This window comes from Taudactylus pleione, unplaced genomic scaffold (genome assembly GCF_031769625.1).
Source record: "Taudactylus pleione unplaced genomic scaffold, aTauple2 ptg000016l, whole genome shotgun sequence".
Classification (NCBI taxonomy): Eukaryota; Metazoa; Chordata; class Amphibia; order Anura; family Myobatrachidae; genus Taudactylus; species Taudactylus pleione.
In genome coordinates this window covers 36,334,930-36,407,018 of record NW_028284418.1, presented here as the reverse complement: position 1 = coordinate 36,407,018, position 72,089 = coordinate 36,334,930, and the positions used below count along the sequence as shown (strand labels likewise).

The 72,089-nt window shown below is 45.4% G+C and overlaps 1 long non-coding RNA gene across 3 annotated transcripts; it reads right to left on the bottom strand.

The window, feature by feature from the left end:
• Window positions 1-39,840: 39,840 nt before the first annotated feature.
• On the bottom strand, window positions 39,841-63,752 carry LOC148541939 (uncharacterized). 3 transcript variants are annotated; one of them, XR_015878487.1, is made up of 4 exons: window positions 63,671-63,752; window positions 63,445-63,571; window positions 41,087-41,208; window positions 39,841-40,988 (listed from the first exon to the last, which is right to left on the bottom strand). It is a non-coding gene; the product is annotated as an uncharacterized LOC148541939 (long non-coding RNA). The 3 variants fall into 3 exon arrangements; XR_015878490.1 differs by lacking the exon at window positions 63,445-63,571 and having other exon boundaries at window positions 63,607-63,673; XR_015878489.1 differs by lacking the exons at window positions 63,445-63,571; window positions 63,671-63,752 and adding an exon at window positions 41,353-41,405.
• Between the last annotated feature and the right edge of the window lie 8,337 nt (window positions 63,753-72,089).

The following is a 72,089-nucleotide window of genomic DNA, read 5'->3' as shown; positions in this document are numbered from 1 at the left end:
AATGATTATTGGATTTGAAAGCAGACGGAGATTAGAAGAGGTCAGATGAACGATTAATAACTTATTGATAGCAGATTAAAAGAGTGATATCAAATCTTTATCCGAGTGAAGATGTAGTTTATCAATTTGTCACAAAAATGTAACGATTGGATGCAAAGAGCATCGGTGCTACTGTTGTAATTGATCCTCTGTTTGCCTACGTGCAGCTTATTGGAAAGGCTTCAGCGATATGAGAGTTACAAACTGCAGCAAAGTCAAAATGTAAGAAAGAGTTACACCACATGGTGCTTATATGAAGCCTTTTGATGTAGAAAGTACTATATTGGCTGACATAGGTCTTCTATATTTGGGAGACAGTGAGAGCACCAACCCCTGCTGGTAGCAATGATTATCTGCTACTGATTCGCTGACCCCTCGTGACCTGGCTACATATCAGCCCTGCTTATCACATCATTTTTTGGGGAACCTCATGTATGGAGTGTAATGTAAAAATAAATAAATATGGTAAGATAATTACTTTAATGATAAAAGAGGAATTGCACTTTAAAAATATGTCCAGTTGCCTGTCTATCTGAAATACAGTCCCTGAACTCTTCATCTTTCTCTAAAAAGTGGTCTGGAACCTTCTTGGCGGTCAGCTCTATTGGCCAGGTCACAGTGCAAATCCAACGATGGTTTCCACCAACTCACACGAAGGATCCTACTAATTCTTTCCTAAAAGTTCAGAAGAGGGGGCAAAAAGAGTAGAGAATAAAATAAATTAGAGCGCAGTGTACAATGCCTACATTTTGAGCCAGAAAATGTTGATACAATATATTATTTTGCCATTATTTATTAATAATTATTTATTATACTGTAGTTTTAGTACAAGTAGAATGCTTACATTATGGTTGAGTATATTTTATACAGTGTATTGGAAGTCAAGTGAGTGCATTTTTCCATGCAATTTGCTTATAGAATAACCTAGCTGTTGCCCTCAAATAGGATGCTTCTTTGTTTAGAAACACCTCCCCAACATGTATGACTACACTTACTGAGAAAAAGTTATTTCACAGCTATGTCTAGGTGTCAGTATTTCGACGCCTGTCTTAAGTCCCGTGTCTGGGTTTAGGCATCGGTATTTAGACCGACGGTATTCAGTCCACCTGTCTAATAGCTGCCTCTCGTCTATTAATTTTAGCGAATATTCTATGTAACCAACAAGTACTGCATAAGCTTACAAAGACACAAATTACTGCAAAATATTTGTTTGTCGAGTTTTATAATCTTTTCTATTGTAAATAGCAATGTACGCGAATATGCATAAGCTAAAAATGATGGATGCATGCACAGCGTGTAATGGTGAAAGTCTACACAGTCATATGTTCACATAACGTGGTTATTTTTCTAGCTCTTGTAACAGCAACCTCCACATATGTTCCTAAAGAGCAGAGAGGACACTTGGGTCAAATGAATTTTGAGAGAGCCTTTAATGTCATCTTGAGAAAGTTGCAATTTATTGGGTCTTTGCGTCTTTGGGAAGCCAAAGAGTATTTAAAAGCAAAAGCTGTTCAAAGTGATTAAGTGTTTGTCGGTTATTTACAGTACATGCAGATGCAATGTCCATTTCTTTTGGAAGACGCGTACACAGCCTGGAGAGCAGACAGCTGGACTGCGGCCTCATCACTGCGAAAGTAGCCCAGCCAATAGGTCTTTATTAATGTTGAGGACTAAATGAACTAAAAAAGATTTGCTGTGAGCATCTGCACGCTCTTCCCATGACTTGCATCCTTGCAGAGAACCCTGCCACCTGCCCATAATATCACTGATCTTTTATCTCTTCTCTTGCTTGCTCGCGCACTGCATGTTCACGCAACATGCTTCCTAGCAGGATGCCTTTCTCAGCCTCCCCAATACCTATGCATTTGTCTTCTGTTTATATTTCAGAATGTGGCAAGTGATCAGCTACAGCTGGTCCAAAAAGCAGATATTGCAGACTTCATCGGAGCCCCTGGCATCAGACAGCTGGAGCGTTCCCCAGCTAAACACAAATCACAAAGTCTTATGAGCCCTTATTTTTATTTCAATGTAGACTTCAATCAAGTTAACTTTGCATCGTCTTTTGTTCTATTGAGAAGATCAAAATTGTGGTGCAATTTGCAAACAACAAATGAAGTCTCTCTCTAAATCTCATGCAAAAAAATCTCAATGATATTCCTGATCACTTTGGACATTGTTATATTATCATTATTATCATTATTATTATTAGTAGTAGTAGTAGTAGTAGTAGTAGTAGTAGTAGTAGTAGTAGTAGTAGTAGTAGTATTATGTTTCAATCAGATAAAATAAAAGTATGGCAATCCCCAAACCTTACAAAATCTCTGCCTAGTTAGCCATAATATTTGTTCTAAGGAATAACATGGTAACCAATTACAAAATTCCTATGAGGAAATAAAAATATACCTCAATATTATACATGCAGTGGCAGAAACAGTCACTGTTGCAGAGGGTGAGGCGGCTATAGGGCCCCTGAATATCTTTGGGCCCTCAATGCAACAGTGGTAGTTCCGACAGCAGTCACTGTCATATCAGCACTAGCTCAGCAAAGCTGAAACATGGCGTTACTGCTCTTGTTCTCTGCATGTTCCGAGGCCAGAGCAGCAGGAGATACAAGCAGGCTCATAGAGAGCAGATACTAAAGGCCATGCTCTGATGGAGAATCTGCACCTAGCATAGGGCTGGTGCAAGTTTTTATGGTGCGACCGACGGGGGCGTCTAAAGATGCAGCAAGCTGTATTTCAGCGGGTTCACAGTAGAGATGAGCACTTATATTTTGCTGAAATCTGTACACACCCGAACTTTGGGTTACCAAGTCGTGCCAAGTCCCAACTCATAAAACTTTGTGGTTCTGAGTAGAACAGAGTCCAGACTCGTGTCTGCTGGCCAAGTTTGTAACTTTTATCTAAAAACGGTATCTCGCATGAATGTTATTGATGTAAAAAATAGTATTAGGACCAAAAACAGGTCCAAGTTACATGAATTTAGCTGTTTTTATAAATTTTTTAAGAAAAATTCCAAAACCAAAACAAGGTGATGATTTAAAACCAAAACCAAAATACGTTTGTAGCTGTATTTGCTTAAAGTCATGGAAGCAATACCAGTAAAACACGCGGACGCTGTATTGTCCGATTTGGAATGAGGCCCATCAGCTTTTCTCATCTTGGCATGGCTGCTCTTGTGCTATCAAATATTTGAATACCTGAGACCCCTACTCAATACTTCTTGGGGCCAAATTAATTCAACTTACAAGCCAGAATAAGGTGTGTGTGTGTGTGTGTCTGTGTGTGTTGGGGGGTGGGAGAGTAGAGAACAATGGGATACAAGACGCAGAAGAAATCACCCGCCTTGTTGCCCTTTAGTCAACCCTTGATCTTTACGCCCATGTCCAGCAGCACATGGCTCAGAGGCAATTTGTTAAAATATGTTTTATGTTTCCTTCCTTTATTTTTCAAAGGGAGAGCATGTGCCAAGCTGAGAGTGGGCATTGACTGGAGATGTGAAGGAAGAGGGCAGAGGTGTAGACTAAGCAGGTCCTATATAACTCGAGTTCTTTGCAAGATACAGTTTGCCAATGTGGGGGCTTAAAGCTTTTGCAACTCCCTCTATCCCTTTATTCTGCACGTCTGTCCGCTCTCATGGTTCTGCTTCACCGAGACTCCTATTGTGTTACACTGAATGGGAAGCTTTGCTGCTGTCTGTCCTTCTTTTAATTAAAGCTTCCGCTCCCCATAAGGCCATTATGTCACAAGTTTTCCTCCTTTCTTCCTCTCGGCACCACCATGCCTTTCCTCCCTTTCCTCCCCACTCTGTAAAGAAAAGAGTCAGAGTAAGAAGAAAGGAAAGCGATTGTAACAGACGCCCAACATCTCTGAACCGAAAAACTGTGAGCAGGAAAAGCTGGTAATGTCCGAGCGTGTGCGTATGAGCAGAATGAGTCCAGGAAAGAATATTGGAAATGTTCTTGCTATGCTAATACTTTGTAAACAGAACCTGGTGTATGTAGGGATCAATTCCAATTAGAAAATATACATAACTGTGTGAAGCTGTGCAATACTCTGTTACTAGTTTACAAAACTACTTGTAGACAACCCTTTCTTTTGTTGTTTCTCCATTCACTACATATTTCAATGAATGTAAATGCTTTGAATTGAGTACATTATGGAGTAGTCGCATTTGTTTGGACCCTAAGCCATTTATTTGGATGTCATTTAAGTCAATAACATAGTGGCAAGGCCCTAAGACACATTATGGCACTAAGCTTTTGGTGTTAGTGTTTGTATGGGGCACAGCTCAATCTGACACTAGAGAGCATTTTGTCTTTAGTATTTCAGACTTAATTTTGTCTATATAACAGAATATTCAATCTTTTCACTCATACCCCTTTCAGAAATACTGAGATTCCCGGGATTTTGGCCTGCCTCGGCCAAAATTCCCGGGTCTCATGTCTGTGTGAAAGGTACCTACCCGGGAACACGTTCCCGTGTAGCCGCCCCTGCAATCGACCAGGGTTTTTCCGGGGACTTAAGTCCCGGGAAATTACCCTGCTTCTGTCTGAATGGTTCTACCCAGGAATTTACTACTCCCGGGCAGCACCAAGCAGCTTTGACATGTAGCTGACAGCGCTACATGACGCTCAGCGCTGCTGCTTTGAAGTGACAGCGCAGAGCGTCCTGTAGGACGCTCAGCGCTGCTGCTTTGAGCTGACAGCGCAGAGCGTCCTGTAGGACGCTCAGCGCTGCTGCTTTGTTTGAGCTGACAGCGCAGAGCGTCCTATAGGACGCTCAGCGCTGCTGCTCACCACCCCCAGCACCGGCCGGCTGTGCCACAGCTTCTGTCTGAATGGTGCTACCCAGGAATTTACTACTCCCGGGCAGCACCAAGCAGCTTTGACATGTAGCTGACAGCGCAGAGCGTCCTATAGGACGCTCAGCGCTGCTGCTTTGAAGTGACAGCGCAGAGCGTCCTGTAGGACGCTCAGCGCTGCTGCTTTGAGCTGGCAGCGCAGAGCGTCCTGTAGGACGCTCAGCGCTGCTGCTTTGTTTGAGCTGACAGCGCAGAGCGTCCTATAGCGCTGCTGCTCACCACCCCCAGCACCGGCCGGCTGTGCCACAGCTTCTGTCTGAATGGTGCTACCCAGGAATTTACTACTCCCGGGCAGCACCAAGCAGCTTTGACATGTAGCTGACAGTGCAGAGCGTCCTATAGGACGCTCAGCGCTGCTGCTTTGAAGTGACAGCGCAGAGCGTCCTGTAGGACGCTCAGCGCTGCTGCTTTGAGCTGCTGCTCACCACCCCCAGCACCGGCCGGCTGTGCCACAGCGGGCCGCCCGCACTCCCGCTGGACCACCAGGGAATTAAAATAAATGTTAAAAAAAATTATAAAAAAAAAAAAAAAAACTGCATTACGATAGGCCGGCTTTTGGCTGGGAAGAGCAGACGGCAGAGAAGAGGCAGGTAAGCAGAAAAACCCTGCTCTTGTCTGAAAGGGGTCTACCTGGGAATTTCCCGGGTAGACACTGTAGTGTGAAAGGGGGGTCTCGACCAAATACCCGGGAATTTGCACAGGAGAAATTCCCGGGTCTGAGCAGGAAATTTCCCGTGTTGTATGTCTGAAAGGGGTATTAGTAGTTATCTATTAGGGCACTATTCTTGGTAACCAAAGTTAATATATATGAATTTATTTAAAAAAAATTATATTTGTGACATGGGCCCATATTCAATTTGAAGCGAAAAGTCCGAGGCTGATCTTTTCGCCGTCATCGGAGGTTTTGCCAGAAAAAAGTATTGCGCACGTCCCCGCGTATCCCCGTATTCAATTGCAAATGTGCGAAAACGGGACCCGGCGAAATCTAAATCAGCGAAAAGTTCTGTCAGTTTTAGGGAAATCAGCCTGACACCCCCCTAAAGATGCTCTGACTTGGGGGTTCACTATGGGTACCCCCGAATAGCCCTGCTAAAGGTATTTGGGGTTTTTAAATGGTCACAATAGGCGCTGTTTAGTGTCTATCAGCAAGTGGTGAAGATTAGCATTTTGCAACTTTTTTGGGGGAAAATAAGAATTCCCATCAAATTTGGGCTACATCAAAATGGGTGCAAGCATATTTAACAAGTTAAGCATTAAATAGCGCCAAAAAAGCACCTACAGCAAGCACCTGCAATCAAAAATACACCTCCCTCATACTTACAGACGCCCCCAAAGGCTATTTCGCTAATTTTTGATTTTGTACCCCCACTTTGATTTTTTCGCCAATTTTTTCAAAGTGCTCTTTTGGGGTGTCCTTTGGGTATTTTTTACATAATTTGCATCAAGGGGGGTGTACAAAGGGTACAGGGTGGTCTCCGCACCTCTGTATCCCAAAACCCCAGTTCTGCACTATTTCCCACCGGGTATTCATAGGCGAAAAAATTCGCCTATTACATTACATTGCATTGCATTGCATAGCGAAATTGAATACAGGGATAAATGAAATCGGCGAAAATGACATCATCGGTGAAAAAGTTTCACCGAAAACGGCTTTTCGCTCCAAATTGAATACGCCCCTTGGTTGATAAATTATAGGCAATGATTTCTTGTGGGGCAACAGCTAACAGAGGGGGTGATTCAGAGGTGGATGCAATTGCAGTAGCTTTTGGCAAAGCCGCTACGGCTTCTTTATGGCAATGTGGTGGCCGATGGGCATCCTATTAAGACACTTGCCGACTGCAGCACTATTCCGCCGATGTGCGTACAAAGTAGGGGTGTGCACCGGCCACTTTTCGTGTTTTGTGTTTTGGTTTTGGATCTGGATCTTTCTTCGTGTTTTGGATCTGGATTGGTTTTGCCAAAACCACCCTTGCGTGTTTTGGGTTCTGGGTTTTGTGTTTTGGATCTGTATTTTTTTGAAAAAAAGCATAAAAACAGCTAAAATCACAGAATTTGTAGGTTTTTCTGCTCCTATGCTATTATTAACCTCAATAACCTTAATTTCCACTCATTTCCAGTCTATTCTGAATACCTCACACCTCACAATAGTGTTTTTATGTCCAAAAGGTTGCACCGAGGTAGCTGGATGACTATGCTAAGCGACACAAGTGGGCGGCACAAACACGTGACCCATCTAGGCGTGAAACTGCAGTGGCAGACAGGATGGCATTGAAAAACTAGGCCCCAAACTGTACATAATGCAAAGAAAAAAAAGAGGTGCAAGATGGAATTGTCCTTGGGCCCTCCCACCCACCCTTATGTTGTATAAACAGGACATGCACACTTTAACAAACCAATCATTTCAGCGCCAGGGTCTGCCACACAACTGTGGCTGAAATGATTGGTTCGTTTGGGCCCCCACAAAACAAGCTGGCAATTTATCTGTCCCTGCACAAACTGGCTCTACGGAGGCAAGATGTCATCCTCATCCTCCTCATCCACCGATTCCTCACCCTCTTCAGTGTGTACATCCTCATCCTCACAGAGTATTAATTCGTCCCTGCTGGAACCACAGGTCCCTCTGTACGTTCTGGAGGCTGGTCTCCCTGGAAGAGTTGATAATTCATTTCTATGAACATCATCTTCTCCACATTTTGTGGAAGCAACCTCCTACGCCTTTCGCTGACAAGGTTCCCGGCTGCACTAAACACTCTTTCGGAGTACACACTGGAGGGGGGGCAACTCAGGTAAAATAGAGCCAGTTTGTACAGGGACCTCCAAATTGCTTCTTTTTCCTGCCAGTACAGGTACGGACTGTCTGACATGCCTACTTGGATGCTGTCACCGATGTAATCCTTTAACAGACAGACGCACGCTTGTCGCTGCTGCTTTGAGGATTCAAGTGCGGCTACAGCCCACACAATTCACAAAGACAGAAAAAAAAAGAATATTTTTATTGTTTGTGGAGCACACTTTGAGGGTTACACCACCCTTTAACAGACAGACGCACGCTTGTCGCTGCTGCTTTGAGGATGCAAGTGCGGCTACAGCCCACACAATTCACAAAGACAGAAAAAAGAAGAAGAATATTTTAATTGTTTGTGTAGAACACTTTGAGGTGTCACCACCCTTTAACAGACAGACGCACGCTTGTCGCTGCTGCTTTAAGGATGCAGGTGCGGCTACAGCCCACACATTTCACAAAGACCAAAAAAAAAAGAACAATATTTTAATTGTTTGTGTAGAACACTTTGAGGTGTCACCACCCTTTAACAGACAGACGCACGCTTGTCGCTGCTGCTTTAAGGATGCAGGTGCGGCTACAGCCCACACAATTCACATAGACAGAAAAAAAAGAACAATATTTTAATTGTTTGTGTAGCACACTTTGAGGGTGTCACCACCCTTTAACAGACAGACGCACGCTTGTCACTGCTGCTTTGAGGATGCAAGTGTGGCTACATCGCACACAAGTCACAAACACATTAAAAAAATAGTTTTTTATTTTTTGGAACACTTTGAGAGTTACACCACCCTTTAACAGACAGACGCACGCTTGTCGCTGCTGCTTTAAGGATGCAGGTGCGGCTACAGCCCACACATTTCACAAAGACCGAAAAAAAAAGAACAATATTTTAATTGTTTGTGTAGAACACTTTGAGGGTGTCACCACCCTTTAACAGACAGACGCACGCTTGTCGCTGCTGCTTTAAGGATGCAGGTGCGGCTACAGCCCACACAATTCACATAGACAGAAAAAAGAAGAATATTTTTATTGTTTGTGTAGCACACTTTGAGGGTGTCACCACCCTTTAACAGACAGACGCACGCTTGTCGCTGCTGCTTTAAGGATGCAGGTGCGGCTACATCGCACACAAGTCACAAACACATTAAAAAAATAGTTTTTTATTTTTTGGAGCACTTTGAGAGTTACACCACCCTTTAACAGACAGACGCACGCTTGTCGCTGCTGCTTTAAGGATGCAGGTGCGGCTACAGCCCACACATTTCACAAAGACCGAAAAAAAAAGAACAATATTTTAATTGTTTGTGTAGAACACTTTGAGGGTGTCAACACCCTTTAACAGACAGACGCACGCTTGTCGCTGCTGCTTTAAGGATGCAGGTGCGGCTACAGCCCACACATTTCACAAAGACCAAAAAAAAAAGAACTATATTTTAATTGTTTGTGTAGAACACTTTGAGGGTGTCACCACCCTTTAACAGACAGACGCACGCTTGTCGCTGCTGCTTTAAGGATGCAGGTGCGGCTACAGCCCACACATTTCACAAAGACCAAAAAAAAAAGAACAATATTTTAATTTTTTGTGTAGCACACTTTGAGGGTGTCACCACCCTTTAACAGACAGACGCACGCTTGTCGCTGCTGCTTTAAGGATGCAGGTGCGGCTACAGCCCACACAATTCACAAAGACCAAAAAAAAAAGAACAATATTTTAATTGTTTGTGTAGCACACTTTGAGGGTGTCACCACCCTTTAACAGACAGACGCACGCTTGTCGCTGCTGCTTTAAGGATGCAGGTGCGGCTACAGCCCACACAATTCACAAAGACAGAAAAAAAAAGAACAATATTTTAATTGTTTGTGTAGCACACTTTGAGGGTGTCACCACCCTTTAACAGACAGACGCACGCTTGTCGCTGCTGCTTTAAGGATGCAGGTGCGGCTACAGCCCACACATTTCACAAAGACCAAAAAAAAAAGAACAATATTTTAATTGTTTGTGTAGCACACTTTGAGGGTGTCACCACCCTTTAACAGACAGACGCACGCTTGTCGCTGCTGCTTTAAGGATGCAGGTGCGGCTACAGCCCACACAATTCACAAAGACAGAAAAAAAAAGAACAATATTTTAATTGTTTGTGTAGCACACTTTGAGGGTGTCACCACCCTTTAACAGACAGACGCACGCTTGTCGCTGCTGCTTTAAGGATGCAGGTGCGGCTACAGCCCACACAATTCACAAAGACAGAAAAAAAAAGAACAATATTTTAATTGTTTGTGTAGCACACTTTGAGGGTGTCACCACCCTTTAACAGACAGACGCACGCTTGTCGCTGCTGCTTTGAGGATGCAGATGGAATCTAGACGGGATTTGGAACCGAGGACACACTACCTCCATCAATTGTCTAAATCCCACTGCACTAATGTCGGATACCGGACGCACGTCTAACACCAACATAGCAGTCAAGGCCTCAGTTATACGTTTTGCTTCAGGATGACTGCTGTCGTACTTCATCCTCATCGCTAGGGACTGTTGGAGGGTCAATTGTTTAGTAAAAGTAGTGATGTTCCTACTTCCTCTCTGGGATGATGAACAACTCCCAGCAGCAGCAACAGCACTAGGAGGAAGTGGTTCTTGATCTTTCCCTATTTTATTTTTATCGGAGAAAGTTTGGTCCTCCATTTATGTTATATTGATATATATACGTGCGGCTAAAGCGCACACAAACACAGAAAATATTATTTTATTTTTGCTGGAGAGTAGTGCACTTTGTGGGTTACACCACCCTTTAAGAAATGAGCCAGCCGGCCCTTTACTTATGGGACACAGGCGCACGCTTGGCGCTGCTCCTTTGTTGATGCACGTGCAGCCACAGTGCACACAATTCACAAACACAGAAAATAATTTTTTTTTTGGTTTGGACTGGAGTGTACTTTCGGGGGTTACAGCACCCTTAACGGTCAAGCCAGCCGGCCCTTTACTTATGACACAGGCGCACGCTTGGCACTACTTTGTTGATGCACGTGCGGCTACTGCGCACACAGTTCACAAACACAGAAAATAATTTTTTTTTTGGTTTGGACTGGAGTGTACTTTCGGGGGTTACAGCACCCTTAACGGTCAAGCCAGCCGGCCCTTTACTTATGACACAGGCGCACGCTTGGCACTACTTTGTTGATGCACGTGCGGCTACTGCGCACACAATTCACAAACACAGAAAATAATTTTTTTTTTGGTTTGGACTGGAGTGTACTTTCGGGGGTTACAGCACCCTTAACGGTCAAGCCAGCCGGCCCTTTACTTATGACACAGGCGCACGCTTGGCACTACTTTGTTGATGCACGTGCGGCTACTGCGCACACAGTTCACAAACACAGAAAATAATTTTTTTTTTGGTTTGGACTGGAGTGTACTTTCGGGGGTTACAGCACCCTTAACGGTCAAGCCAGCCGGCCCTTTACTTATGACACAGGCGCACGCTTGGCACTACTTTGTTGATGCACGTGCGGCTACTGCGCACACAATTCACAAACACAGAAAATAATTTTTTTTTTGGTTTGGACTGGAGTGTACTTTCGGGGGTTACAGCACCCTTAACGGTCAAGCCAGCCGGCCCTTTACTTATGACACAGGCGCACGCTTGGCACTACTTTGTTGATGCACGTGCGGCTACTGCGCACACAATTCACAAACACAGAAAATAATTTTTTTTTTGGTTTGGACTGGAGTGTACTTTCGGGGGTTACAGCACCCTTAACGGTCAAGCCAGCCGGCCCTTTACTTATGACACAGGCGCACGCTTGGCACTACTTTGTTGATACACGTGCGGCTACTGCGCACACAATTCACAAACACAGAAAATAATTTTTTTTTTGGTTTGGACTGGAGTGTACTTTCAGGGGTTACAGCACCCTTAACGGTCAAGCCAGCCGGCCCTTTACTTATGACACAGGCGCACGCTTGGCACTACTTTGTTGATGCACGTGCGGCTACTGCGCACACAATTCACAAACACAGAAAATATATTATTTTTTTAGCACTTGGGGGGAGCACCCCTGATGGACAGAGCACCCCCTGGACAACACTGCAGCACTCCTTTAGGACTGGGACACTGCACAGGACTTTGGAGTGGACACAGCCCCTATGGAGAACTGACTGCACAACACAGTCCAGCCAGCCCCTATGGACTTTGAAGTAGTGGACACAGCCCCTATTAACAACAGCAGCACAGCACAACACAGCCAGCCCCTATGGACTTTGAAGTAGTGGACAACAGCAGCACTACACTACACTACACTACACAGCCCTAACTCCCACCCTCCCTCTTCACTGTCCACAGCCGAGTGAGAAAATGGCGCCGACGTGGGTACCTTATATAGGATCCAAAACCCGCGAGACTCGGAAGGCGGGATGATGACGTTTTGCCTCGATTTCAGATCCGAGTCAGGCGGGAAAAGTCGAGCCTGATTCGGATCGGACTCGGATCGGGGGGGCTCGGGGGGGTTCGGATTTCAGAAATCCGAACCCGCTCACCCCTAGTACAAAGACGCACTATCGACGCACCATCGGCTATTGGCAGGTGTCAGTGCGACCTCCACACTCTGGGCCTGATTCAGACCCGGTTGCAAGCGCTGAGCACTCACAACCGGGTCGATGGTGGCCCAGAGCGCATGCGCACAATGGAGCTGGCTCCGTCATGCGCATGCGCTAGACCCGGATAGCGACGGGCAATCCATCGCTCCGGGTCTCGTACCAAAGGGGGCGTGCTGTCGATGTTGAGTGACAGCACGCCCCCTTTGGTGGGCGGGCCGGGGAGTGGCTGCCCAAATGGAGGCGTTCTCATGTGAACGCCTCCGTTTGGGGCCACGAGTGATGTCAGTGGGAGAGCTTTCAGCTCTGTTTGAGCCAAAAGCTCTCTGGGGCTTGCGGCAATGAGACCCTCCCACAAGGGTCTCGTTGCAAGCCCGATGGTCGCGATAGTCTTGACCATCGCGACCATCTTCCTGGCTGCTCGCTATAGCTGTGGGTGGTCACCCACAGCTATGCGAGCGGCCAGGAGGCCGTTCTAAAAAGAAAAAAAGACCGGCCCTGATTCAGAGTGAGCGCTCTGTCAGAGCGTCCGGCTCTGAATCAGGGCCTCTGAACTATGGGAGAGATGTCATGATGCCTCTCCCTACACATAATGTACGAGCCGAAAGGCAGAGCTCAGGACTGAGCTCTAGCCTTTGGCTGCAAGGTAGGAGCCACCTGGCACCCACTGGTAAAAAATTCTTAGTGGGTGCCAGGCAAATGGATAAAGTGTCAGCGGTGCCTTTCCAGCCCTGCAACTCCCTGCTGCGCAGAGGTGGCTTACCGCATCACTCTGGCCCTGGCTACAAGTTTGGCCTGAAGGGGTCTGTGCTCAAATAGTCAGCTTTCCATGCTCTAGCCAGTTGCCAGCAAGACAGTTCACGTAATGACCCCCTTTCGTTCTTTGGGTTTCTTTTTTCCAACTGGACGACTTCTAGGAAGCCACAAGTGCAAGTCCCATGCAACCATAAATGCAGGTGCATGGGTGTGGTATATTTCGACGACGTTCAAAATGTTAACATTCACTATATTACCATGAGACTACCAACTTGGTTGTAATGTCAACATTGAACATGTCGACATGTTCATAATGTTGACATCAACCATATCATCATTCATTATATCGACACTGATGTAATTTCGACATTGTTGAAATGTCAACAATGTGTTTTTAGTCTGATTCTGTGCCTAACCCTAATGACAATGTCGACACTTCCGATGTACACATTCTCTCAATATTGAGATTTCGCAGTGTCAACTTTAACAATGTCAAAATTTTAACTGTGTCAACATAATCAATATCGACCTACTATCAACACTGTGAAAATCGACACAACGGTGACATCCTGACTGTCTACCCATGTACAGTCCTATGTTGTCACACTTCTGTTACTTCTACATAGCCCAAGATGACTAAAGGTCAGCTATAAGTGAGGGGACTATTAACATTTGCACCTTACTATGAAGCTATGTAAAAAAATATACAATAAAATTATATATATATATATATATATATATATATTATACACACACACAAACACACATACAGACAGACAATAAATATATATATATATTATATATACTTAACACTCAATATTATCCATGCAATCCAGATCCTTTTCCGTTAAAGTGATTTTAGACAGTAATGAAACGGGATGAGCAGCAAAACGAACGACCTGTGATATCAGGTTAATTCTGTTTACAAACGGATAAATATTACATCGCTGTCATATAAACCAGAATCAATAACATCTCCCCGTCACTGGTCTGCTACTTCGAAAATCAATCGCTCTCCCCGACTACACCGTACATCTGTTTTTTCAGGGTGACAGGGGGGTCAGTGGTTTATTGAAGTATATCTGAATCTACAATATTAACAACTCACCGTGGTTTGTTCGTGGGTTCAGAGTGAATTAATTACCTGTTTAAGAAGCCATGAAAAAAATCAATTTATGATTTTTTTCTGTTTTGAGAATAAGAGATCTTGTCTGTCATCAGTAGAATTGAATATGATATTCCTATATTTATTTTAATTGGCTTACCAAACACTATTAGCATTTGTTTAATAGAGAAATAAGTGAAGATTAAAAGGTTTCAAATATTATATAAATGTTTTTTTTTAATCAACATGAATATACATATAGTATTTCTGTTGTCTTGCAGTATACAGCCAGATAGTTTCACTGATTCCTAGAGAATTTAGTAAGTTGTGATACTTTCTAATGCTTTGTGTGTGACGGTATTAGACGGACTATGAGAACAAATGTGATGTACACTTCTGTAGAAAAAAAATTAATTTTGGCCACAGTACATAATGCAATCTTTGTATGAAATGTATTTAAGATTATTTATGGCTGCTTATACAAAGTGAAGTGTATGTAATACCTCTGACATACTCAGGGGCATTTCTAGAGAGGAGGGGGCCTGTGTGCAGTCTTCGACACGGGCCCCCTCCTCTCCGCCCAGCGGCCAGCAGCGCACTGTGATGTGCGCGGCCAGCGCCGGATTTATAGACTCTGGGCACTAGCAGGGCCGGATTAACAATGGGGCGGGTGGAGCTACACCCATTGAAAATAGGCCCACAGGATCCAGTGCAGTGGTTTTGACAGAAAAAAAAGGTTTTCCTGTCACCATGAAGCCCAGCACATTAACGAGTAGGCCACCCTCAGCATCGCCTATTTACTAGCCCCCCCGCAATCCGTCTACCCCCGGCCCGTCCGAAGCACCGCCCCCGGGCCGTCTGAAGCTCCGCCCCCGGGCCGGCCGAAGCTCCGCCCATAAGCCGTCCAAAGCTCCGCCCCCAAGCCATCCGGAGCTCCCGCCCCCATGTGCCTACATTGAGCCTGCAGGAGGTAAGCTGCTGATTAAGTGATCAGCAGGATTTTGCACTAGTTTGTTATACAATCACTGGCAATTACTATTTAGGATCCACCCACATCACTATCATATCTGTTAGTGGCAATGCTATAATCGTGACGTCTATCAGCAATTGTGCCCCATCAGGACCTGTGACCTAAGGTTTCATATAGACATTTATCTGTATTGTGCATTATGTCCAGTTTCCACACCTTTCATCATTGTGCGTCCAATCCATCTCAGAGCCTGTTTTAACTACAGTATTCCTGCTGAGGCTTTACCATCCACAGACTTATATTGTCCACCATTATTGGCAAGTACAGTGACTGTCATCTTTACTGCTTGAGATCCCATTATGTGGAGCAACCATCTACTTTTTTCTACAGTTTTTTTAGGTCAATAACTCGGTTATATATATCGGTATACGTTTACGAAGCCGGTGTACGGAATGCCGACTGCCGGCTTCCAGACAATTTAATCCCGACGAGGGACGAATAACAGGCGTCTAAATCTAGACGCCTGTCATTTTACCGACGCTGGGAGACTGGCGCCCGGGATCCCGATCGAGCAGATCCTGGGCGCCGCAGCGACAGCCGCGAGGGGGAGGGTTAGGTTTAGGGCTCCCGGGGGGGACTTAGAGTTAGGCATCCTCCGGGAGGTTAGGGTCAGGCTACGGGGAGGGAGGATTAGGGTTAGGCACCCCCGGGGGGAGGTTTAGGCACTTAGAGGGGGGATTAGGGTTAGGCACAGGGGGGGAGGTTAGGGTTAGGAACCCTAAAGGAGGGTTAGGGGGAAAAATAGGTTAGTTTATACTTACCTAGGGACGATCGGGGTTTCCTCCTCTGACGGCCAGCCGCTGTCGGGATTTGAACTGCCGGCCAGGGGTCCAGCAATAATTCATACCGATTCCTTATATCCATTCTGAATATATTTTTTAGCGCTAGTAAAACTAATCATTTAATTCCAGTTGACTCTAATGCTGGGTACACACTGGCAGATATATTGGCCAATCAATTGATCGGGCAATCGACCATCGACCAGTGTGACCATCGACCAGTGTGTACAGAAGAATGACGTCATTCACAGACATATCACGTCGGCTGTGCATGTCCGTGAATGACGTCATTCACAGACATATCACGTTGGCTATGCTGCACAGCCGATGTCAGATATATTTGCAGATATATCTGTCCTTCGTGCTGTGTGTACGGGCGATCAGCTGATCGCCCGTATACTTGCAGCGGCGAGGAGGGGGTATATATATATATATATATACACACATATATATATATATATATACACACACATACATACATACATACACACACACATATATATTGTATATACTTTTGGGAATTTTTTTTATCATGTTAAATACTTTTTATTTTACACTTTATAAAACTGAAAGCCCAACCTGGCTCACACATGCACATCTGCAAAGCTGTAAGTTAACCCTTTACGCACTGGTCCAATATTGCCATTGTAGCTATATATTTTTTAAAAAGCAACAGCTAAGAAGGCAATTAATTTTTACTGCAGTGGCTAGTGATGTGGGATGTACACTTATGGAAATATGCCAATAATCAGTGAACAATTTTGGATTTTTTTAACTATGCTAGCAATGTAGGAAAGGCAGACAATACAATATACACCTTTTCACAAAAAACACCCAAACTTTTTCTTGTTATGTGCCCGCTATGCTCTCCATGGATATTGCCACACTCACGGCACAGGTCACACACCCTATGTAGACCACACCCACACCACACTGGTCACGCCCCTACATCACTAGTCACACAACCACAGCAGCACACAATAGGCCCTTCAGAAATTTCAGTACCAGGCCCATGTAGACATTAATCTGGCACTGGGCACTAGAGTGTACCCAGAGTCTATAGCAGTGTTGGCTAACCTTGACACTCCAGCTGTTGTGGAACTATATATCCCAGCATGCCCTGCCACAGTTTTAGCATGCCCTAATAGCAAAACTGTAGCAGTGCATGCTGGGTTATGTAGTTCCATAACAGCTGGAGTGTCAAGGTTAGCCAACACTGGTCTATAGTGTATGCACTGTACTGCGCATGCGCAAATGACGGGAAAATGGCCGCCACGGCCATTTTCCAGTCGTTTTACAGCGCCGGACCCCCCCGCTGACTTGGGACTCCGGAGAGGTAAGTAATATTATGGGTGCAGGGTGTGCAGTGTGGGGCCCCCCTGGACCCAGGGGCCCGTGTTCCCCGCACACCCTGCACCCATTATAGATACGCCCCTGGACACACTGTATCCATGGCCAGCTGCGAGTTCAATCCTTGTATTGGAGGCATTTATCATGCCTCCCATACTTAATTATCACTTCCGAAAAGCTGCTCCTTTTGCGGAGACAGCTTTTAAAAAAAAGAGGGGATATTTATCCTGCTTCACTGTCTCTTTGCAGCCTATGGCAGTGAAGCAGCAGGGGAGAAGCCAAAGGAGTCCAGCCCCCCTTCCCCGCTCAGGACCCCCTACCCCGCTCACCTCCTCGCTCACCCCCGGCCAACCCCACTGTCTAACCCCTGATTCCCACGCCGCTGAAGAGTCTGTGACTCCCGCTGAGACCGTACATCCCTACAGCGCCAGTCCCCCACCGCCACTGCTGTGCCCTCTCACTTGCATTTTCGAACTTGATCAATTTCATGATTTCCACATCTCCAGTGTGGGAAGTGTGGAAATTATTGGAGGACAATTTTAACTAGGGATGTGCGCCGGACCATTTTTGCCGGATTTGGATTTGGTTCTAATTCGTCGTCCGGCTTTGGATTTGGATTTGGATTTGCCAAACTGCGGTGACTGGCTTTGGATTTGGATTTGGATTTGGATTTTTTTACAAAAATTGACAAAAAAAGCTAAAATCACATAAATTGGTCTTTTTTTTCTTCCTAGAGTATTATTAACCTCAATAACATTAATTTCCAGTCAATTTAGACCATATCACAGCTTATAATATTGTTTTCAACATTATTGGCCAAAGGTTGCAGTGAGCTGACTGGTTACTAAGCGACAAAGCAGCGGCACAACGACACAGACACCACAGTATAAAGCACATCTATGACACATTGCCACACAGCAGTGGCAGAAATGAAAAGTAGTGCACCCACCCAGTGGGGTACGGCCAGCAGAGTCACAGTACTTGTTTACAAAGTGTGCTACGGCCCTAGGAGTCACAGTGCACAATCTTATTAGCATTACACCGCACATAGGGCCTGATTCACATTACACCATAAAGTAGTGTCTCTTATTTATGTTACGACACACAGTAGTGCCCCTTTTACACAATGCCCACAGTAGTGACCCTTTTACACAATGCCCACAGTAGCGGTGTCCCTTACACAATGTCCCCCAGCAGTGGTGCCCCCTATGCAGTCCCCTTAGTAGTAGGGTCCACTATGCAGTGCCCCCAGTAGAATGCCCCCCAGTAGTATGCCCCCCATTAGCAGGCCCCCCCAGTAGTATGCCCCCCATTAGCATGCCACCCAGTAGTATGCCCCCCATTAGCAGGCCCCCCCAGTAGTATGCCCCCCATTAGCATGCCACCCAGTAGTATGCCCCCCCAGTAGTATGGCCCCCCTAGTAGTATGGCCCCCCCAGTAGTAGGCTGCCCCAGTAGCAGGCCTCCCCCAGTAGTAGGCTGCCCCAGTAGTAGCCCCCCCTGTAGTATGGGCCCCCCTGTAGTAGGCTGCCCCAGTAGCAGCCCCCCCCCAGTAGTAGTAAGCCCCCCCAGTAGTATGGCCCCCCCCAGTAGCAGGCCCCTCAGTAGTATGGCCCCCCCAGTAGTATAGCCCCCCCAGTAGCAGACCCCCCCCAGTAGTGCAGACCCCCCCCCAGTAGTATAGCCCCCGGCCCAGTAGCAGGCCCCTCTGTAGTATGGCCCCCCCAGTAGTATAGCCCCCCCCAGTAGCAGACCCCCCCAGTAGTGCAGACCCCCCCCAGTAGTGCCCCCGGCCCTTGCACAAATAAAAAAATAAAAAATAAAAACTTACCTGTATCCCCGCTCCCGCGCCGTCCGCTCTGTCACACGCTGAGGAGGGAGCCGGAAGACGGAGCTCATGTGTGAGCTCCAGCCGGCTCCCTCCGTGCAGCAGCCAATGAGAGTCTGTGTGACTCTCATTGGCTGCTGTAACAAACACACAGCTGCCGCTGGCGGCTGTGTGTCTGTGTCTGTGTAGGGCAGAGCGCTATCACTGCGCTCTGCCCTACACGCGAGGAGACCTGATGTCGGATTCTCTAGTGAGAATCCGACATCAGGCGGCCGCCGTTCGGCCCCGAACGGGGATCCGAGTCAGGCGGTGAACACCCGAACAGGGTTCGGGTGGACTCGGATCCCCAATGTTCGGAGCGGTTCGGATTCCACAGAATCCGAACCGCTCATCTCTAATTTTAACCAGGAGATATCAGTGATATCTCCTGCATTAAAATTATAATGAATTACCCTGGTACTTAATTTTTACAAAAATAGGTGAAAATCTTAATTTTCACCTACTTTTGTAGAAATTAAGTGATAATGAATAGAACCCTATAGATGGTCTATAGCAGTATTTTGCAACTCAGTGCTTCGGGACCCCTAACAGTGCATGTTTTACAGATCTCCTAGGTGGTGCAAAAGTGTATTCATTACTGGCTGAGCCATTTTAAAAGATTTACAGGTAATGCTGGTTATTTAATTTGTGATACTGAGGAGATCTGTAAAACGGAATCGGTTTGTAATGCCGGCTTTCGGCATGCCTCCTGTCACAATACCGACAGCGGCATCCCGATGGTTGGTATCCTGACAGGGGACGTCCTTCTGTGTTACGACGTCAGGATTAAGATAGGCATCAGCATTTCGACGCCTATCTCACATCGCTTGTCGGGATTCAACCGTCAGGATTTAAATCCCTGTAAAACATGCCACTGTAGTGGAATCAGTATGTTATACCACGGCAGGGGTGAAGATCCAGACAGCGGATTAAGGTAAGTAATTATAATTCTCCCCCTCTCCCTAACCTAACCCTTTCTTAGGGGTGCCTAACCCTAACATCCCACCCTAGTGGCTAACCCTAACCTCCCCCTAAGTGCCTAAACCTAATCCCCCATCCCCGCAGCCTAAACCTAAGTCTCCCGGGGGGTGCCTAACCCTAACCTCCCCTTCCCCTAGCCCAGAGGTTCCCAGTCATGGTCCTCAAGGCTCCCCAACAGTTCAGGATTTAGAGATATCCATTGTTGAGCCCAGGTGATTTAATTAGTACCTCAGTCAATTTGATTTAACCACTTGTTCTCAGCCATGGATATCTCTAAAACCTGAACTGTTGGGGAGCCTTGAGCACTGCGTTTGGGAACCTCTGCCCTAGCCTAAACCTAACTCTCCCGGGAGCCCTATAACCTAAACCTCCCCCCCTCGGCTGTCCGCGCCCGGCTTACCTTTGTTCAGTATGCCGGGTGTCAGGCTCACGGCGTAGGTCTAATGACAGTTGTCAGGATTTTGATGCCTGTTATTAGCACCCTGCCGGGATTTGACAGTCGGGAAGCCGGCGGTCGGCATTTCGACCGTCGGCTTCCTGACTGCATCCCCACTGTAGTAAAATAATATCATGTACTACTGCTAAATAGTCATTATGTATACCTCGGGGAGGGGGTTTCTATTCAATCAGTATCCCTCCCTGCAGTTGCCTATTATATCTATTATATAATGGGCTCAAATTCTGTCTCCACTGTTACACCGCACTTCCTCTAAGAGCTCTAGTGCTGCTCGACAGACATAGAGCCCACCTCATCTCTCCCAACCCACACCAACAAGTCATTCTATGTCGACGCACTTCCCTCTCTCCTCATCTCCAGACGCCCCTGTAAATCCATCTGCAGCACAGCATAGTGAGCCCTCCCCATGTTCCTCCCTCTTCACCTCACCTTCACCTCCCACCCCTGTTAATCCATACGTCTGGTCTATCTAAGCGTAGGGAACTACTCAAGCTCCCTCACTCCTCAGCTACAGCCACCCCTGTCACTATATCCACCCGTGCTTGCCCATCTCACTCCCTCCTCATCAGGGCTGGCCCAAGCCTAAATTTTTGATAAGTGAATATAGATTTTGGTGCCCCTTAGTGGAATAAACAATACTATATCCAGACAAAAATAAAGCACTATGGGGCCTATTTATCAAGGTGCTTTGTCATAAAATTATGCAGATATTACAGTTTCTGCATATTTTTATGTATCACCGCTATGTACTAACAGCCTAATCGCAGTCCCCATTATTATTAATGAGGACTGATATATGACCCCTATGTACCACGATCCGAAAAGCTTGGCCCCACTGATTGCCCCCTCTATAGCTCTCATTGCCAGTTCATTCCATACCACTCACTGCCCTCTCACAGCACTCATGACCCCATCTCAGCTAACTGACCTCCAACTCAGCTTATTCAGTGCCCCCCCATAGCACACCACTAAACCTCTCACAGCACACACACACTGGGAAGGCTGTTCTGGGCCTTCCACTGGATGGATTTGGATGAAAACTTCACAGAGACGTGGCAATTGGTCTGGGATGCCTATTGGAGTGGTTGGGGTCCTGTTCGGACCTCACGGCAGAGTGCGCCGGGCAGAACTTGGACCCAGGGTGCCTGTTGTGGGCCTTCCACTGGGTGGATTTGGACGACATTACATAATAAAACTAATAACTTGAAGATTTAAACCCAGGCAACGCCCAGTACTTTAGCTAGCATATATATGTGTATATAATCTGTATATACAGTGTATATAAAATAAATATATATACAGCACGAGACAGTGGCACTTGAAGTCTTTGAAGAAGTTTTAATGTGATACCTCACATCACACACATATCTATGTATATATACAGCATTTCAACTATGGCACCAACCACAAGCCAGCCAGAGCTTGCAGATCAACATCCAATCAGGAGCGGCGCAGCGAGTTGTGATTGGCTCGCAGCCAGCGCCATATTTGAAATGCTGTCGGCAATGTATAGCAATCGTCCCTGGTTGCCACTGCAGCGCTGCTACCTGGGCCCCCTGTGTCTCTCCAGTCCACATGGAAAAGAAAGCCCCCATGTCTCTCCACATTGAAAAGCAGTCACCGCTGATTCTACCTGGCTGGCTTCACCAGTGCGGCCAGCTGTAGATCTCTAAACCAGGTACTCCCTGACCTTGCCCTGTGCTCAACCCCCCAGTCCAGCCAGCCTTTCCTGCCCTGTCCCCCCATTCCAGCCAGCCTTCTCTGCCCTATGACTCCCACCCTCAGTCCAGCCAGCCTTCCCTGTCTCCCCCTAGTCCAGCCAGAGTTCCCTGCCCAGTTCCCCCCCCAGTTCAGCTAACCTCTGCCCAGAGCCTTCTCCCCTACTACAGCCAGCCTTCCTTGGCCTGTCCCCCCCCCAGTCCAGCCAGCCTTCTCTGCCCCCCCATGTCCGGCCAGTGTTCCCTGCCCCCCCCCCCCCCCCAAGTCCAGCCAGCCTTCCCTGTCCATCCCCCAGTCCAGCCAGCCTTCCCTGCCCTGTGCCTCTCCCCCTAGTTCAGCCAGCCTGGCTTCTCTGCCCTGTGTCCTGCACTTCTCCACTCCCCATCCTTCTATGGCCCGTATTCAATTTGAAGCGTTAAGTCTGGATCTGCGTTAAGTTACCGCCGATGACGTCATTATCGCGTGGTTTTGCCCCGTATTCAATTTGAAAGACTTTCCACCTAGGCAGAAAGTCAATGTAATGTAATAGGCGGTAAAGGCAGGAGGAAAAAAGTGCAGAATTGGGGTTTTGGGGTGCATCATTTCGGGAACCCTCGTGCAGATTTCAAACAGTTCCCCCAAGGGAAATTGTGTCAAAAAAATGTTAAAAAAAAACTTAAGGACACCACAAAATTGACTTTGGAAAAAGGAACGAAAAAAAAAAATGTTGGGGTACAAAATTAAAAATTAGCAAACTTTACTCTGGGGGGGGGCCCAAGTATGCCTCAGGTGTTTTTTTGATTGCAGGTGTTTGCGGCAGGTGGATTTTTCATGATTTTTTCAACTTCACTTTTTCAACTTTAAATATGCTGACCCCCATTTTCAAGTACCCCAAATTTGCTGGGATAAGTTATTTTCTGGAAAAAATACTCCTAAATACTATTCTGCATCAGGTATAGAAAAACGCTATTTAGCAGCTATTGAGCCCATTTAAATACACCAAATACCTTCAGCGAGCCAAATCGGGGGGTACCATAGTGAACCCCCATGTCAGAGAATCATTTGGGGGGTTACAGGCTGATTTTCCCAAAAATGATAGTACTTTCCACTTGTTACAGTATCGCCAGGTGCCGTTTACGGCACCTGGCTCAAATTGAATACGAGGTAAGGCGTGCACACGCGCGATACTTTAACGCCTACAAAACAGGCGAAGTCGGCGTTAAGACATATGGGTCCCCCGTATTCAGCACAACCAGCACCAGGCTTTTCAAAACCAGTCCTGGTTGCCAAAATATGGGGGACAAATGACGTAGGGGTCCCCCGTATGCAGCGCAACCAGCACTGGGCTCTGAGCAGGTCCTGGTTCTGGAAATACAGGGGGAAAAAATATTTACCAGAACCAGCACCGGAGCCTTTCTAGCAGGGGAGAGGGTGATGCCACAGCCAGGGGAGACCTCTCACCGGGCCCCCTGCTGAAGCATCACCCCTGACCACTAGTCAGCCCAGGCCAGGGATCCCTGGGGAGCTGGGGACCCCCCAAATAAAGGGGCACCCCAGGCCCAGGCTGATAGCCTGGGGCTATCCCCGGCACCCATGGCTGGTGGGTGCTGGGTTGATTATGTGCTTAAGTGTGGTGCAAAGAAAGATTTAAAATATTGTCTTGTACTGTGGAACTACAGTTCCCAGCAAGCCTCCCCCGCATGCTGGTAGTTGGAGAACCGCAAGGATCAGCATGCGGGGCATTACGGGCCTGCTGGTACCTGTAGTTCCACAGCAAAAGCAATATTAAAAAAACACACAACACACACACCGTAGAAAAGTAACATTTTATTAAAACATACATGTACACACAAATGCACACACTATCTCACATACTCACCTCTGTATCCCTGTAGCCAATCGGTCCTCTTCTCCAGTAGATGATCCAATGGAGTACCTGTAATAAAAAATCCATACTCACTTCCTATGCGTGGATCTCTCGTCTTCGTTCAAAAGTAGGCAATCCAGGGTCTTGGCAAAAAAAAAACGCAATTACGAGAGCCCACAAGAACATTAGTAGTGTTCTCTAAAAACACTACTACACGAATGACAGCTCCGCCGTGGGATTACAGTACAGAAATCCTGGTGCGGCGCGCTCAATGGCTGAGAGAGGCGAGCCTTCCGCCTCTCAGCCAATGAGCAGTTCTCACCATTGACTTCAACGGTGAGAACCGAGCGTGCCCAATTCAAAGATGGCCACCGTGAGCCAATCACGGCTCACGGTATCATCGCCCCGCCCACTTGGCTGGCTTATATAATGCAGCGTGAGGCGCCGTCCAGTCAGTTAGTCGGCCAGGTAGCTGGAGAGAAGACCAGCTGAAGCATGAATGTGTGTATTCCAATGAGCACACAATTCTGTGAATTAGCAGCTCCACCATATTGTGAGTGACAGCAATCTCATAGAAACATAGAAACATAGAAATTGACGGCAGATAAGAACCACTTGGCCCATCTAGTCTGCCCCATTTTTAAACATATTATTACCTCAACCCTTATTGATCCTTACTTCTTCTGAAGGATATCCTTATGTCTATCCCATGCATGTTTAAATTGCTCTACTGTCTTAGTCTCTACCACCTCTAATGGGAGTCTATTCCACTTGTCCACTACCCTTTCTGTGAAGTAATTCTTCCTCAAATTCCCCCTGAACCTACCACCCTCCAGTTTTAGAACATGTTCTAATACTTCTGTTTCTTTGAAGAATGTCTCCTTCCTTTACCTTGTTAAAACCCTTTATATATTTGAACGTTTCTATCATGTCCCCCCTTTCCCTTCTCTGCTCCAAACTATACATATTAAAGATCTTTTAGTCTTTCCTGGTACGTTTTGTGGTGTAGACCTTGCACCATTTTAGTTGCCTTTCTTTGTACAGTCTCTAATGTATTAATATCCTTCTGGAAATATGGCTTCCAGATCTGAACACAGTATTCAAGATGAGGACGTACCAAAGACCTATACAGTGGTATTATCACTTCTTTCTTTCTGCTACTGATTCCTCTCCCTATGCAACCAAGCATCTGACTTGCCTTCCTCATTGCTTTGTTACAATGTTTGCTTGCCTTTAAGTCACCTGAATTAGTGACTCCTAGATCCCTTTCCTCTCAATAGTTTCCAGTATAGTGCCATTAATACTATATTTAGCCTTTTGATTTTTGAGACCCAAGTGCATGATCTTGCATTTTTTGGCATTCAACTGTAGTTGCCACGTTCTTGACCATTCCTCTAGTCTACCTAGATCATCAATCATTTGTTTTACCCCTCCTGGTGTGTCTACCTTGTTGCATATATTTGTGTCATCTGCAAAAAGGCATAGTTTCCCTTCAATACCATTTGCAATGTCACAAATAAAGATATTAAAAAGCACTGGTGCAAGTATAGATCCCTGAGGTACTCCACTGGTAAAATTTCCGTATTGAGACTGCACTCCGTTTACTACAACTCTCTGTTTCCTATCCTGCAGCCATGATCTTATCCATTCAACTATCTTTGTATCCAATCCCTTGCTTTCCAGTTTATTTAACAGTCTGCAATGTGTCAAAAGCCTTACTAAAGTCTAGATAAGCTATATCTATGACCCCCCCTTTATCTATTTCCTTAGTCACCCAGTCAAAAAAGTCAATAAGATTTTTTTGGCATGATCTCCCCCCAGTAAATCCATGCTGTTTGGGATCCTGCAAATTGTTGGATTTGAGATAATCTATGACTTGTTCTTTTAAGAGTGTTTCCATCAATTTCCCTACGACTGATGTAAGGCTCACTGGTCGGTAGTTGCTTGCCTCTTCCTTGCTTCCACTTTTGTGCAGTGTGAAAACATTTGCTCTTTTCCAGTCCTCTGGAATTACTCCAGTAGCTAGTGACTGGTTGAATAATTCTGTTAATTGTGTTACCAGCACCCATTTAAGCTCTTTCAGTATCCTTGGATGTATCCCATCTGGCCCCATTGATTTATCCACTTTCAGTTTTGAGAGTTCTGTTAGGATCTTCTCCTCTGTAAATGTGCTTGTTCCTATCTCATTTTTCTGATTACACCTGCAACTTAACTGTGGCCCCTTGCCCTCTCTCTCAGTAGTGAATACTGAACAAAAATAATTATTAAGATGATCAGCTATTACATTGTCTCCCTCAACAAGACTCCCTCTTTCTGTCTTTAGTCTTTTTATTCCACCTTTTGTTTTTCTCCTTTCGCTTATATTTTTAAAAAAAGTTTTGCCCCCTTTACCCACTGACTGTGCCATCTTCTCCTCAGCTTTTGCCTTTGCACATCTGATTACTCTCTTAGCCTCCTTCTGTTTTACAAGATACTCCTCTTTGTCTTATTTTGTGTCTGCTTGTATTTCCTAAAGGCCATCTTTTTTGTTTTCACAATACTTGCTACCTCTTTCCCAAACCATAGTGGCTTCCTTTTCCTTGTAGTTTTCCTAACCCTTTTGATACAAAGGTCTTTTGCCTTTAATATTGCACTTTTTACATTTTCCCACCTCACCTGCACTCCTTTCAAGTTCCTCCACTCTGCCAAAGATTCGCTTACACATCTTCCCATCCCTGCAAAATCAGCCTTCCTAAAATCTAACACCTTTGCTTTTGTATGGGGTGAGTCAGTATCTGTCTTTATTTTGAACCAATCTTCTTGATGATCACTGGATTCCAGGTTTTCACCCACTTTTACATCAGTTATTCTGTCTCCATTTGTAAGTATTAAGTCTAATATTGCTTCTTTCTGAGTGGGCTCCCTCACCAATTACTGGAGGGAGGCTCCCTGCAATGAATTCAGGATGTCCCTACTTCTAGAGGAACTTGCCACAGACACCTCCCAGTTTATATCGGTAATCTCCCATGATTATAACCTCTCCTTTTAATGTCATTTTAGTGATGTCCTGCAGTAGTTTATTGTCCAGTTCCTCTTCCTGACCTGGTGGTCTGTAGATCACCCCAATACGAAGAATCACTTTCTCCCCTGTTTCTATAGTCACCCAAAGGTGTATTAACGTAGTATTTATGCGTTCCTTGACATACATTATTATAGAAGCCCACCAAGAATATCTGCAATTGGGCTGGACCAATTTGCAATAGCACCTCTCCTTGTGTATCAACCCCTATTTCCCTATAGATTGTAAGCTTGCGAGCAGGGCCCTCTTACCCTTATGTATGTCATGTATGTATGTCTTTTACAACCCAGTATAATGTTAATCTTGATTCAAATTGTAAAGCGCAACGGAATTTGCTGCGCTATATAAGAAACTGTTAATAAATAAATAAATAATACATTGCTACTCCTCCGCCTATTCTTCCCATTCCGTCCTTCCTAAATAAGGTATATGCTGGTATAGCTATGTCCCAGTCATGATTTTCATTGTACCATGACACCGTAATAGCTACAATATCCAGATCATCCCTTGTTATTATTGCAATTAGTTCAGGGATTATATTTCCTAAGCTCCTAGCATTTGCACACATTGCTCTTATAGTTTTATTTGTTTGCTTATTTCTCCTGTTCCTAGGTATGTTCATCTCTCTGCCTATGTTTATTAAATTATCTTCTGTTGCTGTGGATATGCCTCCTGTTAAATTTGCCAGCAGAAATAATACCTCTTTATTGGGGGAGCAGATTTCTTTTTCATGTTTGGTTCACTGTCCCCCTCTTCTAGTTTAAATAGTTCTTGGTGAAGCTTTCAAACTGTTCACTAGTATTCTAGTTCCTTTTGAAGATGGGTGCAGGCCATCATATTTGTATAAGCTTCTATCTTGTCAGATGGCATGGCTATGGACTGTCAATCCAAATCCCTCCTCATTAACACCACTTCTGTAGCCAAACATTGAAGTTTCTGATGCAAAGATTTCTATTTCCCCCTCTGTGTACTGGCAATACTTCTGAAAAAGTTACAGTGGTTGACACCTGCTTTAGAGCAGTCCCCAACTTCCTGAATTCATCTTCTACTGCCATGACTTCAGCATTGGCCAGGTCATTTGTCCCTAGGTGGACAATGGCATCCACCTCTCCATCTTTTCTTGCTGCCTTCACAATTCTCAGCATGCGCTCTTTATCCCTTGGAGCTGTGGCTCCAGGTAAACACCTTACTTGTCTCTCTACTTCAGCAGTGTTTCCCAGATGTACTCCTCTAATAATGGAATCTCCCAAGAGAAGCGTAGTCCTTTTTGAAGATGTCATTTTCCTGTTCCTATTCCCCATATCTTCCTGTTCTGTATTGCCTGTATTAGCTGTACCTTCCAGCCCTGCAAAAGCAGCATATGAGTTTTGCAGTGTCACAGCTTGTGGGAGGTGTCTGTGTCTGCAGTTAACCACAGGGTTTGATGGCATACCATATCTGTATTGCGCAAGGAACACGTCCATTAATGATCATAATTTCATTGCTTTTTTTAGTTTGAGTGGCACAAATTCAGTAGGTTTTGTGAAATTTCAGATCATGTCTAAGAAGCTTTAATGGTATATGTGAAAATGTAAGTTTTTTTGTCTATGGAATATATATATATATATATATATATATATATATATATACACACACATATACACATATGTGTGTGTGTGTCTCCCTAAATATATATATATATATATATATATATATATATATACACACACACACACACACACACTCACATCAGGCAGGCAGCCCGATGTATGTGTATGTATTAGGGGTGTGCACCGGCCACTTTTCGTGTTTTGGTTTTGGTTCTGGATCTTTCTTCGTGTTTTGGATCTGGATTGGTTTTGCCAAAACCACCCTTCCGTGTTTTGGGTTCTGGGTTTTGTGTTTTGGATCTGTATTTTTTTTAAAAAAAGCATAAAAACAGCTAAAATCACAGAATTTGTGGGTTTTTCTGCTCCTATGCTATTATTAACCTCAATAACCTTAATTTCCACTCATTTCCAGTCTATTCTGAACACCTCACACCTCACAATAGTGTTTTTATGTCCAAAAGGTTGCACCGAGGTAGCTGGATGACTATGCTAAGAGATACGAGTGGGCGGCACAAACACGTGGTCCATCTAGGAGTGGCACTGCAGTGGCAGACAGGATGGCAGTTTGAAAAACTAGGCCCCAAACTATACATGATACAAAGAAAAAAAAGAGGTGCAAGATGGAATTGTCCTTGGGCCCTCCCACCCACCCTTATGTTGTATAAACAGGACATGCACACTTTAACAAACCAAACATTTCAGCGCCAGGGTCTGCCACACGACTGTGGCTGAAATGATTGGTTCGTTTGGGCCCCCACAAAACAAGCTGGCAATTAATCTGTCCCTGCACAAACTGGCTCTACGGAGGCAAGATGTCGTCCTCATCCTCCTCATCCACAGATTCCTCACCCTCTTCAGTGTTGTGTACATCCTCATCCTCACAGAGTATTAATTCATCCCCGCTGGAATCCACAACCACAGGTCCCTCTGTACGTTCTGGAGGCTGGTCTCCCTGGAAGAGTTGATAATTCATTTTATGAACATCATCTTCTCCACATTTTGTGGAAGCAACCTCCTACGCCTTTCGCTGACAAGGTTCCCGGCTGCACTAAACACTCTTTCGGAGTACACACTGGAGGGGGGGCAACTCAGGTAAAATAGAGCCAGTTTGTACAGGGACCTCCAAATTGCTTCTTTTTCCTGCCAGTACAGGTACGGACTGTCTGACATGCCTACTTGGATGCTGTCACCGATGTAATCCTTTAACAGACAGACGTACGCTTGTCGCTGCTGCTTTGAGGATGCAAGTGCGGCTACAGCCCACACAAGTCACAAACACATTAAAAAAATAGTTTTTTATTTTTTGGAGCACTTTGAGAGTTACACCACCCTTTAACAGACAGACGCACGCTTGTCACTGCTGCTTTGAGGATGCAAGTGCGGCTACAGCCCACACAATTCACAAAGACAGAAAAAAGAAGAAGAATATTTTTATTGTTTGTGGAGCGCACTTTGAGGGTTACACCATCCTTTAACAGACAGACGCACGCTTGTCGCTGCTGCTTTGAGGATGCAGGTGGAATCTAGACGGGATTTGGAACCGGGGACACACTACCTCCATCAATTGTCTAAATCCCACTGCACTAACGGCGGATACCAGACGCACGTCTAACACCAACATAGCAGTTAAGGCCTCAGTTATACGTTTTGCTTCAGGATGACTGCTGTCGTACTTCATCCTCATCGCTAGGGACTGTTGGAGGGTCAATTGTTTAGTAAAAGTAGTGATGTTCCTACTTCCTGTCTGGGATGATGAACAACTCCCAGCAGCAGCAACAGCACTAGGAGGAAGTGGTTCTTGATTTTTCCCTATTTTATTTTTATCGGAGAAAGTTTGGTCCTCCATTTTTGTTATATTGATATATACGTGCGGCTAAAGCGCACACAAACACAGAAAATATTTTTTTATTTTTGCTGGAGAGTAGTGCACTTTGTGGGTTACACCACCCTTTAAGAAATGAGCCAGCCGGCCCTTTACTTATGGGACACAGGCGCACGCTTGGCGCTGCTCCTTTGTTGATGCACGTGCAGCCACAGCGCACACAATTCACAAACACAGAAAATAATTTTTTTTTGGTTTGGAGTGTACTTTGTGGGTTACAGCACCCTTTAACGGTCAAGCCAGCCGGCCCTTTACTTATGACACAGGCGCACGCTTGGCACTACTTTGTTGATGCACGTGCGGCTACTGCGCACACAATTCACAAACACAGAAAATAATTTTTTTTTTGGTTTGGACTGGAGTGTACTTTGGGGGTTACAGCACCCTTTAACGGTCAAGCCAGCCGGCCCTTTACTTATGACACAGGCGCACGCTTGGCACTACTTTGTTGATGCACGTGCGGCTACTGCGCACACAATTCACAAACACAGCAAATAATTTTTTTTGGTTTGGAGTGTACTTTGGGGGTTACAGCACCCTTTAACGGTCAAGCCAGCCAGCCCTTTACTTATGACACAGGCGCACGCTTGGCACTACTTTGTTGATGCACGTGCGGCTACTGCGCACACAATTCACAAACACAGAAACATTTTTTTTTGGTTTGGACTGGAGTGTACTTTGGGGGTTACAGCACCCTTTAACGGTCAAGCCAGCCGGCCCTTTACTTATGACACAGGCGCACGCTTGGCACTACTTTGTTGATGCACGTGCGGCTACTGCGCACACAATTCACAAACACAGAAAATAATTATTTTTTTGGTTTGGACTGGAGTGTACTTTGGGGGTTACAGCACCCTTTAACGGTCAAGCCAGCCGGCCCTTTACTTATGACACAGGCGCACACTTGGCACTACTTTGTTGATGCACGTGCGGCTACTGCGCACACAATTCACAAACACACAAAAAATATTATTTTTTTAGCACTTGGGGGGGAGCACCCCTGATGGACAGAGCACCCCCTGGACAACACTACAGCACCCCTTTAGGACTGGGACACTGCACAGGACTTTGGAGTGGACACAGCCCCTATGGAGAACTGACTGCACAACACAGTCCAGCCAGCCCCTATGGACTTTGAAGTAGTGGACACAGCCCCTATTAACAACAGCAGCACAGCACAACACAGCCAGCCCCTAAGGACTTTGAAGTAGTGGACAACAGCAGCACTACACTACACTACACTACACAGCCCTAACTCCCACCCTCCCTCTTCACTGTCCACAGCCGAGTGAGAAAATGGCGCCAACGCGGGTACCTTATATAGGATCCAAAACCCGCGAGACTCGGAAGGCGGGATGATGACGTTTTGCCTCGATTTCAGATCCGAGTCAGGCGGGAAAAGTCGAGCCTGACTCGGATCTGCCTCGGATCGGGGGGGTTCGGATTTCAGAAATCCGAACCCGCTCACCCCTAGTATGTATGTATGTGTATGTATGCATATAAGTTAATTGTACACATATATATACACATGCATGTGTGTATATATATATATATATATATATGTACACACACACACACACAACTTTTATTGATAGGGGCCCCACACATTTGTTGCCCAGGGGCACCCACAGACCTTAATCCGGCCCTGACCCTAACCGTCCCTTCTAGTGCCTAACCCTAACCCTCCCTCCTGGTGCCTAACCCTAACCATTGGGAAAAGTGCCTAACCCTAAACCTCAAGTAAATGCCTATACCTTACCCCCAAAAAGTGTCAACCATTTGTGTGTTGACTATTTTAGTGTCGACTTTGTTACATTGCAGACCATTTGTGCCTGTTGACCTTCTTCCATGTCGACCTTTAGTGTGTCGACCTTTTGTCCCTGTTGACCTATTGCCTGTCTAACATTTGGTGTCTATGTAGACATTGTCAACCTTTTAACTGTCTAGCTATAGTATCCCTTGATGCAGAGTTGAACACAAGTTAGCTGTAATTGCAGGTAAGTCTACCGGTCAGCAGTATCCTCCCACCCCACCTCCCCCACCTCCGCAGGGTGGGGCCGATGATGCAATTCACTCTGAATTGCATCATCATGGCCCTACTCTCTTCTTCACAATGCCAGTAATCTTAGCAGTGAGTAGTGGGGGCGGGGCCATGATTGGTAATCATGTGGTCACGCCCCTGCTCTGCCCCTAATGCCGCGTAATGTCCCCAGCCATGCCCCCTGTGACACTTCATGCCCCCTTGCTATGCCGACCTGGCTGCCCCCTCCCGGAGGGAGTTCTGGACAGCAATACAGTCTCCCCCATTCTGCCTGTTGTGCTTTGCCCCCTGTAACTTCCCCCGGGCTACTCCCACCAGGGGGGCCCCACACACCCTGCACCAATATTTTTTTTACATTTACCTGTCCGTGGTCCCGCGTCAGGTGCCAGCGCTGCTCAGAACACCGAAAAGTGGACGCCGTGGCCATTTTTCCGGTGTTCTGCGCATTCGCAGTAGACTCTGGGCACACTCTAGTGCCCGGAGTCTACTAAGGCTCCGGTGGATGGCCAGCCGCGTCAGTCGGCTGCCAGCCACCGGGGAGAGAGGAGATGGCCCTGCACGGGGAATGCACATGGCCCCCTCCTCTCTTAAGATGCCCATGGTGCTTGGTGTCATGGGGGTGAGGGAGGGGCAGTGCGAAAAACAGTGGGAGGGCAGCTCAGAAATCAGGGGGCTTTGTAGTTTGACCCATGCCTGTGGCATTAGAGAGTTAATGCGTTGGCATTTATACAGGCTGTACAGGATGTCCTGGCCCCTCATGCAGTTCCTGAGTGACTTACATGCCAGTAAAAGAAATGGGATTGGGATGTGGTGATGGGGGGTGAGTATTAACCCTGGCCCTGTGTGAAATGGTCTGCGGAGAATGAGATACCTTGCCTACAGGCGCTGGGGACAATGTTCTGCCACTGAATTGTTTACTAACATTCCTCACAGTGACATGGAGGAGGCATCTAGTGATTACAAATGTGTAGATGACATTAATATCATTCTATTTTTGTTGTGTATTGTTTTTTGAACTGTCTGTATATAAAATATCCCATACCTGTATACTTTGCTTTTGTTGATGGTGGAGTGCGCTACTGAGCAGACTTAATTTTGTTCTTCCCGGGAGGTTTCATTCCTTGTTCTAATATGGCCGCAGAGTTTCGTACTGTGCAAGTACGGACCATATTGTCACTGTGTAAGAGTGCCACAGTGGGAGATGGATGTCTCCTGCTTAGCTCTTGAAAGACACGTGACATTACCCTACATTTACCTCTGAGCCAGCATCCTGCACCACACCCCGCTAACTGCATACACACACTGACTGGTGAACCAAATGACACTGGTTAAGTAATTTGACTGTTCAAAGGGATAAGGCATCCTCTGGTCTGTACATAAACTCTGCACATGAAGGCCATGGGGTGGATCCGATTTGATTCCTCTCAGAAGAGGCATCCTGAAAAGAAGCCCATAGGCTTCTATTGGGTAACGCTACCTAAAGATGGTGTTACCCATCAGGACGGCGCTTAGTACCTATGAGGAAATTGTGTTTTAGTGGCCTATTTACCTAATGTTTCCATTAATGCTCCAAAATGTGATATTCCTTATTGCTGCATAACAAGGTATTCAAGGCAATTTACTAAGAGCCTTGCGATGGGACACTCTGATAAAAGCCCCACCTAGCAATAAGTAAGAAGTTAAGTGATAGCTATTTTGCAACTGAGCATGTGTTACATACTTTCCTGCTCTCACTGAACCTGAGGGAGGCTCACGATTTATCGTGCAGCCTCCCAGCAACCCCGGAACAGTAGGCACTCCTCCCTCTTTCCGTGCACAAGACAAGAAAACTTGGTTGTGTTGACTCATCTGCATCACCAGTGGTTTTTTTTGGGAAAGTTTAGTTTTTTCTCGGCAGATGCACTTGCTGGAGAAACTGAAGGAGAAGCCACCGCTGCATCATGTGCCACTTGAGCTGACAATTTTCTTACCAACAGCTCTTTGCATCTCTTCAGATCTGTGTCCATTGGGAAGAAAGACACATCACATTCATCCCTTCTGGGATGAAAATCCAATCCCAGCAGCAGCATAGCAGCAGCAAGCATAGCGCTCAAGGATTCTCAGGAAAGACACAATGTAAAGGTGCCCACACACATACCGACTTGCTCCCAATCAGCCAATGTACACGATTTCCCCTGAACTCTCCCTGAACTCTCCCCAGGCAGTTGTGGTCACGATTTGGAGTTAAAAATGTCCAATCTAACTAAAGATCTATCTTGCAGCCAGTGCATTGTATCCCAGATTGGCTAATCTGCCCTACAGCATTGCAGATCTGAAGATGCGAGGTATGACAAGCGGGGATGCGCATCGGCATCGTGATCAAGAGTAGAAACTCACGATTTGGGCATTTTTTACATGATCTGTCGTCACGATTCGTCGAAATCGCCCAAATTGGATGAAAAGTCGGTATGTGTGTGGGCACCTTTAGACTTAAACCTTAGATCTTAAATCTTGCATTTGCTCTGTTCGGCTTGTCCACATATCTGTGGTTAAGTGGACAGTGGGTACAATGGCATTTTGGAGGCCACTAATTAAGTTTTTTTTAATGTCCCTGTACAGGTTGGGAAATGGTTTTCTAGTGAAGTGGAATCTTTGCAAATGATTGTTTAACAGTCAATTGTTTTTAAAAGCACTATTAGTAGTATTCCTGGTCCCCTTCTGGGACAAAACTCCACTCCCAGCAGCAGCAGTTATAGCACTCAAGGATTCTTCTGGGGCAAGGACTGATGTGAATGAGAAAAATATTTTTCGGAAATGCCTCCCCTCCTCCCTAATAAATTTGCTTCGGAATCAAAAAATTTAATTAAATGTACTACCAATCAACCCTTCCTGTCCCTGCCTTCAACTACACAAATTCTCCAACTCCCTCAGGCCTCTTGAATAATAAAAACATTTGTTTCCTGATGTGCCATGTTGGTAGTTGAACTGCCACATGCTTGTGCCACCCACTGCTGCCGCTTAGCTTAGTAAGTCAGCTAGCTTTGTGCAAAATTTGGACCTAAACCGGATTAAAACAATATTGTGAGCTGTGATGTGGTCAAACTTGACTGACTGGAAACGAGTGGAAATTAATGTTATTGAGGTTAATAATACTGTAGAAAAATTATGTGATTTTAGCAGAGTTTATAAATTAAAAAAAAAAAAATACAGAACCAAAACCAAAACACGCAAGTAATAAAATGCAGAGTAAAAATGCAGAATAAAGGGCATTGAAACGTCGATTCACCTTATGCTGCTAGACTAAGAACTCTTTATTTTTTGCCTGGAGTGCCACACCAAGACGGGTATTTATGCATTATTATCTGTGAGGCACCCGGCTCAGTAACCTTTTTAAGGGAGTGCCGAACACGTGTGTGTGTGTGTGTGTGTGTGTGTATGCGTGCGTGCGTGTATATATATATATATATATATATATATATAGTGAAAGAGGTTGCAAACCTCTTTAACAGACATTTATCTCTCTAATATTACCTTCCTGGCACCAGATGCTCATTAGTGTTGTGTACTGTCTTTTTTTTTTATTGCAACACATGCGACTTTACCATATCACTAAAGTCTGCTCTACAGAGGTGTTTTTTTTTTTTTTTTTACCTCTAAGCATCAATGAAGGAAACTGAATGTTTATTTATTCACACCCCCCAGCAGTCCTTGGCTCCTTGATAACCCAGTAAACCATGTTTCCGGAAGAGAAGCAGCAGATGATAGGAACACAGGACAGATACTGCCAGTGACTCCATGCCAGCTTCTTCTGCCGAAAAATTGTCATTTTTCAACAAGGAACCTTCAGCTGTGAAGCGGAATCCAAAACCCATTTCCACTGCTCTCGCCACATCCCTACTTTTCTCCCTTTTTATCGTAGAGACACCCGTCAGGTGGGGCAAAGAGAAGCTCAGTCAGCTGCAACCCACATTCTTAATTCAATTTATAGCTTTTAATGACAAAACTGATTGCAAATCTAAAAGGTACTGTTTATCCCAATTCTACGGCTTAATATTATATGAAGTAAATGCGACCACATTTTGAGCTGCTTTGTTGTGATATAGGCAACTGTTTAACAAAATTTTCAATTCGGCACAAAAAATAAACATTCGTTATCGCTGCATATCATGGTCGTTTGGAATATGTTTTTTTAGTACAATTTACAAAGGACCATTTTCTCGGACACAGATTCTGATTATGACCTTTGCTCTCACTTTACTATCGGGTTAAGTCCCAGCCGTGCATGTACTGTACAAAGGGAAATAGATACCTGGCTGGAGGCAAAAAGCTGTGGGTGGTTACCCACAGCTTAGCGAGCGGCCAGGGGGCCGCAACCAAAAAAAAGAAAACGCCCTGATTCAGAGCGAGCGCTCTTAAAGAGCGTCTGGCTCTGAATCAGGCCCAAAGTGTGCACACGGGAGCTAATTTTTGCTTTCTGCGTATGTCAAAAGTACACACATATATATGCTGCATATACATATCCTGCACTGTGCAATATTATAGGTTATTACTAGAATGTACAAAAAAACAGAAGAGCTGTTTGAGGAATGTACATAGCCAAAGAGAGTAAATTTGGATCCAATATGTTGTTTTGTACACTTATAAATTTACCCCTAAGATGAGAGTTTTTAGAAGTGGAGATGTAGCAACCATTCAGATTCTACTTAACATTTAACTAGCATCTTCTAGAAGATAATAGCTAAAATCTGATTGGTTGCTATGGGCAACATCTCCATTTCTAAAAACTCTCATCTTAGTAAATTTACCCCTAAGAGTTATTCTAGTTTCTCTTTAAGTTTATGGTAATTTACTAAGAGCAATAACATTCATGACAATGAGACTGGTCTGCTTCAATATCTCTTAAAAATAAGTAAGTTATTAAGAAATAAAGATCCACTCTGATTTGATAAATGGATATTTGCAGAAATGTGGCAGTGCCTAAATAACCGCCCTGTTCTGACAATCATGGATCTTTGAAAGAGCGTAACGGACTCCCTGGTTCAACATAGCAAAAACATTTTTTATTTGTTTTGTTTTAGATCTCCGGTTTTTGGGCAGCACCTGGTTACATTTCTTGGTAGAAATAAAATACAGTAATATTTTTTAAATACAATATAGGGAGACCGGGTTTCTCTACACAGCACACCTTTAAGGTTGTAAATTAGGCATATTGACCAGCAATGTTACTGAGCTCTGAGGAAGCCAAATAGGTTATCTCACATTTATCTTGGAAAGCTAAGTTTATATCACAGTCTACGTTCCCCAGGGTCCCCTAAACTTACTCATCAAACATAAAATGTTCATTAGCTTATTCTTTAAAAGCCAGCTCTAAACTAATGTATTTATTAAAAAATCAATGTTTTCACAGTTAATCAATGGTGGTGTTAGCCTGTGCTGTGCATACCATCTCATTAAAGTTCTAATAGACAAAATAATGAACTATTTTAAGGCTTCATTGGATCAAACTATCCCCTTGGAACTACGGTGGACATTTTTCAAACTCCTAAGGTGGGGGCCTGAGTGGTGCTGAATGTAATCCTGGTCATTAACAACTACTTTGACACTACTTAAAAAATAATTGTTTCTTAACATACAATGCTACCCAAAATCAATCAAAAAGGCCTATTTATTAAAGTAATTCTGCCTTAAAACCTGTGGAAATTATGTTTTTTTGCATGTGTAAGGCAGAATTAAGTACACTATGATGCGGGGGAGGGGTGCTATATAACAAGCATTCTAAAGGATCAGCTGACAATGGCTTTAGGGCCTGATTCAGACCCGCTCACGCGCGCATAGCGCTCGCAAGCGGGTCGATGGTCGGGCAGTGCGAGCCCCGGAGCGAGTGAGAACTTCACTCGCTCGGGGCTCGCAGCAAAACGGGGCGGCTGTCGATGTTGATCGATAGCTCGCCCCATTTTGTAGGCAGGTCGGGGGGGTGGCTGCACAAATGGAGGCGTTCCCAAAGGAACGCCTGCCATTTGTGGGCGGCCCTATTGACATCACACATGATGCCAGTAGTGAGAACTGGGGCTTGTGGTGGACGAGACCCTACCACAAGGGTCTCCTTGCAAGCCCGATGGTCACGATAATCGCGACCATCGCCAGGCCACCCGCACAAGCTGTGGGTGGTCACCCACAGCAATGTGAGCGGCCTGGAGGCGGATTTTTTTTAAAATAAAATCCGCCCTGATTCAGAGCGATCGCTCGCAAAAAGCGAGCGCCTCTGAATCAGAACCTTAGTCTGCTTTCCTCTGTCAGGGAAGCATGACAGGAAAGGGATCTTCTGATCCATCCCCGAGGAGACAGACCTCTTTATGTTGCACATTACAATTATATCACTTTACAGTTTACACACACACACACACACACACACACACAAAATGATGGTAGCACATTGGCTACTTTTAGAATTTGCTTTCTGAGAAAAGCCCGGAGAGAAGAAGCAGGGGGGCGGGTCGCAACACTCTAGTCATTGGGCCCTGCTCCCTCACAGCAAAATGCCACGAATTCTGTATATTTAAATAGGGCACAGGGCCAAATGATGGGATTATGATAGAATCATGTCATTATCCCCTATCCCCTCCTCATGGATCTGTCGATTCCAGGTAAGCTGCTTCTTATTCTGCCCACTTCTCTTGCCAATTTTATGTCTTTCTACAGCTATCTTTCCCTTTGATGTTTTCTTCTTTACCACTGTAAAAGATTGGTTCTTGATTTTAGATGCCCTGACTTAAGCCCTGTATGTCTTGGGCATCGGCTTTAGAAGATGTTGTAGATGGACTAGTATTGTCATGACTGGAGGCACTGGCAGCAACTCCAGCACTAGTATGTGGTTCCTGCTCTCCTCTCAAGTTTCAACTGTTCATTTTCCTTATCAACAAACACAACTTAAGTGGGGTGTACAGCATACATATCAATTTGTGCCAATTTGAAATATTACACTGCGGTATCAATGACCTACAGTGTCACAAGATTTTTTATGAATAAGAATAGAATAACACACTGCGGTGCCACTTAGTGTCACAAGATTATTTATGAAAAAGAATAACACACTGCGCTACCATTTAGTGTCACAAGATTATTTATGAATAAGAATAACACACTGCGCTAACACTTAGCGTGATAAGATTAATTATTTATGAACAAGAATAACACACTGCGCTACCACTTACAGTGATGTCATTATGTTTTATATATAACTCATGTTAGTTAGCACTTTGTTGTGGTATTTTTGTCGGCATGTAGAGTAATCATTTATTCACAATTGAAGAAAGAAGTGAAAAATTGAATATTAGACTGTGCTACCACTTACAGTGTTACAAGATTAATTATTTATGAATAAGAATAACACACTGCATTATGACTTATAGTGTCACAATACATGGACAATAAACTGCGGCTGGCAGTGTCACCAAACAATAATAGCGCAGCTAAGTTTCTAACGCACCCACACAAATTTTTTTTTGTGGATTGATATTCTTAATTTAATTTTACTTTTATTTTTTTCACACTGGGGAAGAGCACCCCTGAATGAGACAGCAGCCCCTTGATGAACACCACAGACAGCACCCCTTTTTGATGGACAACAAAGCACCCTTGCCAAGGGCGGACAGACCACCTGCAGTGCAGAGTCACAAATATGTTGACAAAAAACTACATCTGGCGAGGAGACCACAACAGGACAAGTTGGTTAACACACTGACACAGACAGTGACAGCAACACGTCTGATGAGTTCACCATCCACACCCGCAATGAAAATGGCGCCGATCTCCGGGACCTTTATAGAATCCAAAACCTGCGAGAATCCGACAGTGGGAGGATGACGTTTTGCCTCGTTTTCAGATCCGAGTCACGTGGGAAAACCCGAGCCTAGCTCGGTTCTCGCCTCAGATCTGGAAGTTCGGGTGGGTTCGGTTCTCTGAGATAAATATATATCCAAAGTCAGAATGGCACTCACATGATCAGCATCACAGTCCTGCTGGGGTGCAGTATCTCAGGCAGTAAAATGAGAACAGTCCCAAACAAAGCCAGCATATATCCAAGTGTAGCGAGAGCACTCACCAGTCTTCTTCTTATGCCAAAAGATGAAGGTTTAATTACTCACGACATGTCACATATAAAGAGTTCGACGTTCTGGGCCCCAGGCCCTCTATCAAGACCACAGAGTCACAAATGCGTCAGATCTGGAGTTCGGGTGGGTCCGGTTCTCTGAGATTCGGACCCGCTCATCTCTAAAAAAAAATAAAATTATATATAATATATATATATATATAATATATATATATATATATATATATACATACACACACACATATACAGATATACATACACATATTGTAACACGACCGGATTAGGGGTCCCTCTCCTGGGGTAGATGGACTCCCTCTTCACACAGCAGCTGGAAAAATAGTACACCAGTCTGGGGTCTCGTACTAGCTGGTCGGTACCAGTCTTTATTGTGCAGCATAAAAGGAAAACAAAACAAAAGTAAACGCTAGCCTGTCTGGGCGCTAACTAGACAATAGGTTCCCTCTCTAAAGAAATAATGGGCCCTACTGCCTCCACCATCAACACAAGCGTATGCACAGGACTTACAGGTAGTTTTCACCAAGTGTCTCTGAGCCAGCCAGTCTGCTTGTTCTCCCAGGTATGAGACACTAGCTTTACAATCACACACAGCCTATATCAGCCAGTTCCAGGTGCAGACCCTAATGAGCCTGCTAACAGGCCAAAAAGGCCAAAACCTGGAGTGGCCTTTGGATGGAGCCCTCCCTCTACTCACATCCACACCCCCAAGTCCCAAACCGGCTTTTCAAAAAGCCGACACTCAAATCTGCTTCCCTGCAGAGTTTTCTTCTGGGGTTTTTTAGAACACATAGGTCAAAAACCAAGGACAAATGTATCTACCACTGACCACTTTACCAGTGTTCCTATTAATATATATATATATATATATATATATAGATTTGTCTAACTTGCAATAGATTGATCAATGAGTTGAAAGTAAAGCTGTGTACACACTATATGATCTATCGCCTGATAGATCTCTCCGATGCAATTTGGAGCGATACTCTGTATCGTACACATTGTATAGTGTGCATGCCCAATCCATCGTCCTGGCCGTCATTCATTGAATCATCCCATCTGCTGTGCTACACATCAAATGGGACAATTCCACGCCAGACACAGTGTTGTTACATGCAGCATGTAACGATACATTGCTTGCACCATCATACGGCGGATCGTGTAGTGTGTATGGCGAAGTGATATATCATTACATCACATCGATGGGTCGCACCATTGTAAAATGTGTACCCAAATTATATACGTGAAGGGTGCAAGAGATTCTGCAAATCTTCTAAACTAAAGAAGAAAGAAGAGAATTTGGCAGTGGTTAGAAAGTAATCCTTATATTTTCAAATGAAAATTCAATAAAAATGTGCAGAAACTAGTTACAAACTGTCAATATAAAATATATTCAATGTATTATACTAAAAAGTCCAGACTAAAGGTAAAGGAAATTCATATTAAAAATCAGGACCTGAGCCATAAGGAAGAGGAGCGAGCACAGTGCGCAGAGAGTAAAGGCCCTGGTGGCAGAAACATCTATAGCCCATGACATCTGCATTTGGCTTGATGTCAGTGCCGGACTGGCCATCTGACAGTTCTGGCAAATGCCAGAAAGGGCTGGTCCAGACAGTGACGCCAAAGGGGGCATGGGCAGCACTCGCCGGCCAAGGGTGCAGGGAAGAGCCCCAGGCTTCAGCCTAAGCCTGGGGTGCTTGGGAGAGGGGGGACCCCTTTATTGGGGATCCTCACCTTCTCAGAGATCCCTGGCTTAGGCTGACTAGCTTGGAGTGTTACTGCTTTGGCTGGGATGACCCAGTGAAAGGGTCCCCTGGCTGTGGTATTACACCACAGCTAGTTTGAGTCTGGTACTGGTTTTAAAAATAACCCTAAGTCCCCCCCGGGAGCCCTAAACCTAACCCTCCCCCCCGCGGCTGTCCGCTCGCGGCGCCCGGCATCACAATGATCGTGATGCCGGGCGCCGGTCTCCCGGCGTCGGGGAAATGCGGGCGTCTACATCTAGATGCCCGGCATTTGTCCCTTGCCGGGATAAGACAGTTTGGAAGCCGGCTGCCGGTATATAGGCAGTCGGCTTCCCGATTGCTTCCCTGCTTTTCCCCCTGTATTTTTAGAACCAGGACAGGCTCAGGAGCTCGGGGCTGGTTCTGCTTTGGGGGCACCCCACATAACTTTGTTCCTATTCTTTACACTTTTATTTTACATTATACAGACATGTAGCCTGAACATATCTCACTCATTTGGCTGCAGTCAGACACGGAACATCGGCAGAGAAACCTCGGAATCATTCACCATCAGAAAACTCGATTCAGTCCAAACTCGATTCTTTACGTCTTTAATTTTTCTAATCTCTCCCGAGTCCCAGTGAAGCTCAGAGAGTTTGTTCTTGAGGAAACTCGGGGCAAACTCGATTTTTAGTAAATCGGACCACCCGTTGGTGTATGCTGGGCAGAACATTGACCTGGGAGCCTGTTCTGAGCCTTTGGATGAAAACTTCATGGTAACATTGGATCCCAGAAGACATATTAGAGGGTTGAGGTCCTGTTGAACCTCACAGCGGAGTGTGACTGGCATAACTTTGACCCAGGGAGCCTTCAACTGGATGGACATGGAAGAAAACTTCACAAAGTGGTATCATTGGATCCCAGAAGACATACTAGGGGGTTGAGGTCTTGGTCGGACCTCTCATTGGTGTACGCTGGACAGAACTTTGACCCAAGGAGCCTGTTCTGAGCATTCCACTGGATGGATTTGGATGAAAACTTCATAGAGGGGTGGCAAATGGTCTGGGATGCCTAATGGAGTGGTTGGGGTCCCGGTCGGACCTCACAGCAGAGTGTGTCGTGCAGAACTTTGACCCAGGGAGCCTGTTTGGTCCTGGGGAGCCTGTTCTGTGCTTTCCACTGGATGGACTTGGACAAAAACTTCACTGAATGGTAACATTGGATCCCAGAAGACATACTAGGGAGTTGAGGTCTAGAACGGACCTCCCGTTGGTGTACGCCGGGCAGAACTTTGACCCGGGGAACCTGTTCTGAGCCTTCCATTGGATGGATTTGGATGAAAACTTCACAGAGGGGTGGCAATTGGTCTGGGAAGCCTAATGGAGTGGTTGGGGTCCCGGTCAGACCTCACAGCAGAGTGCGCCAGGCAGAACTTTGACCCAGGGAGCCTGTTCTGGGCCTTCCACTGGATGGATTTGGACGACATGACTCTAGTTAATTACTTCAGGTATTTAATTACATTTGTAAGATCATAGACTAAGAAGTGGGAGGAGTAAGGAATAGTAAGGGGAGGAGTCCATACCAGGAATCAGAGGCTGGCGTGATGTGGGCCTGTGTGCTTTAAATGCCAGGGCCCAGTTTTGGTTTGTAGGGTGCCTGGAAAGGCACCCTGCAGCCTGTAGCAATGCTGCAGAGTGTCCTATGTTTATTGTGGCATCTCCTGTGCAGCCAGTGTATTGATCCAAGAGATTACATAGCTCAGCAGACCCCAACACATCAGTACATTACGGCAGGCCTGGTCCCTCCATGACAGATGAATCTGCTATAACAGGACCAAAGGGATCTCCAGGGACTCTGTGAAACATTGGCCCTGATTCAGAGCCGGACGCAAGTGGCTGCTCGTTCGCTCCGAGCGATGTTTGCCCAACTGCGCATGCGTACGGATCGTTATACGCATGCACGAACCAGTCAGTGCGGCCGAAATTCATGTGCTCGCAAAATAGCGAATGCCTGATAATTTGAGTGACAGAATGAGGCGTATGTGGGTGGTAACAGGGGAAGGTGCTTGAAAACGGGGAGTGGAGATCCGATTGCAGGCGTGCTTAAAGGTCAAAACGGGCGTTTTATGGGTGTGCATAATTAAAACAGCAGCGTCATTGACCACGTCACTGGGTTCTTTTATAGCCAGAACTGCTCGCAAAATTGTGGTAGCAAAAACCAACCACAAGAATAGCGAGCAGTTCATACCCTGGTCGATGTACTCGATTAATCTAATAAATAGCGGACATGACGTAGGATGCGAGCGGCCAGGGGGCGTATTTTTAAAAAAACGAACGCAAGTTTTGTTCGCTCGTTCAGACATAGAGGCGTGAACAGACCACAAACAACGAACGGTTCATTTGAATAGCCACCCCTTGTTTTAGAACGAACGACCGCAAATAGCGAGTGGCTCTGAATGAGGGCCATTGTCTGCAGCATCCAGCACAATACAGCTTCCCACTCATGGAGCCAATTACTGCCCTCCACCAATACCTGGGTAGATCTCAGCTGCACCTAGAGCCACAATGAATGCAAGCAAGCTGAACACCTGTAGGCTGACAGCCGGGACTGAGGGCCTGATTCAGCAAGGTTCTCTATTGCAATCGCGTACGCAGATGGTGGATTATTGTGTACTGTGCAATGCATGTGTATGCATTGCAATGCGCATGGGTTCACTGTGATCGCACTGCGATCACGGAGATCATGCAGAGCAACTGCAGAGTGATTGACAGGCATAGAGCATTTAGCGGTGATGACAGGGGGGTGGTCTTTGAAACGCAGGCATGCCGTTACTGGTACGTGCATAAATTAGCCCCTGCGACGGCTTACGCACATTGTATGCTCACTGCGTACAGAAAAGCTAGCAATTTATAAGTGAGGTCTGACCTGCTGTAAATATGCGAGTGACTCCGATGTACTTTGATGTTACCGATGTTTTGGCAGGTTTGCAAGTTATTACGGATGTGCGAGAGGGGAAGTAGGCGCCTGTATGTTGTCAGTCAATAATTTTGTGGCTCAAACAAAGTTTGTATACATACATGAAATTGATTTATGTTTCATATACACCTTATACACAAAGCCCGAAGGTCATTTTTATTAGAGATGTGCGCCGACCCCCGTGTTTTGGTTTTGGATCTAGATCTCCCCTGGTTTTGGATCTGAATCTGGTTTTGGATTTTTTTCCTTGGTGTTTTGTTTTTAGGTTTTGGATCTGTATTTTTTTCCAAAAAATGATATAAACAGCTAAAACTACAAAATTTGGGCCTGTTTTTGTTCCTACAGTATTATTGACCTTAATAACAATCACTTTCAGGCATTTCTAGGCATTTTTAGCCACCTGACAGCTCACAATATTGATTTCACTATTTTCACCAATACAGGCCAAAGGTTGCAGCGAGCTGGCTGGCTAAAGTAAGCAACAGAGCAGCAGCACAAATGCACGGCAGTTTAAAAAAATATAGGACATCTATGAAACATTGCCACACAGCAGTGGCAGACAGGATGGCAGTTTAATAAACTATAACCACCCATTTTGTGTCATTTCTTCTAGGCATAGCCTATTCCACCCAGGGTAATCCTACGTAGCATTGTTGCCTACACTCCCGATTTTAGCGGGAGGCTCCCGATTTCTAATAAAGCCTCCCGCTGCCCTGCAAAAGGTACATTAACTCCCGATTTATTATATTTTTCTTAAGCCATTGGACTGCGCATGCACGAGTCCAGGAATGCCGGGGGCGGGGCCTGTATAGGAACATCATGACATCACTATGCGTGACGCTATGGTACTAAAAGGCCAGCCACCGCGGGGTTGTGAGCAGCGGTGGCCAGATAGTCAGCCCAGCAGTCCGCATTCAGAGGGGACAGGCGGGCAGCGCCGCTACTGCGGCACTGATCAGCGGCTGAGGTCGGCCCCCTCTCTGGTCAGCCACTGTCACCAGACTGACAGCAGGACGGGGATGTCTGGCGACTGGGCTGTCCCCTGCAACATGCAGAGCGGCACAGCCTCTATGGCCACAGTGCATGGCCCCACTCCCTACCTTTCCTCCCTGGGGCTTCTTTAAGTTGAGCAGAAATGCTGCGGGACCCGCTCCTCAATGGCGGTAACACAGCAGTGAGCCTGTGCTGCTCGCAGGCTGAAGGAAATGACCTAGCTATCACAGACCTCCACACAACATTGCCTCTCCCAAGGGACCAGCAAACCTACCTGAAAGTGGATTGCACATATCAGCCCTGTTCATCCTGCTGACCTGCTCCTTGCCCGAGTCACTGCCTGTGCCACCCCCTCACAACACTGCCCAGGCTCCCTGCTCAGTTTTTACAGGAGAAAAAAAGGTACCATGGGGGCACTGTGTATTGGGGGGTAATATGGGGGCACTGTATGTACTGGGGGTAATATGGGGGCACTGTGGGGGCACTGTGTGTACTGGGGGGGGTAATATGGGGGCACTGTGTGTACTGGGGGTAATATGGACCACTGTGTACTGGGAGCAATATGAGGGTACTGGGGGGTAATATGGAGGTGGTCCGTGTACTGGGGATAATATGGGGCACTCTGTACTGTGGGTAATATGGAGGTGCTCTGTGTACTGGGGCTAATATGGGACACTGTATGTACAGGGGATTACTATGGAGGCACTGTGGGGTACTATGGGGGCATTGCAACCATATTTAAAAGGAATAACTCATGATACATGATTGCAGTCTTTGTAGACCTCTGGTAGTAGGCTACCCATAGAAAAACTAGCTCTGGTATGCTGCTCTTAGTACTATATTTTTCAACTGCCTCTGCAGGACACACCCCCTGAGTAACAGACACGCCCATAGGTGAAGCTAGAAATGCCCTTTGGGCGGAACATGACACGCCCCCTCAGCAGCGTGCCACGCTTAGTGCGGCACATTCTGCTGCCACCTAGAATCTCCCTGAAACTTTTTTTCAAAAGTAGGCAAGTATGATACGTAGTGTGCCCAAGATGGAAACCTCATTTGGTACCTTTGTGGGTGGAATATATAACCCATGGAAGTTATTGCCCAAAATGTCTGCACCAACCCTGCAATATGCTTATTGTGCTCTCTAGGTTTCGGTTGATTTTAATTATCTTGGTGTGGTATTCTATTTTTTTGCAACACCAACTCCTTGTACAATGTACCATATTTTCTGATGTCTGTAAAGCGACTTTGAGTCCTATGGGAGAAAAGCGCTATATAAATAAAATTGTTATTATTATTATTATAATAATGTCAGTCAGCAATGCCCCAAATTGTGCCAAATGTAAAGGAAAGAGGTGCAAGATGGAATTGTCCCTCCCACCCACTCTTATGTGGGATATTAAAAAGGACATGCACAGTTTAACAAACCAAGCACTTTAGCCACTAGGACTGACACTTTCGTGGCTGAACTAATTGGTTTATTCGGGCACCACATAACATTTTTTGGCAGGACTACCTTCAATTATTAAGGAGGAGGTTGATGATGAGGGTGTTGGTGGTGGAGATTGCATGTGCTGGTCCAAACTGCTGGTAGCTGATACTGGACTGCTTGTTATTAATTTACAAATTATAATTTTGTTAAACAAATTGCATGAACTCGCTTTAAATGATGTAACAGGGAGAAGGTGCCTAGATGGTTAACGTCCCTTCTTCTGCTAACTTTGGCTTTACAAATGGAACAGATGCCTTCACAACTGTTGTCAGAATTTAGATTAAAATAATTCCACACCCAAGACGTTGCTTTTCTGGCTTTCTTTTTATCATTAGCAAGAACTGCTGCCACTGGTGGCTGATTTATGCAAACCACATCCTCATCATCAACATCCACATTAGCATGAGATAGGACACAAATTTCCCCCTCATCCTCCTTTTGCACTTCCTCCACAAAATTGTCCTCATTTTTATTATTTCACCATCTAATACTAGCACAGCTGTCATGGCGTCAGTGATCCGCTGTGAAACTGGGTGACAGCTGTTATACTTACTTCCTCTATCAAAGGACTGTTTAATAGTCAATTGTTTTTTTAAATTACTTCCGATCACAAATGAGGATGTTGATGATGATGCAGGTGTTGGAGATCGAAGGCGTTTGGATCCCACAGAGAGGGAGCAGGTAGGTGACACTGGACTTGTTACATTTTGAGTTTTGGAACTTGGCGACATACACCTTGATATTTGATCAATGCGCTCCAAGTGACGTAACAAGGAGGAGGTTCCTAGGTGGTTTAGGTCCCTCCCTCTACTCACTCTTGCTTTGCAATGGTTACATATGGCTTGACAACTGTTGTCCGGATTGGGGTGGAAATAATTCCACACGTGAGAAGTGGATTTTTTGTCTTTTGCCCCGGCATGACAACAATGGGCTTTGGCTTTTTCAATCCAAGGGCAACAGCTGTTGCCTTACTTATACAAAGGACATCCTCAGCACCAACACCTTCATCATCAAATTCCTCATCGCCTTAGCACCTTCAACTACCAAAATATCCTCCTCCATGTGCAATTCCACAGAAGCATCCTCACTGACTATGTCTGCAAGATGTTGACTGCCCTTCGCCACATTTACAGAGGGCACACAAATGTTGGAACTTGGAGGATCCTACAGTACACTAGTATTTAGGTCTGGCTCACACATGGCAACTGCGGACACACTTGCACTCTCCTCTGGGATTTGTGATTTCAATTTCTCAGGGCACACAGTTGTTTTTTTCCGAAGGTCTATCAGAATCAGAACCAGCAGTCTTCATAAAGGAAGGCCAAGGCCTTATCCTTTCCTTGCCACTTCTTGTAGTGAATGGCATATTGCCAATTTTTTGTTTATCTCAAGGCAAATTTTCTTTACATTTTTTTTCTTAACTTCAGTAGAAGTAGCTTTACCATATCGATGTTGTGACTTAAGCCCTGGGGCATGGGCCTTCATAGAGGATGAGGAAGTTGATGGCCTTGCACTGCTGGCGGCAGCTACAACATGTGGTTCTTGGCCTTGCTCTCCTTTCATGTGACAGCCCTCCATATTTTCTGCGGTCTTGAAGCAGTGTCACAAGCACCAATAGTATAGCCAAGGTGCGGTTACAAAATACACACGTGCAGTCGTGCGCACACAGAAAAAAAATTGACAAAAAAATACACTATGTTGTTTTTTTTTTGCCGGTCCACAACTTGCTTCCAGAGCACAGATTGATGATGACTAGAGTTGGGCAGCACTAGATTGTTTTGCTGACTTGCTTAATCTTGTGTGGTTAAGCCTAACACGCACACAGACAAATATATATTACACAAAAAATATATATATTTTTTTTTTGGGGGGGGTCCAGAACTTGACCCCAGATGGACGCAGCAGACAGCACAGCAGACAGCACCAGCCCAGATGGATCAGCAACAGCCCAGATGGACACAGCAGACAGCACAGTGACAGCAGTAGCACCAGCCCTGATGGATCAGCAACAGCCCAGATGGACACAGCAGACAGTACAACACCAGCCCAGAATGGATCAGCACCAGCCCAGGACACGGCAGACAGAACAGGACACAGCAGACAGAACAGCACATCACTCTCCCTAGCCCTACACTACCCACCCTCTGTGTGCAGTCTCCACAGCCGGAGTGAAATGGCGCCCGCCGCGTCCCTTATATATAGAGACGAAAGCCTGCGAGCCGCGAGCTTTCGTCTCTATGGTTTTGCCTCAGTTTGAGAGATCGGCTTGGATCCGACTCAAATCTACAAAATTCGGGTGGGTTCGGATCTCTGAAAACCAAACCCGCTCATCTCTAATTTTTATACAATATTTTTTATAATTTTGTACCTTAAACAAAGTTTGTGTACATTTAACCATCAAGAAGCAAAGGTTTCACTATCTCAGTCATGCTAAAAAATTCTGTATTTCGGAATATTTGGATATGGGAGACTCAACCTGTATTAGATTAAGCCACACCATGGCTGCCTCCACTGTGATTTTGTAATGTGGAGCAAGCTATAAGTTTATTGTAAGAACCCATTTCTAGTAATGTAGACCGATATCCGTAGAGAGCTAACTCACTGGGAATGGGGTAGTAAAGACAAATATCATGGATTTCATTCTAATTCTGAGGTATCTGTGTCTACTTTACGCACAGACGCCGCAGCCTGCCTGCTACCTTATGTTAAAGCGAATATCAGTCTGTGGGCCAGATTCAGCAAGGATCGCTGAAGCGATAAGGACTGCAATCGCGCACACAGTTCTGCCTTGAAAGTATGCTAATGATTGCAATCGCAAAGCACTCGCACGGACAATATGCAGACGCCCACCTCCCCTCTCGCACATCTGTAATGCCTGGCAATTCATCCAAAACATCTTTAAAATCGAAGTACATCAGAGCCTCTCCACAATTACAGACCTCACTTATAAAGTGCTAACTTTCCGATGCCTGAAGCCCGAACATGAAGAAACCCGACGGCTAAGGTAAGTAAGCTAACCCTACCCCCCCCCCCCCAAACCCTAACCCTCCCTTGGTGGTGCCTAACCCGAAAACTCCCGGGGTGGTGCCTAACCCTAAGTCCCCCAGGGGGTGCCTAAACCTAACCCCCCTTCCCACACCCTGAATACCTAACCTTCCCGGGGGTGTGCCTAACACTAACCTCCCCCCAGTGGTGCCTAACCCTAACCCCCCTTTCCACAGCCTAACCCTAACGCTCCCCTAAGTCCCTACAGGGGTGCCTAAACCTGACCCTCCCCCCTCTAATAGCTAACAGTCGCCAGCCTACCTCCGCTTGGGAAGCCGCCTGTCGGGATTCCATTGTCGGTCTAAAGTCTTTAGTCCCAAGTCGGGATTTCGATGCCAGGACTTAGTCAGATGGCTTCCCAGCAGTCGATATACTGACTACATCCCTCTTATACGCAGTGAGCACTCAAGCTGCATATGGCATCGCAATGGCTGATTTATGCATGTCCCTGTAACGGCGTTCAAATGCACTCGCACACCTGTGTTTCTGTGCCCCCCACCCCATCACCACCTTCAATCGCTCTGCATGATCTCCGTGATTGCAGTGCGATCGCAATGAAGCATTCGCGCACTGCGCTGCATAGGCATGCGCAGTACACAGTAATCGTCCGTCTGCATACATGATTGCAATAGCGATCCTTGCTGAATCAGGCCCTGTGTATGTTTATTATCCGACCCTCTCCTCACTGTTTTTCCTTCTGCAGCTGCCATCATTAAAATATTGACTTGCACAGTGGCGTCACTGTGGTGACACCAGGTGCTGGGAGGTCTGTAGTCCGGTAAAAAAGGGTGTGTGGCCTTGTGGGAAGGGGGCGTGACCTCGCTGGCCGAACCCCCATTGTAATCACTCAAGGGGGGTCCTGGAGGTGCGGACAGCCCCCGGGGACCACTCCGTGTGCAGTGCCTACTCCCTCACTGTGTCAGGAGCCGAGTGCTCCATGTAATGTTACAGTGCAGCAACCGGTGGGTGACACCCAGGAGCGGCCCGCACCTCTCTTGTGACGAGGCACTGGACTTGCACCCACCCTATGCAGGGTACAAAAGATCCGTTTCCTCTCCCCACACACGCTACAAATGAGAACGAACATAGAAGTCAGCCTATTTGCCCACGATTCTCCCGTGACAATCCCACAGGATAGATCAGTTCTGTGCAATCTCATGGTATTCACATATTTTACAGAGAGTGATCCATCAATGTATCCATCAGATTGAGACATCTGTGCTTTCTATCCCTGTCTGTGAGCTTTTGCATTGTGTGGTGCATGCTTTCAGCAGTACATGAACAGTTTGCAGATATTCTTGGGGGAATAAAAATAAAAAACTATTTTTTTAATGTGTTTGTGACTTGTGTGCGATGTAGCCGCACTTGCACCCTCAAAGCAGCAGCGACAAGCGTGCGTCTGTCTGTTAAAGGGTGGTGACACCCTCAAAGTGTGCTACACAAACAATAAAAATATTCATCTTCTTTTTTCTGTCTATGTGAATTGTGTGGGCTGTAGCCGCACCTGCATCCTTAAAGCAGCAGTGACAAGCGTGCGTCTGTCTGTTAAAGGGTGGTGACACCCTCAAAGTGTGCTACACAAACAATAAAAATATTCTTTTTTCTGTCTATGTGAATTGTGTGGGCTGTAGCAGCACCTGCATCCTTAAAGCAGCAGCGACAAGCGTGCGTCTGTCTGTTAAAGGGTGGTGACACCTCAAAGTGTTCTACACAAACAATTAAAATATTGTTCTTTTTTTTCGGTCTTTGTGAAATGTGTTGGCTGTAGCCGCACCTGCATCCTTAAAGCAGCAGCGACAAGCGTGCGTCTGTCTGTTAAAGGGTGGTGTAACTCTCAAAGTGCTCCAAAAAATAAAAAACTATTTTTTTAATGTGTTTGTGACTTGTGTGCGATGTAGCCGCACTTGCATCCTCAAAGCAGCAGCGACAAGCGTGCGTCTGTCTGTTAAAGGGTGGTGACACCCTCAAAGTGTGCTACACAAACAATTAAAATATTGTTCTTTTTTTTCGGTCTTTGTGAAATGTGTGGGCTGTAGCCGCACCTGCATCCTTAAAGCAGCAGCGACAAGCGTGCGTCTGTTAAAGGGTGGTGTAACTCTCAAAGTGCTCCAAAAAATAAAAAACTATTTTTTTTATGTGTTTGTGACTTGTGTGTGATGTAGCCGCACTTGCATCCTCAAAGCAGCAGCGACAAGCGTGCGTCTGTCTGTTAAAGGGTGGTGACACCCTCAAAGTGTGCTACACAAACAATTAAAATATTGTTCTTTTTTTTCGGTCTTTGTGAAATGTGTGGGCTGTAGCCGCACTTGCATCCTCAAAGCAGCAGCGACAAGCGTGTGCGTCTGTCTGTTAAAGGATTACATCGGTGACAGCATCCAAGTAGGCATGTCAGACAGTCCGTACCTGTACTGGAAGGAAAAAGAAGCAATTTGGAGGTCCCTGTACAAACTGGCTCTATTTTACCTGAGTTGCCCCCCCTCCAGTGTGTACTCCGAAAGAGTGTTTAGTGCAGCCGGGAACCTTGTCAGCAAAAGGCGTAGGAGGTTGCTTCCACAAAATGTGGAGAAGATGATGTTCATAAAATGAATTATCAACTCTTCCAGGGAGACCAGCCTCCAGAACGTACAGAGGGACCTGTGATTCCAGCAGGGACGAATTAATACTCTGTGAGGATGAGGATGTACACACTGAAGAGGGTGAGGAATCGGTGGATGAGGAGGATGAGGATGACATCTTGCCTCCGTAGAGCCAGTTTGTGCAGGGACAGATAAATTGCCAGCTTGTTTTGTGGGGGCCCAAACGAACCAATCATTTCAGCCACAGTTGTGTGGCAGACCCTGGCGCTGAAATGATTGGTTTGTTAAAGTGTGCATGTCCTGTTTATACAACATAAGGGTGGGTGGGAGGGCCCAAGGACAATTCCATCTTGCACCTCTTTTTTTTCTTTGCATTATGTACAGTTTGGGGCCTAGTTTTTCAATGCCATCCTGTCTGCCACTGCAGTGTCACGCCTAGATGGGTCACGTGTTTGTGCCGCCCACTCGTGACGCTTAGCATAGTCATCCAGCTACCTCGGTGCAACCTTTTGGACATAAAAACACTATTGTGAGGTGTGAGGTATTCAGAATAGACTGGAAATGAGTGGAAATTAAGGTTATTGAGGTTAATAATCGCATAGGAGCAGAAAAACCTACAAATTCTGTGATTTTAGCTGTTTTTATGCTTTTTTTCAAAAAAATACAGATCCAAAACACAAAACCCAGAACCCAAAACACGGAAGGGTGGTTTTGGCAAAACCAATCCAGATCCAAAACACGAAGAAAGATCCAGATCCAAAACCAAAACACAAAACACGAAAAGTGGCCGGTGCACACCCCTACTCCTAACCCTAACCTCCTCCCTCTAAGTGCCTAACCCTAATCCCACCTCTAAGAGCCTAAACCTAACCCCCCCTTCCCCGCCACCTAAACCTAAGTCCCCTGGGGGGTGACTAACCCTAACCTCCCCCCGGGGGTGCCTATCCCTAACCCCCACTTCCCCTAGCCTAAACCTAACCTCCTAGGGGGGGGTGCCTAAGTCCCCCCCCGGGAAACCTAAGCCTAACCCTCCTCACCCGCGGCTGTACGCGCCCGGCTTACCATCGATCGGTAAACCAGGTGTCTGGCTCCAGGCATAGGTAAAATAACAGGCGTGGGGATATCGACGCCTGTTATTTAACCCCTTGCAGGGATTAGACAGTTTGGAAGCCGACGGTCAGGATTCCGTCCATCGGTTTCCCGACTGCTTCCCATTCTTGGGATCCATCCGCATTTGGACTTGCATCCGGCACAGAATCAGCCCCCCTGTATTTTCTTTGTAAAATTCTTTCAGGCCCAACAAATAAACACTGTAAGTACAATTATGAGGAGTATATTTACTAAAGTACAGGTTTTTAGAAGAGGAGATGTTGCCCATAGCAACCAATCAGATTCTACTTAACATTAATCTAGCACCTTCGAATCTAGAAGATAATAGCTAGAATCTGATTGGTTGCTATAGGCAACACCTCCACTTCTAAAAACCCGCACTTTAGTAAATTTACCCCTGAGACACATAAAAACCTTCTTACTACAAAAATCGCAGATTAAAAAACATATTTTGTACAATAAAGCAAAGCTGAAAATGCCAAAAGAAACATGAATATTTTATTAGCTGTGGCTAAATTGGACTAAATTAGTGTTGAATTTAATAATTTGGCCTTACTGGACTGGACACCGATATAATAAAGCCGAGAGCATTAAATTAACACGAGCCAAGAGGTAGCCAAGTAATAAAATTATGTGGTTGAGTTATCTTATTGCATTAAACAATAGACTTTCCTAGGCTCTGTATTTGGCCAGGTTCTCCACATGGCATCGGCAAACATTTTGTTTTAAATAAATTCCTTAAACAAAATGCCTGACAGGGCATAGACAGCAGCTCTCCTCGTTTATATTGTGCATTGGGATCACATTTTCACATGGAGATTTCTTGCTATAATTGCCGGAACTCACCCTGGCACAGCCTGTGCTTGGCATTCCTCTATGACGGACTTTACAGCCATAATTTTCAGTTGCTTTCTATCACAATCTGAAATCAATACTCTACATTTACATGACTGAGGAAGCCAGCTGGGTTGTCTGGCAAATTTAGCTTAGGGGGCAAGTACACAGAACTGGCCCATAAGCTGTGGCCCATAAAATGCAAGGTCTGATTTATCAAAAAAAAATATTTGATGCATACCTCCCAACATGACCCTCTCCAGGAGGGACACTGGACCTTATTCAGAGTTTGTCGCAAGCGCCGATGCGTTCGTAACCAACTCGATGGTTAGGCCTGCGCACGCGCAGCGGCCGCACTGCGCGTGCGCAAGCCCCGGAGCGACAGAGAAACTCTGTCTCTCCGGAGCTCATTACCAAAGGGGCGGCTGTCGATGTTGATCGACAGCTAGCTCCGATTGGTAGGCGGGCCGGAGGGGTGGTTTCCAAAACGGAGGCGTTCCTTTACGAATGCCTACCGTTTTGTGGGTGGCCACACTGACATCATCAGTGATGTCAGTGGGGAGCTTCCTGCTCCATCAGAGCAGAAAGCTCCCTGGGGCTTACGAGTGCCCAGACCCAACCTTAGGGTCTGGTCATAAGCCCAGATGGTGATCACCATCGCGACCATCAACCTGGACGGTCGTTAAGCTGTGGGTGGTAACCCACAGCTTAACGATCGACAAGGAGGCGGTTGTACAGGATGCAAGCGGCCGCCCTGATTCAGGGCGACCGCTTGCAACTAACGACCGCCTCTGAATGAGGTCCACAATGCTCTGGTCCTGGACTTCCCTGGTAATTTATGATTGGTGGTTGCTCCAGAGTTGGGGCTGCAGTACAGTCCAAAATTTAAATAGGGGTGTCACACCAACTGCCAGTGAGTCCTGGCCAGTGATGTTTGGCATCGTTTGAAATTACAGTGTGGCTCCCCTATTTGAATTTTGAACGGCGCTGCAGCCGCTCCTCTTACCAGAGAAGTCCAGGACCAAATCATTGTGTCCCTCCTGGAGAGGGTCATGTTGGGAGGTATACTGATGGAGAAAATGGATGTTATTACTGGTTTGTTTTCACTTTGCCCTATACACATTCTTGCCTAATCTCCCGGAAGTTGCAGGAGTCTCCTGATTTCTTGCCTTTTCTCCCGCACCTCTAAAAAAGAGTAGGCGGATCTCCTGGATGGGAACATAATACAGAGAACTCTGGTTTGTACGGAGAGGCAGGGCTAAAATGACATGAATCGTGTCTCGGCCCCATCCCCTCTGTATGGACCCGCTAATTGTGAAATTTAGCCACAACGGGGGTGGGGCCTAATAATGTGGAGAGCCTGACCCCGCCCTCGAAGCTGTCATCTGCCTCTCCTCTCTAGGCTTCTTCTAGAGAAGAGATAATTAAAGTAGGTAAGTATGCCTATATAGTATATTAATGGAGCTATCGCCCATGATAACCACTGTTGAGATTGTTTATCAAGCATCCAGATGGCAGTCTTTTCTGGTAACTACACTCCTCAGATGGCATTACCAGAGCAGCAGCATTAAAAGAAAAAAATCATATGCCCTACACTGCTACTTTCACTTGAATCGCCGTTTTTTAATTCCCCGCCGGCCTAAAGTCTGTCATCAGAAGATTTAAAAAGTTTAATTGGAAGTAGAAGCAGTGCTGGTGAGCTACAGCGCCATCCATGGTAGTAATACGTACCATAAGAAAAAAAAATTATATTTAAATATAGTTTCAGTTGAATAAAAAAAAAAGAATAATTTTGTATAAGTTATATAGGCCCGTATTCAATTGCCAGCAGAAAGTCCCGGACTTTACGCATGCCGGAGTTTTCGCCATGATCGCCAATTTAGGCTCTGGAAAAGTATTGAGCTCGTAACTGCGATTCGTCCTATTCAATTGCAAAGGACACGAAAATGCTTCCTGGCGAAACTCAAACAGGCGCAAAGTCCTGTCAGATATGGGGAAATCAGCCTGACACCCCCAAATAGATGCACTGACATTGGGGATCACTATGGATACCCCTGAATAGCCCTGCTGGAGGTATTTGGGGTGCTTAAATGCTCTGAATTGGTACTATTTAGCGTCTTTGCACAAGTGGTGAAGAATAGCATTTAGCTGGGTTTTTTTGGCAAAAATAAGTAGTCCCAGCAAATTTGGGGTACATGAAAATGGGTGCAAGCATATTTAAAAATTGCTAAAGTGTGTTTTTAAAAAGCATGCACCTGCAAACAAAAAAAAACAGCTTGGGCATACTTGAGGGACCCCTTGAAGTAAATTTTGGTTGTTTTTAAGTTTGTCCCCCAACTTTGTTTTTTTTTTACCCCCAAAACGAAAGTACTTTTTGGGGTGTGCTAAACAATTTTTTAAACTTTTTTTGATGCAGTTTACCTTTGGTGGACTGATCCAAGGCTGCAGGGGTGTTCCCACAACTTTGCACGCCAAATCCCAATTCTGTACTTTTTTCCGCCTCCTTTCAGAAGCGAATCTTTTCTGCTGGTTACCTAGGTGCAGACTTTTCGCACCGGCAGAAAGTCTTTGCAATTGAATATGGGGAAAAGTTCTCGCCTGGAGAAATGACGTCACCACATGACCTTCGCTTTGCCCTCGCAGAGCACATGCAGTTGCCAAAACAGATCTTCACTGCTCTTGTTCTGTGATTTAATAGTTCTATCACTGAGCCTTTTTTGTTATCTCTTTTGTTTCTTTGTATTCCACATCTGGACCATATCTAATGACAGTCCAGTAATAGTCTGGTAGCATTGCCCAGTTTCATTTACCTTGATATCTCTTCTCTAGAGATGTCCTGATGGAATCTCTTGCCATGCTCACCACTTACTGCAGCACAGTTGTTTGGGAAAAAGTCCAGAGAGGAGTGAAGGAAGCATATTTTTAAGGACATGTTGTAGCCTAGCTGCTGGTAAGATAGCAGTACTGTAGAATACTTATAAGTTATATGCTCTGTTGTTCCCCTAAAGTTGGTAGCTGCAAATTTGAATCCAGGCCAACCTGTTTTCACATCACCCCGGATCATCTGGTTAAAGTATTCATCCCATACTTGCTGACTTTACTTTTCTCCCCGCTGGGAAAGCTAAAATGAGGCAAATCTTGTCATTTTGGTCCCGTCCACTCCGTATGGACCTGCGATTCACTGTATTATCTCCCATCGGGAGGTAGTCAGCATCCCGGCGTGTGGGATGCCGACAATCAAAATACAGGCGCCGGAATCCTGACAGCTGCAGTGTCAAGACCGTCGGCATCCTGAAGGCAAGTATCTGGGGTTAGGATGGTTAGGTTTAGGGTTAGGCACTAGGGGGAGGGTTAGTATTCTGACCGGCGGCATCCTGACCGCCCGGATCCCATACCCAAACCTCTCCCATCTTGCCCACTTCACTAGGAAATTAGCGGGATGCGGGAGATTCACCCAGTCTTCCAGGGGTCAAGGGGACTGCCTGAAAAATTGTGAGTCTCCCAGACCTTCCGGAAGAGTAGATAGGTATGGTTCATCCTTGAGAAGCTTAGGTGCGGGCCATTTAAAACACATTCCTGGATCCCAGGGCTTGTTAGCACTCTAAGCTCTACAAAGACCAGCATGCCATAGTTATGTTGGTACTTGTAGTTCATTGCTGTCATAAAATGTTGAGATCAGTAATGCCACATACAAAAGTGCTATTTTCTGTCATTAACTATTTGTTTCCCAATTTTTTTTTTACAGTAGAAAGGTTTATACTGATAATCATAACCAGAACATACACTTCATCAGGGGTTGAGCACCCAAAATAGATGCACCTATATCTACAGCTTTGGGTGGTCCCCGATAATTAACTATCCAACTCACTGAAAGTGGTGGATACAAATTCACCAAGGCAAATCAACATTGTTCGGGTGCGGAGACAGCTGATCAGGAGATGGGATGGGAGGATGCCATGGAGGGAACAATGTTATAGGGACCTGGTGGTGTGTTCTCTGTGCTGCAACTGGTAGTGGCAGCCTCTATGCTGCTGTGGGGGAGATTCTGCATTCCAATACGAGTTATGATGGTTTTATGTTACAATTGGATGAGTCACACTATTGCAATGGGTGTACTGTATGGAGATGTTTTAAAGGTGGAATTTGTGTTATGAGGATCTTTGCATTGAACAATGACAGATTTCTGTAATTGAAGGGATCTGTGCAAGGGGCATTCTCTGGTTGTATTGTTGTAAAGGCAACGTGAGGTATGCCACTGGTGACCTAGGACAGAAGTACTATGTGGCAGCTGCAAAGCTTTCAAGTACTTGTCAGGGTGGATGTACTAAGGCAGAACCGTAACTAGACTTTTTGGTGCCCTGTGCCAGAGACAACATTGGTGCCCCCCCGGCCCATTTTTAAAATAGGGACATAAGATAGTGCACACAAAAAAGGGCCATGTCCTCATGGGGAAGTGCTAGGGCAGACATAGGGGAGGTCAGGAGATGCTGGGGATAAAAGAAGAGGAAGCTACAAGTGAGAATGATAATAAACAGAAAAATGTACAGGTCCAAACAACGCCCTCTGCCCTGTGGTGCCCTGTGCCATAGCACTGGTCGCACCACCCTAGTTACGGCCCTGTACTAAGGACACAATTAACCTCCCCACAGTTTTTAGAGACTATTGAAAAAAAATCCACAAATGTATTTGGCATATGCCATTGCTCACTATAATATCTGTTTCCAGAAATACCTTGGCTTACAACATTGTACACGGCAATGCGCCACTTCACTTGAAAACAGCATTACATGACAATATTAGTGGCACAGTCATTACTCTTGCTGTGTAAAGGATGGAATAGAATAGTTACAGTACACAGAGCTTTCAGAAAAGATGAGTTTCAAATTATTTTAGACCTTGTGAGAAGGCTGTGAGTGACCGAACAGCTGGCAGAAAGCGTCTTCCGTTTAACTCCTTCTACTTCAGCTTATGAAGGAATATAAAGAAGATAAGGGGCCTGATTCAGACCCACTCGCGAGCGGCTGTCCGCTCGCAAGTGGGTCGATGGTCTGCACTGAGCATGCGCACGACGGAGGGAGATCCGTCGTGCGCTTGCGCCAGACACGACGAGCGAAGGACTTTCCTTCGCTCGTTGTGTCCGATCAAAGGGGGCGTGCTGTCAATGTTGATTGACAGCACGCCCCCTTTGGTAGGCGTGCCGGGGGCGTGCCTCCCTGACGGGGGCGTTCCCACGGGAACACCTCCCGTCAAAAGCCGGCCCACTGACATCACTAGTGATGTCAGTGGGAGTGATTTTGGCTCTGATAGAGCCAAAATCACTCCGGAGCTTGCGGTTGAAAACCTCAACCGCAGGCTCCGGCTCGCAATTTCGATGGTCGCGATGGTCTCGACCATCGCGGCCATCAAAATGCACGCTCGTATAGCCTGTGGGTGGTGACCCACAGCTATACGAGCGTACAGAAGGACGCTCCATTTTCATGGAGGCCGGCCCTCATTCAGAGCGTGCGCTCTGCTCAGAGCGTACGGCTCTGAATGAGGGCCAAGGTTGGAATGTTAGGCTAAATATACTAGTTTACTTAAAATGATGAGGATGTGTTCCCCATTTTAACCAGCCTGTTAGGAAACATTTTTTCTTAGCCAATATGTATTTTTCCATCAATCTAACTCTAATAATTGCATTAAAAGGGCTGCAGTCATAATCCCGACCACAGGGATTCCCGGTGCTCAGAATCCCGTCACCGGTATCCCGACTGCCGGAATCCCGAAGGTTAGTAGCGGGGCTAGGGGAAGGGTTAGGGGTTAGGGTTAGGCACTAGGGGGGAGGTTAGAGGGAGGTTAGGTTTAGGCACTAGGGGGAGGTTAGGTTCAGGCATCGGGGAGGGAGGGTTAGGGTAGGGAGAAGGGGAGGGTTAGGATACCAACCGTCTAATGGTGGTATCCTAACCCTGTCTGGATGCCGACATTTGGATTCTGACCACTAGGATCCCGAGCGCCGGCATCCCGTACCCAACCCCACCCGTTTCTCATATGTAGCAAAAATATAGAGCGGTGCTTCACATATCCGGTCCTCGGAACACACAAACAGTGCATGTTTTCCATGTCTCTTCACAGAATCACAAGTGAAGTAATTAGCACCAACTGTGGATAATTTAAAATGTATCAATAATGAATACAACTGTGCTTAAGCAAGGAGATATGGAAGACATGCATTTTTAGTGTGTCCCGAGGACTGGATTTGAGAAGCACTGGTGTAGAGCAGAGGTTCTCAAACTCGGTCCTCAGAACCCCACACAGGTCATGTTTTGCAGGTCACCCAGCAGGCGCACAGGTGTAGTCATTACTCACTGACACATTTTAAAAGATATACAGGTGGAGAAAAATTATTTCACTTGTGAATCTGTGAGGAGACCTGGAAAACATGCACTGTTTGGGGTCCTGAGGACTGAGGGCCTGATTCAGAGCCGGACGCTATTTGCGCTCGCTCGGTCAGAAAAAGGGGCCGGCTATTTAAATTGAGCGCTCGCTCTTTGCGGTCTGTTGACGCCTCTATGTCTGAGCGAGCGAACGAAACATGCGCTCGCTATTTTGTAAAGACGCCCCCTGGCCGCTCGCATCATACGTCATCTCCGCTATTTATTTGAGTAATCGAGTACATCGAAAGGCATCTGAACTGCTCGCAGTGCTTGTGGTAGGTTTATCCTACCGCAATCATGCGAACAGTTCAGGCTAAGAGACAACCAAGTGACTTGGTCGATGACGCTGCTTTGTTAATTATGCACACCCTTAAAACGGCCGTTTTGACCGTTTGGCATGCCTGCGTTCGGATCTCCACTCCCCGTTGTCAAGCACCTTCCCCTGTTACCACCCACAAACGCCTCATCCTGTCACTCAAATTAGCAGGCACTCGCTATTTGGTGAGCGCTCGATTTCCGATCGCACTGACTGGTTGGCGCATGCGCATTACGACCCATACGCATGCGCAGTTGTGCGAACATTGCTCAGAGCGAATGAGCGGCCGTTTACGAGCGGCTCTGAATCAGGCCCTGAGTTTGATAACCTGTGGTGTAGAGTAAAAAGGATATTTCAAGTGTAGCTCAACTATATAAAAATGTTGTATTAAATTTGGCGGAAGCCATTTTGCAAGCTGAATTGCTATTCATAAGAATGTCCATGATGTAATTGCTTCCTTTGTGATAAAGGGGTCTATTTACTAAGCTGTGTTAGGAGATAAAGTGAACTGTGATAAAGTACCAGCCAATCAACTTCTAGCTTCCATTTTTCAAACACAGCTTGTGACATGGCAGTTAGGAGCTGATTGGCTGGTACCTTATCACCATTCACTTTATCTCCTAACACAGCTTAGTAAATAGACCCCTAAGTGATTTAAATACACATAGTAATTTGTTTTCTCATGAATATCGGTTAAATCCACAAAGTGACAGCTTCCACTGTGTGCACTGTTAAAATTTTCAATTTCAATATATTATATATCAAAATGTTATACTGGCATGTATTGAAAACATTTGTTCAATATATATATAATATATATATATATATATATATATACTTAATAAAGTCAAACAACTATTTTGTCATGGAATTAAGTGACCAGTAGGTGCACTGTTTTACTTTTCCTTTGCCGGTCAGCCACTAATATGCAAGGAAGTGAGATTTATGCGTAAATGGCTACTTTTATTTCCATTACTACACTTTGGTGACAAAAGTTAATTACTGTAAATAAAACTCTAGCTTATATAAATTTTTTACATTACATAGCAGAGTTTATCTTAAGGTATCTGTAGGTATAGGTGTCACAATCCTGGTACAAGCCCAAGCATGCTGTTTGTAGTCCTACCTGTGTCCGGCCTTCACCACATCACCTTCTACCAATGGAAGTAGCATAAAAATTAAATGTATGCATTGCTTTTCCTTCCAAAGTAATACAAAGTCTTGTGATACTATTTCTCAATTTATCATTGGATCTATAAAGAGGGGGAGTAAGTCAGTGAGTACAGACCTTTCACAGGACAGAATCAATGTTCTCATTGTTTTAGGCCATTAATTTAACAGACCCAAACTACCTGTAGTGGGTGCCCCAAGGCTTCTCCTGACTTTCTTATATGAGATTCCAAGTTGAACTTCCTCCCCATTCCTGTCCCCCTACAGGTGTCCAGAGCATGCTCCAAGCTTTGATCTTTCCCAATGAATGAACGATTCAGGTGAGTGATCAAACACAGACTTGACATTTATGCAGTGCTCTAAATATCCTCTAAAAAAAAAGAGGAACATAATGTGCGTTGGAACTAACATGTAACAATCTAAACTTCCAGTATGCTGCATCAGTCCTATAAATAATTACAAATACACATAAATGTCTTTAACATAAATAAATATAACACATGCAAAAGAAAACATAAATCTTATCAGGAGCCAGCCATAAATGGGAATTTTAGGGACCTATTCATTATAACTTAAGGGCCTGCTACACTATTTTCTGCAAGTAACGGGCCCATTTATTATTAGGGGCCCAATAGGGCCACCTAGTATTCAGTAAATTCAGAAAACTGAAAGTTATCGGACTTTGCTTGCATGCCCTACTCCTTTCCCGGGTCACACATGCGCAGTCGGCCAGACTGGCACTGCTAAGTATCGCGTGAACAACTACTTTTCGGAGGGGCTGTCCCTGCACCGGAGCAATATTGAATTGCTTCAGTACTTAAGTATCCACTGCTACAATTCACTGCAAATTGGATACTTAATTATCGGGGGATAGGCACTGCAAAACGTTCTTTCCTATTTAACAATACCTGACTACTTTGTAATATAAGGTTTAATTTATGGCATAAGGAAGATAAACTAATATGTGCCATGTGTAGTATTGTAAAAAAAAATTACATTTGGTGCATAAATGACACAAGGAAGAATAAAACTTTAGCATGCATGGTGCAGTAACAAAATAAATGCTGTGTACAACATATGGGGGAGATGTTTCAATTCTTGGAGAGAGAGAAAGTGCAGAGAGATAAAGTACCAACCAATCAGCTTCTTTCACTTTACAGGCTGTGTTTAAAAAATTACAGTTAGGAGCTGATTGGTTGGTACTTCATCTCTCTTCACCTTATCTCTCTCCAAAGTCTGAAACATCTCCCCCATAGTTCCAAATACCTACAGTACAATGTCATTCTTAATAAGCATAACTGTCTCATGCTACCTCATAACAGACCTGTGCCACCAAAACACCTCTACGCCACCAGCGCCTAAAACCCCCATACCATGACAGGGTTTTTAATTCTATACCACTATAAATGTAACATACACAGCTGCTCACCCATAGTCCCTAAACCCTTTTGCCTTTGAAACTCTTTTTAGGTGCAAAATGCAGCAATTCTAAGAAGGAGAAAACTGGGCTATAAATTGCTTCAGCACTAATGTTGATTTTCCTAAATATTTAACTCTGCCTGATTCTCTGAGGTTCACAATAACCGTACACTGTAACCGACAATAGCACTAAGTTGTTTCCTAATTATTCTTTGTATTAATATTATTATTATTTTATTGGTGAGGGAGTTTGCCACACGAAAAGCTCCCTCAATCCTTGACTGGATGACATGGGCTCATACTACATATTATATGTAATAATACATTTTATTGTATCTGTAGTTGCTACTAACTATTAAAAAAGCAGATGTGCTTCATAATGATATTTTCAATATTGTCTCTTGAGAAGTGAATCTCACTTGGGAGCATATTTATGAATGATCAGGTTTAGACATGATAACTATAATTTCTTATTGCTGTTATTCACGGCAATAAGAAATTATGTACCACAGGAACGCATTCAGAATTAAATGCAGGGACCGGGGCTACGATAGAAGCCTGTCCGTGCCATGTGTAAAGTAAAGTTATCGTTATTGCAGTATCTTTACTTTTTGGTGCGGGACCTTGCCATGCGCATGTGTGGTCATTAGGCGGCACATTTGCGAGCGGACAGTAGAAGTGAAGGATCTTGCAGATCCCTCTCCCAGAAATTGTGCTATATGTAGCCAATGGCATTAGCTACCAGAGCCAAGCTATAGAATGCTTCCAATTCCGAATCTTGGTAAATTTGACAATATAACAGCCCCTAGTGAAACCTATGGGGGCTGCTATCGTAAATACAGGGGACCTACATACATTCGGGGTATGTTTCCATTTTGTGCCATAGGACATTTTCGGGGGATTTTCCCCAAAAATATGACCCTTTTCCGAGACTTCTAGATTTCATGAATGGTTATGTACTAGGAAATGTACTAATTTGCACTTTTGTCAAGCTGCTGGGTTCTGGGTCTCATTCAGACCCGCTCGCGAGTGCAGGACGCTCGCAAGCGGGTCGATGGTACCCAAATGCGCATGCGCACGATGGAGGCTGCTCCGTCGTGCGCATGCGCGAGACCCGGCGAGCAACGGGAAGCCGTCGCTCGGGGTCTTGCACCAAAGGGGGCGTGCTGTCGATGGTGAGTGACAGCACGCCCCCTTTGGTGGGCGTGCCAGGGCGTGGCTGCCCAGACGGAGGCGTTCCCATGGGAACGCCTACCATCTGGGTCCGGCCCCACTGACATCACTAGTGATGTCAGTGGGAGTGATTTTGGCTCTGATAGAGCCAAAATCACTCCAGGGCTTGCGGCAGCGAGACCCTACCTCAGGGTCTCGTCGCAAGCCCGATGGTCGCGATGGTCTTGACCATCGCGACCATCATCATGGATGCTCGCATAAGCTGTGGGTGGTAACCCACAGCTATGCGAGCGTCCAGGAGAACGCACCAAAAAAAACAAAAAACGCCCTGATTCAGAGCGGGCGCTCGTTCAGAGCGTCCGGCTCTGCATCAGGCACTCTGTCCGTTTTCTGGTTATTTTCAACTAAACGCCAAACTGCTGGAAATTACCATTTTACCAAATGCCACAATACATATCGCTATGCTGAGTTTTTGGAAACAACCCACCAGATTAATCATGCTAAAAACTGGAAAAAAATAGAAAAGAGAAGGTGCAATATACTTTAATTATGAGGGCAATCATTATTTACTAACGACGCAAAAACAACTAACATTCATCTTATGGGGGCAAACTTCATTTCTGTGTGTATTGTGGGGGCAAATTAATATATGATTATATTAAGAGGAAAATACGATTTAAACATTGATTTTATGTAGCAATATTATTTAATAATTAAAATATGGGGGCAAGAATAATTTATATAAGATGGGCGTAACACATTCTGTTGGCTTTGGTCAAACCCTCCAAGCCGCTGAATAGTAAATCCAGTGTAGGTGATGTGCGTCAGTTTCAAACCTCTGCATCAAAACTATTCTTAATAGATTTTCTACTAAATGTCTGAAGAAATCATTTCTAACACTTAAGCAGCCCACACATGTTGTTGCCAAATAATATGGCCACTAGAATTGAGGGGTGTAACCACATTGCAACACAAGTATAACAACTAATTCTAACAGATGTTGAAGTTAGGTTCTCGTTCTCGTATGACCTAGGTTTTTAAGTTACGCACATCACCTACATGTACTAACCACTGGAATTACTCGAATTATTAGATATCCAGAGTCTGATCTGATGTGACAAGTGTATGCAAAATAAAATGGTCAATTTGTTAGATTGGGCAAAATTGACCATTGAAAATGGTTTTCCAAGTAAAATGCATTTAAATGTTATTTAGTAATATATGTTCCTAAAGGAAAATGTTTTGTGTTCTCCCTATCTAAAATAATGAAAAATGAAAATGTTATTTCTAGTTTAATGAGGCAAATACCAAAAATTGACTACTAGTGGCCAGTAGAGTAGACAGCAGCTCTCCATCATATATAACCCTTATGTGTACCTAGTGATACGAAAGCAAGAAAACTAGATATTGTATTATTAACACAATTTCATACTGTAACACAAGACAATCTGGTTTTACAGTCTATACAACTCCGTAACATAGCATCTGGATTAATCCTTTATTTATTAGAAAAGAAGCACAGTAGTGAATGAAACTTAACATTTGCAAAATGATAAACAAATTGCAAAATAACAGTAATACAGTGCATACCGTTTACCTCGCAATTATGGTAAGACAGAGCATTTATTTGCACCATAATATATAGTATAAATGTGCCATCCTTGCCATATGGTATTGACAGAGCGCTGCTCTCATACAGTGTGGGGGCAAGTCAATTAGCAGCTTTGGCCTCAAAGTGCCAGAGAAATGGTTAGAAGAACAGTAACACATTGCAGCCGTCAGCATTGCACATTTTCTATAGAGGTGTACAGGAGAAATCAATGAAGTTCAGGTGCTATATGGTACCGTGATGTGTGCAGCTGTACATTGCGGCCACACAGGGGCCTCCTTCCATAGCAGCCTACTACAGAGAAGTGAGAGATGGGCTTATGGACACATTTAGGGGTCTATTTACTAAGCAGTGTTAGGAGACAGAGTGAAAAGTGATAAGAAAGTGATAAGGTGCCAGCCAATCAGCTCCCAACTGTCATTTTTCAAACACAGCCTGTGAGATGACAGTTGGGAGCTGATTGGCTGGCACCTTATCACTTTCTTATCACTTTTCACTCTGTCTCCTAACACTGCTTAGTAACTTTTCTTAAGGTAAAGGAGACGATATACTGTGCATGGTAAGAAGTATGTTTAAAAAGAAAAGTAAAAACTACTTGGACAAATGGTAAATAGAAAAATAAAAATGCGGTTGATAACAGGTGTAAATAATCCTGAAACCTTAGTTATAGTCTGCTCTAACACCAGACCCTACGTATCTGCACATGAGGCTGTTCCATCTCAATGAGCCTAGTGGTATAAGTCAATCTTTTGAGAAAACGAGGTTGCCCAAAGCAATGATGCATTCATGTGAAAACTGTATTTATCACATATAGGGGGGTATTTAAGCTGGGAGAGAGAGATAACATTATAGAAAATAAATCACCAACCAATCACCTCCTAACTGTCATTTTTTAAACACAGCTTGTAAAATGTAAATTGGAAGCTGATTGGTTAGTACTTTGGGGGTGATTCAGACCCGGATGCAAAGCATCGCACTTTCACTGCCATCAGGGGCAGGGTATGCAAATTCCGCGATCACGCGGCAAGGCTTAAGGATGCCCTCTATGTCTTAGAGAGCGACAGCAGAGCAACCCCACACCGGTCTAAAGACGCCCACTTTTCTTTCTTAGCAAATGTCATCTCCAGGAAGTGTACAGTATGATTAAACAGTAACATCGAGAGCCATCGGAGTTGCACGCAGCGCTTGAGGTATACCCTACCCCACCGCAAGCTCTGCGATCACTGCAGGCTGAAATACAACCAAGTGACGTGTACAGTGATGCTTCCATGCTAATTATGCACACCCATAAAAAGCTATTTAGACGCCCAGACACGCCTGCGTTCGCAGCAGGGCCGGATTTACCGCTAGGCAACCTAGGCGGCCGGCTAGGGCCCGGCGGATCCCAGGGGGGCCGTATCCGGGCCCCTCTGGTAATCCGGCCCTGGAGAGAACCTTTAGTGCTCCACTGATTTTTGAGCCCACCATCCAGGGAGGAGGCAGTTTGATCAGGGGCGGAATAAGGGGAGGAGGGGTAACTGGGGTCAAGTCCTCCCGAGTCCTTCTCTTGGAGAGGAACCCGCGCGGCAGATCGAATCCGATCCCACGATTTGCAACCATCACAGTAGCATACACACAGTCACCGCCGGCGCCGCAGAGCAGTGCTGGATTCCCGGGACGGTGGTGGACCAATCACATACCAAGTAGCAGCCTGCGGCTCCCAGTAACTGGTTGGCGTGCAGGCTGCAGGGAAGAAGAAGGCGTGACTTGGAAAGGCGGGACTGGCGCCAGGCACACAGCCACATATGAGAAGAGAGGGTGGAAGTTGCAACAAGTCGCGATGCAGGTGAGGGCAGCTTTGGCTGAGCCAGTGTGTCACGCAGTCTGTCAGCATCATAAAAGTAAGACAGACAGTATTTTACAGCTTTTCTTCTTTTTCACCAAATAAAATGTAATTAACTAAAGGCACTGTGTCCTATGGCATGGAATATGTTTTTATGTATGTATATATATATATATGTGTGTGTGTATGTATTTATATATGTGTGTGTATGTATATATATATATATATATATATATATATATATATTAGGGGTGTGCATCGGCCACTTTTCGTGTTTTGTGTTTTGGTTTTGGATCTGGATCTTTCTTCGTGTTTTGGATCTGGATTGGTTTTGCCAAAACCACCCTTCCGTGTTTTGGGTTCTGGGTTTTGTGTTTTGGATCTGTATTTTTTTGAAAAAAAGCATAAAAACAGCTAAAATCACAGAATTTGTAGGTTTTTCTGCTCCTATGCTATTATTAACCTCAATAACCTTAATTTCCACTCATTTCCAGTCTATTCTGAACACCTCACACCTCACAATAGTGTTTTTATGTCCAAAAGTTTGCACCGAGGTAGCTGGATGACTATGCTAAGCGACACGAGTGGGCGGCACAAACACGTGACCCATCTAGGCGTGAAACTGCAGTGGCAGACAGGATGGCAGTTTGAAAAACTAGGCCCCAAACTGTACATAATGCAAAGAAAAAAAAGAGGTGCAAGATGGAATTGTCCTTGGGCCCTCCCACCCACCCTTATGTTGTATAAACAGGACATGCACACTTTAACAAACCAATCATTTCAGCGCCAGGGTCTGCCACACAACTGTGGCTGAAATGATTGGTTCGTTTGGGCCCCCACAAAACAAGCTGGCAATTAATGTGTCCCTGCACAAACTGGCTCTACGGAGGCAAGATGTCATCCTCATCCTCCTCATCCACCGATTCCTCTCCCTCTTCAGTGTGTACATCCTCATCCTCACAAAGTATTAACTCGTCCCCACTTGAATCCACCACCACAGGTCCCTCTGTACCTTCTGGAGGCTGGTCTCCCTGGAAGAGCTGATAATTAATTTGATGAACATCATCTTCTCCACATTCTGTGGAAGCAACCTCCTACGCCTTTCGCTGACAAGGTTCCCGGCTGCACTAAACACTCTTTCGGAGTACACACTGGAGGGGGGGCAACTCAGGTAAAATAGAGCCAGTTTGTACAGGGGCCTCCAAATTGCCTCTTTTTCCTGCCAGTACAGGTATGGACTGTCTGACATGCCTACTTGGATGCTGTCACCGATGTAATCCTCCGCCATTCTGTCAATGGTGACAGTATCATATGCAGTGACAGTAGACATGTCAGAAATTGTTGCCAGGTCCTTCAGTCTGGACCAGATGTCCAAACTTGGTCCTGCCTGCCCTGCATCACCGACAGCGGGTTGCTTAGGATACCTAAGTTTTTTCCTGGCAGCCCCAGTTGCGGGAGAAAATGAAGAAGGAGCCGTTGACGTGTCACGTTCCGCTTCAGCTGACAGTGTGTTCACCAGCAGGTCTTTGCACCTCTGCAGGCTTGTGTCGGCCGGAAAGAGAGACACCACATAGGCTTTAAACCTAGGATCGAGCACGGTGGACAAAATGTAGTGGTCTGATTTCAACAGATTGACCACCCTGGAATCCTGGCAAAGCGAATGAAGGGCTTCATCCACAAGTCCCACATGCCGAGCGGAATCGCTCCGTCTTAGCTCCTCCTTCACTTTCTCCAGCTGCTTCTGCAAAAGCCTGATGAGGGGAATGACCTGACTCAAGCTGGCAGTGTCTGAACTGACTTCACGTGTGGCAAGTTCGAAGGGCTGGAGAACCTTGCACAACACGGAAATCATTCTCCACTGCGCTTGAGTCAGGTGCATACCCCCTCCTTTGCCTATGTCATAGGTGGATGTATAGGCTTGTATGGCCTTTTGCTGCTCCTCCATCCTCTGAAGCATATAGAGGGTTGAGTTCCACCGCGTCACAACCTCTTGCTTCAGGTGATGGCGGGGCAGGTTCAAGAGTGTTTGCTGGCGCTCCAGTCTTCGGCACGCAGTCGCTGAATGGCGAAAGTGGCCAGAAATTTTTCGGGCCACCCAAAGCGTCTCCTGCACGCCCGTCGCTTTTCAGAAAATTCTGCACCACCAAGTTTATTGTGTGAGCAAAACATGGGACGTGCTGGAATTTGCCCAGATGTAATGCCCGCACAATATTGGTGGCGTTGTCAGATATCACAAATCCCCAGGAGAGTCTAAGTGGGGTAAGCCACTGGGCGATGATTTCCCTCAGTTTCTCTAAGAGGTTGTCGGCGGTGTGCCTCTTACTGAAACCAGTGATACACAACGTAGCCTGCCTTGTAACGAGCTGGCGTTTCTGAGATGCTGCTACTGGTGACGCTGCTGCTGTTGCTGCGTGAGGTGATACATCTACCCAGTGGGCTGTCACAGTCATATAGTCCTTAGTCTGCCCTGTTCCACTTGCCCACATGTCCGTGGTTAAGTGGACATTGTGTACAACGGCATTTTTCAGGACACTGAGGACACTTTTTCTGACGTTTCTGTACAGTCTCGGTATCGCCT